The following is a 67,124-nucleotide window of genomic DNA, read 5'->3' on the forward strand; positions in this document are numbered from 1 at the left end:
TGGTTTTTGAAAAGTTGACCTGGGTTGCCCCTGCTGAATTCCCAAGAACATGTTAGCAGACCTAGCACAGTTTTTTTCTCAGTCCTGTCTTCTGATTCATTTTGCTCTGTTGCCATGCCAGATTTCTGTAGGGATTCTTGCTACTGCCTCCTTATTATTCAGGTGAACACACACATAATCCAGCTTCTCCCAAGTACTGCGGCTACCCAAATCACCATGTAAAAAATCTCAGAGTTACTGAAGGCCATTGTGCCTTGGGGAGAATTAAAAAAAGGGATATTATTTTTAACCTTGTTTATAAATATAATTTCAGTTTTATTCTTTTCAGTGACTAAGCAGAAAGTATCTAAAATAGAGTCTTTTTAATTGGTCACTTTCATTGAAGAGATTTGTCAGAAAGACAATAGACATTTGTCTCGATTCGGAAGGTTCAGGTTATTTCATGACCCAGGATTGGACAGTTTTGAAAAACTGCATACAGCATCTGTGATTGAGGAAGGCCTTTCAAGCAATCTGAGCTGTCACTGTAGCATTTTTGGGAATGGGAGAGATTTTCAGAAGTGCTGTCTGCAGAGTTTCAAGCAGGAGCTGCTTGATATCCCCTTGCTGTGAGGACATTGTTCTAAACCTGAAGCATGAGATTTAATAAATAGGCTGTCATTTTTGGACAGGGCACCACATGAACCTTTGCACTCGTACACACAAAGACTGATTGTAATTGTTCAAGAAAATAATTTTTATTACCTTTCCTCTTGTTTTATTAATATTGTCTCAACCTGCATGATCCCCAGCCATCAGAGACCCTTCAGGGAGCACTGTTCCTGTGTGCTCTCTGAGCCATCCTGTGCAGCAGTGCACTGTTTTATTTTTTACCAAGTGTATGAAATCAAAGATTTCTCCTGAGCATAATGTGTTTTGGGTTTGTGATAGACCCATGTGTCTCACTGAGAGCTGCCGGAAAGCTGCCAGGCTGCTCTGTCTGGGCCCTGTGTCCATGTCTGCATCTACATGCTGTCAAGTTCTCTGGGTTTAAACATCTCTGTGATGCAGCACTCTTCTTAGCTTCTCTGGCACATCTCCAGGAGATGTGCACAGGGCTTGAAGGTGGCAGGACACAGTTCTAAATAATCCTTCAAAAGAGTACTCAGGAACAGGAAGAATTAATCCATCCCACCCAGTGTCTTCAGAGAGGACTTTATAGGATGGAAAAAATACATCCAAATGAATTTTCTTCCACAAATCCACACAAACAAATCCCCTCCAAAATACAATGAAACAAAACAACATAAAAATTTAGGATTAATTACATCAAAATACACTGCAATGAAGCATCAACAGCATAATGTTTGTACTCATCAGTCAGGTGAGATAGTCAGCATTACCTCAGTGCTGGGGCCTAGCTGGGACTAAAGCACAACCCAAGCCATGATGGGACCTTCTGTGGCTTAGTTGGGACTAAAGCACAACCCAAGCCATGATGGGACCTTCTGTGGCTTCAGTGATGCTCTGGTCTGGCAGGGGCTGAGTGCAGGAGGTCCAAGGCAGGATGACCCCATTTTCTGGAGTAGTCGGGTTAGAATCAGCTCAACTATTGCTGTGATGCGTGAGAAGAACACTTGCTTTTCAAAAGTTGGGTCAAAGCCCAAGAATCTTTTCCTAAATTTTCTACTTCAGCCCATAAGTAGGAATTCTGTAATCTTCAGCAATGCAAATTAGAAAAAAGCCATTTCGTCCTGTGCACCCCCCCATGCATTAGCTCAGCCTGGCACACATTGGCAGACAGTGCACCCTGAGAGCCCAGCCCTTCCTTCCAAAGGCATTCCTGATCCCATGGCCCCACCCACTTTTATAATTGTGAAGTGTTTGGGGATAGATTTACAGCATGAGGTCTAGAGTCAAACAGTTTCCCTGATTTCTAGTGGGTGTGATCAGAAACGTTTTGAAGTGGATTTTCAGAAGTATTGGTGGATCTGATTGTCTGAATTCTGAGAAAGTTTTGGATTTGGGGCTATGTCTCAATCTGGTAAAAATTAATATTATTATTATTATTAATTACAGTCCTTCCATCACTACAGATTCCATTTTCCATATTTTCTGAAGTAAGCCAGTAATCCAGCACAGTTCTCGCATTTTCTGTTAGAGAACAAAAAACTGCTTCAAAAATTGAAGGTCTTTAGCAGAAAATATTTTTTGAACTCATATGCCTTTTGTAGCAATACCATTCTTTTTTTTGATGGGCCTTACAGAACCCTCCACCTTGTTAATATTTAATCTTGGGCTTAAAATAAATTATGATTACTTTCTTTTAATTTACTTCAACTATCCCTACAGCTAAATTGCAGAGACACAGAAAAGTTTACAGGATTCATTTTAGACCTAGAAAATGGAGAATTAAATGAAACCAAAGATAAAAACCTGATGCACTTCACATTTCCTTTTCTCCCCCTGCAGCTCAAAACCTGAGATTTCTGTTTTGTGTCATTTGTTCCCGAATTTATTTGACAGTATTTTAAAAATAAAATGTGGCAGGTGAGTCACAAGTAGATAGCATAATATTCTTCAGCAGCTTATTCACCCCTGATCATGTGAGCCAAGCTTACAATGGAATTATCTGTTAAATGGTGAGAACATTTTGTCTCATCCAGAGAACAGCATGTCTCCTATGAAGGCTCATTATCTGAAATCAGGGGGACAAGAGAAGTCACCAACAACAGCACTTGCAAGTGAGTGGGGTTACTGAGTCAAAAAATGTCATCAGCTGTTCATGAAAAATAATCTAAAATGTTGATGCAAGGATGGACAGGCAGTCTTTCATCACTGTGTGAGACTGCATCTTAAAAGGAATGTCTGTATTAAATAAACTTCCCAAACATTCTACATGGGAAAATGGCAAACTACGCTTCTTGTCCTGTAGCTCCACCCCATTTTTCACTCTCAAGGTTTAAAACACATTGGCAAGACAAAGGACATTATCTGGCTTTACAGTTCCCTAAGCTGCTCCAACATGTGACAGTTCAGCCAGGATAGCTGAGTGTGGCCACTGGTACCCTGCCTGTGGATTAATTGACAGCGTCCATCACCTTATATGGTTGTAGTTCTGTTAAACACAGATGGTCTTCCTAGACCAGCTATCAAGTCTGTAACAATAGGGGAAACATAATTTAAACATGCTTGGGATCCCTACCACATGGAATCACTATAAATAATGCTATATGCTTAATAAAAATATCTGTCCCACAACTAAAGACATGGAGGATTCAACTTTCTCTTTTAACAGTTGCACCTAGCCTGGATCAGGTATTCAATACATTTCTGTTTCCTTTCTTTTGATCTTCATTTACATAATCAAAGCCAACTGTTTTCTCCAAAGAAGAGCACAAGAAAGAAATATTGGTTTATTAATCTTTTCTGAAACTGAAGCATTCTTGAGCTGAGAACTGTCTGAACTCAGAATGATTTACATTCTTGTTTATTCCAAAAAGGCTTTATATTTTCTCACCACTTCCCTCCTAGCAGTCCAGAAGATTTTCAAAGTGATAAAAACTTCATCTATTGAGCAGGTGAAGTTAAACATATTCTATTTTCAAGATTAGGCTCACTCTTTTCACAGCTATTTTTTCCCCTAATGGATTTAGAAAAAAAAAAAAAAAAGAAAAGAAAGAAAACAGAAATATATAGCTGCATTACACTTTTTCATTAATTTAATATTTTTTTTTGTCTTTGACATTGAACACAAATCCATCCACTAGAAGGTGCAGGACCAAAGTTTGAGGTTTTTTATCCTCATGCAGAATGCTCATACAATTTAGCAGTTCAGTTCCATAAGGCATCTTGGCTTTAAATCCATCTCCAATATGCTTGCATGGCTTTTCTGCAGCCAGCAACTTTTGATGCTTGGTAAACAAAAAGCTTAATAGCACATGATATTGCCTTGTATACTGTAAAATAATTAGGATATAAAAGGTACTTTTGTGTGCTGATGCTTCTGCAGTAGTTAATCTCCAGTAAGTTTTCCAGGAACTTGGGACAATCAGTTGCTGGCCTGGCCCTCTACACTGACTGCTGTTTGATTGTGTTTGTTGCTGCTGTGCCCCCACATTGCCCTGGCTCAGCATGAGTTTTGAACTGAGGATAATGCAGGTGAAGTGCAGGGAGGGCTCCATCTCTGATGCCTCATTTCACCTGTGTCCTCCTTTGAGACCAGCATGAAGTTTTGGTGTCTGCAGGGCAGGACTAAATTCCCGCGTATGCGGCCACGGGATCAAAATCAGGGGGCTGATCAGGGCACATGTGCATATTGAAAGCTTACATGGAATTTTAAGTACTTGAAGAAAGTTAGTTAAATTTAATTAACTGAGAGTATAGCTGTCTCTCTAGGCTTCCTCCTCCTTCCCACAACTGTGCATTTGAAGGAACTTGACAAGCAGCTATATGGCCTTACCCAGCACAGTGAATAAAGAAAGCTGGCTGCCTACAACTTGCTGCCATGTCTCTTCCCTGTCCCCTCTGGCAGAGACAGGTGAGACATCCCTAAATCTGTTGGTGCAATGCTACATTTCTTATTTCTGTTTTCTTTCAGCCCACTGTCCAAGTCACAAGGAGCACATTTTTAAAGAAATAATCTATAGTTTCCCAATATAAAAAATGGCCTTTGCCCATCTAAATCCAGGTCAGGGCAATACCATCCAGTCATCCAGTCAAGTCTCCCACCTGCACACCCACTCTGGCCCAAATGAGGGCCAGCATGTCTCACATTGGTGCAGGAGAGCCACAGCGAATTGAAGGCAACCTTTGGTAAAACCCACTGTGCCAGGGAGAGATACTTCAGCAAACATCCAGTGACCTCCCTCCATGTCAGGACAATTACAAAATGTGAAAAAGACCCAGGAAATCAAGTCCCATCCTCAGCCCCACTTTGGGAGAAGGAGAGATCTGTTTTCTTCTTCCTTCCATTCTTTAGAAATATTTCTACCCAAAGCTTGAGGCAAAGTAAAGCAGAGAGAAAGGAAAACCGTCCAGCAAAGTGTGGTCTCTCCCTGTGAAGGAGACAATATTCCCCATAGCCAGTAAGACCAACTGAGGTCCCACACTGATTCAGGTGAGACTTGACTCCTAATGGCAAAACACACCAGTGATGACTTAGAAATTACCCAGCAGTTTAGATTACGGTTTTTACTATCAGGCACTCAAAAAAGGGACGTATCCAGCTAATAACAACATGAGTGGTGTTTCTATTCACCAGCAGATATTCAAGGTGCAGATTTTGTCCTCAGCTCCTGAGAGATTTACAGGTCACAGTGCAGACCTTCTCTGAAATACCTGATGGATTCATGTCCACTAGCAAATAGCTTGGGAAAAGTCTGGGCTAAGTGGTGACAACTTACAGGACATTAAAAGCTAGGCCTGGCATCGATGTACATTGCTGGCATGTTTTCTGATTAAATCAAACTTTGGGCAGCTAGACTTGTGAAACAGGCAATAAACCTTTTATAGCATATAATAAATAAGAACGCTCATGCTGACAGTTTGATTGAAATGAGCACTTCTTCATACCTCACATTTTGTGATCTATTGGTTCCTGCACTCCTTCCTTTAAAGCTACATCAACTGGATATTTCCCCACACTTAGGAGGGAGGGAAGCTTACAGAAGGAAGCATGTTTACCAGAAGTAATTAGTATGCATGCTGCTTAAAGTCTGGAGGTTATTGTTCTCCCAAGTTGCATACACTTCATTTATTATTCTATGCTTGTTACTTTCAGGTGGGTTTGTTACATGGTCTACTAGGAACACAGCAAATGTTATCAAAAACTAGCATGATTCAAAATCATAAATTTGGTTATTCCTTCCTCATTCTTTCAGTTTGCTTTCTTGAAATACTCAATGAATTTTTTCCTTCAGGGGCATGCTCTTAGATCTATGCAGTCACTTACAGGCACATCTGCAGAACTCATCACTGGGATTTCAGCAGCCCTGAGATGAAGGCGTGCATTCATCTCTGCACTGAGCAAAGAGGGAGATAAGGTATTTGCCCTTAGTCCTGGTACCTTGAGACGACACCTAGAACAGAGGCTAGACAGTGTTAAAGGAATAAAGTAAGTATTTATTAAAAGGCCTTCAAAAGATACACCTTGGGCAGTTTATCAAGACTCCAGCCAAGGCTACACCCAAGATGGACCTTATTTCTACCCAAGATGGATGACCAGTCCACATAGTTTTGAGTGGGCTGGTCATCCATGAGTTATCACATTTTTATAGGTTTTGGTCCATTTACATGTTGGTGTTAGTTGTCCAATTACAGCTTCAGGTTATGAAGTCCCTTCCTCCCAGTTTGCTCTCCTCAATCACTGTTGTTTATACTTTTTGGGCCTGAAGCTGCAATGGTGTTCTTGGTTCTCAGGCTGAAAAAGGACTGTTTTGTCTAACTAAACTGCGAGGAGAAATTGCTAATACTATATAAAGTTCAGAGTTATATACTGATGCAGCACAGAATCTGGAAAATATGAAAGCTAAAACTTAAGGCATCACCCCAACCAACCTCTCCATGGCAGAGGATACTCCAGCAGCCCCAGGCCCTGCACAGTTTGAGATGTGACCATGGAGAAGGACTGGGGGATAGGGTTGAGCATGGCTCTAACCCAGGAATGGGAGAAACATGGGGTGTGGGCCAGGAAGAGCCAGTTGAGACCAGGGCTATTGAGACCAGGTCAGCTGAGAGCAGGAACATCTCAGCCTGACCCTACAGCATGTCTCTACCAGATCTCAAAGTGAGCCTGAAGAAGGCTGGGTGGGCATCAGAAATGGAAGGGATTCCCCACTGTCTTGGGGTGACGTTATGATGCTTGTATCCCCATTCCTATGTTCTGTGCCTTTAAGACTGTCTCTGAAGAGTGGAAGTTTTCTTTGGGTTTCTCTTATCAGGGACACAGAGACGGGCAGTACATAGGGCTGCTTTCGCTTTTTGATTTTGGCTTTCTGCTTTGCTCTCTCTCTCTCTGCTCTCACTTCTGCTTGCTTTTGCTTCTGCTTATTAGCTAGTTCTAGCTAAACAGTCCAAATTCCTTCCTGGACTGTTTCTCCTCTCCTTTTTCTTCGACCATCTCGAACCTGCTCCGGACTGGGACCTGGGAACACGGAGAGTTTGCACCTTGTGGCTGCAGCAGCTGCCCCAGCACCAGAGGGACTGAGAACAGAGCAACCACCCCCGAGAGAGGCTTTCTGATTTTGTCACCTTTTTTAGAGTGGTGTCACCTGGTCTTGTTCATTTTGTGTGCTGGGGGGTGCTGTGCCTGTTAAATAAACAGGTTCTTTCCACTTCTCTCCAAGGAATTCTTCCCAAACCGGTTGGGGGGAGGAGCCGTGTGGGTTTGCTTTCTGGAGGGGCCCCCCCTTTGGAGATTCTCACCCAAATTTGCCCTAAACCAGGACATCCACTTCAGCTCTTGCAGAGTAAAGCTGGTGATCTTTTTCCTGGTAGTAGTGTGAAAGCTACAAAGCAAAGAGGAGTTTTGTTGTCATCTTCGAAGCGAGGCTCAGTCAGGAGAAGAGGACTGTCTTTATGAAACTTTTGGTTGAACAATGTGTATTAATTAGGTTACACATTTTCTGTTCCAAACTCGTTCTGATGGGCAGATGCTCATGTGTGTGCACATGAGTATGTACCCAAGTTACTTCAAATTACCAAACGTATTTTGTATTTCATTGTAAGATTTCCCTTGGCACTGACAACTCTTGTATGACAATTTGCAGCCTGGAGTGGCATTTAACAGCCACATTTTTAAACTGTTAAACATAAAGATTTCTACCAGAAACATGGAGTGTATTGGGTTTGCATGGCCCAGTTTTGGTAGTGGGGGGCTACAGGGATGGCTTCTGGGAGAAGCTGACAGAAGCCTCTTCCATGTCCAGCAGAGCCAATGCCAGGTGGCTCTGGGATTGATGCGCCATTGGCTAAGGCTGGGCCAGTCAGAAATGGTGGTAACACCTCTGTGCTTAAGAAGAAGAAAAAAAAGTTATTGTGGGTGAGAGGAACAACTCTGCAGGCACCAAGGTCAGTGAAGAAGGAGGGGGAGGAGATGGTCCAGGCACTGGAGCTGGGATCTCCCTGCAGCACCTGGTGCAGACCATGGTGAAGCTGTGCCCTGCAGCCCACAGAGGACTACAGGGATGCACACACCCACCTGCAACCCAAGAAGAAGACCCACTCCAGAGACGGTGGGTGCCTGAGAGGAGGCTGTGACCCTGTGGGAGGCCTGTGCTGGAGCACCTGCAGACCCACAGAGAGTGGAACCCATGCTGGAGCAGATTTCCTGGTAGGACTCGTAACCCCACAGGGAACCCACATTGGAGCAGGCTGTGCCTGAAGGACTGCACCCTGTAGAAGAGTGATGCACATTGCAGCCATTTGTGGAGATCCATTGCCTGGACTCATGTTAGGGGAGTTCATGGGGAACTGTCTCCCATGGGAGAGGCCCTACGGTAGAGCAGGGGAAGGGCTCATTTACCTGAGCGTTGGCAGAAACAACATGTGATCAACTGACCATCAGCTCCATTCCCTGTCTCCCTGCACTGCCAGAGGGGGAGAAAACAGAGCTGGGAAGAAGGAAGGGATGGGGGAAACATGTTTTTAAGGTCTTTTTTTACTTCTCATTATCCTGCTCTGGTTTTGTTAGTAAGAAATTCAATTAATATCTCTAATTCCAACCTGTTTTGCCTGTGCTGTGTATGATGAGTGATCTCTTCCAGTCCTTATTTCAGCTCATGAACCTTTTGTTATATTTTTTCTCCCCAGTCCAGCTGCTGAGGGGAGTGATGGAGAGGCTTTGGTGGGTGTCTGGAATCCAGCCAGTGTCAACCCACGATACAGACAAGGCCCAAACTCTGGCAGCACTGCCTTAATTAGCACAGCACTGTATAAATCACAGCTTTCTGCCTGTCACTACCACTCAGGGCCCCAGTGAGACTCTGGGACAGGTCAATGTGTAGAGATGATTGCAGGGAGAGTGACAGTGCACATCGCAGCTCCCACAGTTTCAATTGCAGTGGTTATTAATGTGAGAAAGCCAGAATGATGGAAAATGGCCCGAGTTCCAGGAGAATTTATAGCCTTTAGTGCTGATGTCCCTCAGCCTTGACCAGCTGTTACACACCTGGAAGTGTAATACTGAAATATTCTCCTCATTTTATCTTTCTTACTCCTTATGAGACTAATGATGGGCAGAGCAATATGTAGCATAATTATAGAGGCCCACTTGCAGACAGTGAATTTCATGCAGAAATAGTACACTCTGCTCAAAACACTTTCCAGTCAATACAATATCTTAAAGCTACATTATACCAATAGCAGTGTTTTGCTTCCATAGGAGCAGCATTTTGAGTTTTCTTTTTGTTTCTTTATGCATACATAAATAGATATATGTATATGTAAAAGATGACAAGCTAATGAAAATGGAAGCAATTCATACTGTAAAAATAATTCCTAGCTCAAAAGGGTTAAAGCATGTGTAAAAGGTTACTCAAAACATTTTCTTGGGTGCAGGCACTTCTATGGATCACTTAGCAGGCTCAATTTTCAGGCGCTTCTAGGGATCCTCCAAAACTACGATTCTCAAATTATTACAGATGTGTATATAATTTGATGTCACATAGTATCACAGAATCATAGAATAGTTCGGGTTGGAAGGGACCTTTTAATGTAGTACAACCCCCCTTGAAATAAGTAAGGACATCATCAACTAGATCAGATTGCTCAAAGCCCCATCCAACCTCAACCTTAACATTTCTAGGGATGTGACATCTACCATTTCTTCGGGCAACTTTTGCCAGTTCCTCTTATTATTATTTCCAGAGATCACTGAAGTTTGATCCTGTTGAGTCAGAAAGATGCCTCTCTTTAGGAACATTTTCTTGCTTTGCTACATGTGACAAAACTCTATGTCTTCTCATCACATTCATTATATCCATCACCCAGGCTGGATATCTGTATTTCACTGAATCCATGCAATATATTTTGTCCCTGTACTATCTAGAGAATGCAATCTAGGAAAAGGGGGGGTTTAGTAGGAAAGAATTTAGAAAGAGATTTAGAGATTTTTGTACCATTGAAGCCAAGGAAAATCTTGTGTATTTTTTCCCTAAGTTCTGGCTACAAGTTTAACTGAGCTGTTTTGAATTTATTTGGGCATAATAGTAATCTATTGTTCACTGATGCTGGGACTGGAAAAAAGGCAAAAGAGAGGATTTCTTTTTTATGTTTTAATCTGCTGTGATTATTGTAGGTAGAAATTTCATGAAGTTATGTTGCCTGATCAACATACTGGCCTTTGTTGATGCATTAACTACATCATCAGCAAGGGAAGAAATATGGATGTCCTCTACATGGACTTTTACAGGGCTTTTGACATGATCCTCCACGACATCCTTCCTTCTAAACTGGAGAGATATGTGTTTGATGCATGAACTGTTTGGCAGATAAGAACTGGTTGGACAGTCACATCCAGATGGAAGTGGTCAAGGACTCAGTGTCCACATGGAGCTCAGTGAGTGGTTTTCCTCATGGGTCTCTGCTGGGACTGGTGGTGTTTGACATTCTCATCACTGACATAGAGAGTGGGATTGAGTGCAGCCTCAGCAAATTTGCAGATGACACCAAGCTGGGAGCCAGGATGCCATCCAGAGGGACCTGCACAAGCTCAAGAAGTGGTCCTGTGGCAATCTCATGAGGTTGAACAAGGCCAGGTGCACCTGGGTCAGGAGAAGCCCCAGTATCCATCACAGGCTGGGGATGCAGAGACTGAGAGCAGCGCTGCCAAGAAGGACTTGGGGATGCTGGTGGATGCAGAGCTGGACATGGCCCTGCCTGTGGAGGGGGTTGGAACCACGTGCTGTTTAAGATCGTTTGCAACCCAAACTATTCTGTGAAGATATTATGATGAGGAAATCATGACAGACACAGAACTGTAATCACTCCCCAATACATTTTCACTTGATATATGATGTCCCCACGTAATAACAGTAGCAATCAAACTGCCCATCTTTTTTCTTGAAGAAGAATCATGCTTTCTCTTTCTTCCCTCCTCTCAGATACTGTTTAACATCTCCAAATGTGCTTACAATTACTTATCTATCTTTGATAAAACCAGAGGATTTTAAAATTAACTCAATACAAATGCAGAAAAAAGGAGTTTGTACGTATTTTAAGCCATTGCTAGCTGTTTGTTAAAGCCTCTTCATGCCTTGTTGAGATCTTGAAATAATATGTTTAATAAAATCATAGCAATGACTCACAGCTTCTCTAATAGGGTTGTTTTCATTTACGTTGTATACAGAAACAGCTCTGTTAATAAAAACCATATAATAAATAAAGTAGCTTCAGAAAGGAATGCTGATTTGTATAAGAAAACCCTGGACAATTAGGAACTAATGTCTGTAAAATATTCTATTGCCACAAGACACACACAAACTGATTGAAGACAGACACTTTATAAGGATTTTGTTAAGGACAGCTTTATAAATAGATGCTCAATAATAGTAGACCAGATGTTCAAAATGAATTGTCAAGCAAGCGTTCTTGTAACCAAGCTGAAGAAGACCATCAAAGCAATTGTCTCACAACTTCAGATCACATTCTGAGCATGTTAGCCTACTGTCAAAGGATGTTCTTGGACATGACAAAGCGTTCTCTCCTGTCAGAAAAGCCAATGCCACTTTTGGAAGAGTGACTGAAATAAAAGATTGGACTGATTTGTTATGCATCTGAATGTAAACAGGGCATTTTGTGCTTCTATGGTGCTTCTTTAGAAGTGTGGCTCTTGCAAGAATTATTGGAGAGCTGTCATATGGTATTGCATCCACCAGTTCACTCGTGTGGGCACAGGTTGGGTGGTTGTAGTAGCAAGAACTTCTAAAAAAAAAAAAAAGTCTTTTATTCTATTAATGTAGTCACCTGAAAGTCAAGTGTCTGGTTTAAACATCAGGTTCCTCATGTAGTCACTGGAGAAAAAGTTGCTTCCAAAGGGTCATTTGTCTCTTAAGCTAGGTATGAGTTATTTCCTGATTTTAGCTGTCACTCTCCTAAGTCTATAGAAACAAAAAGCTTTATTTGTAAGGGATGGGACAAAACTCAGATATCTGCTAATGTATTTTCCTTTAAGAAGTTCTACAGAAGGACCAAAAGGAATTTGTATCTAAAAAGCAAAGATCTCTTAAGAGTACACATTTTTAAAATAGCATAAACCAGGTGTGCTAGGTAAAACAGAATTGAAACAAATGGATTTGGAACCAATTGTCTCTGCCCTGTCCTTTGTTCCTTGCATGCCAATTTATTTCCTTCAGAGTTTCCCTTAATCCAGCAATTTTATGTGAGTTTCCATGTCACAACAAATTCTGGAAAATATTTTGTGAGTCCTTTGGTGAAGTCTTTTTCTTTCCATCACCTTTAAAACTGTTTGTGTTTTAGATCCCAGTCTGAACTCAATTTGCCTGTCCCACACTGTCTTTCAGTATTTTCCTGCTTGCGCAGTATTTGGTTGCTCTATAGTAAGGGAAAGTCTCTTCTTTGCTCAGGAGATTCCACTTAACCCAGAGTGGAGAAAAGAAAGGTAAAGCAGTAGCCTTCTTCCCTGTTTTTTTTCCCCAGAGTTAGGTGAGAAAACAAGTTTCATTTTATTTGCATAACCAGAATAATACTACTAAACTTTGGATTTGTATGTGGACCTAAATAGCAAGCTTTCCATAGGAGAAGTGTATTATGTATGGGTAGCCTGGTATTTTCCTTCCAATATGGTAACAAATTTCCCAGAAAAATTCTGCAGCATGCAGGGAGAAGTATTTAATTTACTTGCTTGAAATCTGCTGACTGGCAATTTTATTTGATGCTCTTTGAAAAGAATAAGAATATTTTGGGAAATATTGAATAAACATTCTTCATTCTGCATCACCATATTACTTGTAATTTTATATATGTCCGTCATATCCCCGTTATGTCATCTCTTTCCTAAAAAAAAAGTCATTGTAGTTTGCAAAATCAGACATGAGAAGAATCACAGAATCAATCAAGATTGGAAGGGATCACTTTGGGTCATCTGACCCAACCTCCTTGTTCATGCAGGGTCATCTTAAAGCACATAGCACAAGATTGTGTCCAGACAATTCTTGAAAACTTCCAGTGAGGGAGACTTCACACCCTCTCCAGGCAGCCTATTCTAGTCCATGGTTACCCACATAACAAGTTCTTTCTCATATTCATGTGGAAATTCCTGTGCATCAGTTTCTGCCCATTGCCTTTTGTCCCATCATTTTGCACCACTGAGCAGAGCCTGGCTCCATCCTTTTGACACCCTCCCTTCAGATCTTCTATAAAATGAGGCCTCACTAGAGCTGAGTAGAGGGGCAGGATCATCTCCCTCGACCTACTGGCAATGCTCTTCCTAATGTACCCCAGGATACCATCGGCCTTCTTGGCCACACATGCACACTGCTGGATCATGGACAGCTTGTACACCAGAACCCCCAAGTCCTTCTCCATGAAGCTGTTTTCCAGCAGGTAACCCCCAGCCCATACTGGTGTCTGGGGTTCAGGACTCTGCATTCACCTTTGTTGAATTTCAGATTTTTCTTCTCTGCCCATCTCCAGCCTGCTGAGGTCATTCTGAAGGGCTGCTCAGCCCTCTGGGCTATCAGCCACTCCTCCCAGCTTTGTGTTGTTGGGGAACTTGCTGAGGAGGCCTCTGCCCCTTCATCCAAGTTATTGGTGAAAATCTAAACAATACTGGGACCAGTACTGAACCTTGGGGGACACCACCAGTGACAGGCCTCTAATTGGACCCTGTGACGCTGATTACAGGGATCTGTTGTTCAGCCAGTTCTAAACCACCTCTCTGTCTACTCACACAGTCCACACTTCCTGAGTTTGCCTGTGAGGATGTTGTGAGAGTGTCAAAAGCCTTGCTGAAGTCAAGGTAGACAATGTCTACTGCTCTCCCCTCATCCCTCCAGGCAGTTGTTTCATCATAGGAGGCAGTCAGGCCGGTCAAGCATGATTTACCTTTAGTGAATCCATGCTGACTACTCCTGATCACCATCTTGTCATCCTTGTGGATAATGATGGGCTCCAGAATGAGGTGCTCCATCACCAGCATGAGGTGCTCCATCACCTTTCCAGGACTGAGGTGAGGCTGACTGACCTCTAGTTCCCTGTGCCTTCCTCCTTGTCCTTTTGAAGACTGGGGTGACATTTGCTTCCTCCCAGTCCTCAGGCACCTCTCCTGATCTCTACAACTTTTCAAAGATGAACGTGAGTGGCCTCACTACAGTGTTAGCACAAGTGCTGGAATTCCCCTTAATGCTAAAAGGCAATCATGCAGCAAAACAAAGACAAAATTATTACCAAATGTTACCCATAGCTATGGGAGTCTGAATATTGCTGAAGATTTTAAAAGAAGTGTAGATGTGCTTTAGTGGTGGATTGGCAGTGTTCACTTAATGGTTGGACTTGATGACCACAAAAAGCTTTTCCAATTGAAACAATTTAATGATTATCTGACTTCATGTCTTCTCCAAGTAGCTTGGATCTTAATTTTAAAATCTTTTCCAAGGGAAATCAAGAAAAGTTTTACATACCACTTTTAGCAATAAGTAAAAAAATAAGTGCTATATAGTGCAGTTGACAAAACGCCGTTGTTATTTTTCAGCATTATTTTGCCATATGTTTAGAGTCACTGGGACTGCAGTGCTGTGAATACCAGCCACACAAGCTATCAATTAACTGCTCCTGAATGCCTCCATATTGTTGCCATACATCACTGTGGCTCCTCTAATCTTTGCAAGAGGTTTTCTTCAGTCTTTTTTGAACAGCATTTGGATGCTATTGGTAATTTGAAGTCTAATCATTACAGTGGCACCATGGGAACAAATTCATGGCCTCAAATCCTATTGTAGAAGGCTTTGCACAGATCCAGGTAGGTATACAAAATTGTTCCCAACTGTATATAATTTTAAAACTAAGATAAAATACTTCAAGTCCACAAAAAAGTGGGATTCCTCTCAATAATTCCAGATAGTGCCACAGCAGATATTGACAGGTGAGCTAGAGATCATCAATTTCCTTTGCAACTATTGAAGGGAAACAGGCACTCTCCATATCAACTCATTGGGTCTGACCTGGCATTGCTTTGTTTCTTTCTATCTTCCATAGAGCAAAATGAGCTGTTTCACAGATACCTGCATCTAGAGATACCTGCCTCTGGTCAGATATAAACCAAATATACAGGCACAGTCATCAGCAAGATGGTGATGGCTTCAACATGGTGCTAGCTGAGAAGGTTTTAGAGAAAAAAAAAATATCCCTGCTTTAAAGTGGCTCAGTGGGTGCTTTGGGGAGCCATTCATTATCATGAACTCTGATAAAGGTTAGTGGTCTCATTAAGACATAAAGTTATGGGATCTTAATGAGAGCCTTAGATGATGGGGTAGGTAAGAAATGTATCTTAGAGAAGTTAGAAAAGACTTTGCAAGAATGAGTTATGACATGGAGTGGGGAACTATATATATCTCAGCAGAAAATTGCGTCCATTTAAGAGCAGCATAGCAATACTGCGCCAATGAAAAGCAGTTGTGGAGTTTGAGGAACAAGTCTACAAGGCAGAGAGGCTAAGAGGTGTGTTTTAGCTGTGTTTGTCTTGGCCTGATTGAATTTTTAAAAGGCATTAAAAGGTTTTCATTTGGACATAGGGAAATAGACATGGAGTAAAGACATACCTACCTTTTTGTCACAGGCACATTGGTTTTTTCACAAATGACACACAACATAAAATGAGAAGAATCAAATCAAAACTATTATAAAAAATAAGGCCTTAGTGAGAACCACTCTGCTCTCCCCCAATATGGAGGAGAACAAGAAAATCTTACAGAATTTAGGTAGACTGAAAGAAAATGAAAAGAAAAAAAAAAGAAAAAAAAAAGAGAAGCCATACTTAAACTAAAAAAAAGGATACATTTTTCAGAAGTATGGGCTCATTTTTGTTCAAGTCCAAGCCACCAGACTGTCATGAAGGAGAAGTGAAAAACACTGCAGCTGGAGCTTGTAGGGGAACAGATTTAAAATGGGCAAGGGCTGGTGAGGCAGGTTGGTGTGAGCTGGACAAGATTTAACTTGCTTGTATTGTTATGGAAAAAAGGCCAGAGTTCACTGAGAAGCTAAGGAGAAGGATATGGGATAAGGTGGGAATGCAGGAACAGCTGAGGGGTAAGAAGAAAAGGCAAAGAGGAGCTGCCTGCATTATGAAAGAAAAAGGAAGGTAAGGTCAGGGTATGTTGTGTTTTGTATTTATATATTAAATATATAATTTTTCCTGGGGAGAAATGGAGAACTGTAGTGTAGGCAGAAAGAGATAAAAGCAGGAATGAAGAGGGGGTAGAAAAGTGAGTGACAAGTGGTGAAAAGACAGCTGCTATTACAGGTGTAGGCACAGTGAAAAAGCAATTTATCTCTGAAAGAGACAAAGACAAGAGATTGTCTGAGATGAGATCTAGAACAAAGTAAGCAACAGTGCTTTACAAGCCATTTTTAAAGGTCATCTTGTAATTTTTTGCATTGATGCCTTGAGACAGATGAGATGCATTTATAATATAATAATTCAAAAAGACACTAAAAGTGTACCCCTAATTTACAGTTCATTGGAGCACTAAAGGAAACATCAGCAAAACTGTGTTATTATTTTTCTAAAGTGGCAAAAATATGGTCACAAAACTTCCATTAACTGAGTTTTAGGCTAGACTGGTACTTTGATCTTTCTGATTATAGTTTTTTAGAGAGTCAGACCTAACATCTAAACAGATGCACCACTGTGATTGAAGAAAGTGTATACAGTACTTTTAAAAACACATACTTTAATAGCATAAAATATTTTTTAAACATTTTTTGCTTGAAAAGTTCTTCCAAAAAAATCTTCAGATCTTGGTATTCCGTAAATACGGAAATTTCTGTCATTTCACTTCAGTAAGTGTTAAGGAGAGAGCTATCCAGGTCTGTTTCATGCATATCTGTAGGTATTTCACTCAATGCAATACTGGTTTAGAGTGGTTAAAGCATACTGTGAATTTTTGGATGCAGATGACTTTTGTCACTAAGAAAACCAAAGTCAAAACCAAAACTATTTTAAGAGTGCTGGTTTCAGCATAACCATCTTGGGTCCCAGCTGGCAAAAGGCTCTTTGAAAGCAGGTTGAGATACTCATTCTATGAGAAAAGCAGATTTGAGTCCCTCTTCTGTCAGATTTAGAGGGGTAATTCTGGGTGACTAATGGATGCTTTTGGCTGAGTACCCTCCAGCAGTTCCTGAAAGGCTTGGCTGTTTTTATTCAAGCTAGGAACATTTCTTTTCTGAATTTTCAAAATGTTCAAAACAGCTTGATAGTAACTAGCAACAAACTGTTAGATCACATATAGAAGGCTTATTTATTTTTTCATTTACAGGTGAGATTCTAGGGATTTGGGTTTTACCTTCTAAAGATGAAAATCCTGTTGCCTCTTCATACAAAGCTCAAGAGTCACGTAGATTCCCTAAATAGAAAGAAGTTAGAAGTGCACATGTAATTACTTCAGATCCATCTGTAAAAACATGAAAAAGAGAAGTACAAATCTCACAATCTAAACAAAATTTTCTTTTTTTAAAAAAAAGTATGATCACATCTTCAATCGTGGTCGGCAGCTTTAGGCAGCTGGGGCCCACAGCTAAGAAGAAATATATTTCTATAGTTGCACAAATTAGACCAAGAATGATTGCAATTGCCTACATTCACTGCCAAGATGTTTCAAAAGGGCTATATTAGAAGATTTTTTAAAGGTTTTGGAAGACAAATCGTTGCAGTTTAAGAAAACAATAATTGTAAAGTTTTGGGCGTTGTACAGGAAAAGAATTTTTTAAAATTATATATATTTTTTTAAGTAAAACATGATTTGGCACACAGAAGCTATCAATTATTTGTTGTGGGAAAAAAATTTAAGAATAATCTCTAAGCAACATCTGCATTGTACATATCTGTAAGTTACTTAAATGGCTAAGAATCTAAAGGTTGACATGATTTATGCTAGTTACTGACGAGTCTTTAGAAATGTTTCTTTCTCACTTAGCATGATTTATTCAAAGGTCTGAGGGTGCTACAAGGAGAATTAAGGGCATAATTATTTCTATTTTACAGCTGAGGAAGAAGAAAGCAGAAACACTGTGACATATCCACCTTCCTGGAAATGTCTGGGAGAAGGCAGGGTGGAAAAAATCCTGCTCTTGCCTTGTGCAGCTAAGTTCATCTCTAGAACAGTTGGATTTTACTGGAGTTGAATAACTGCTGAGTAGTCCATTCACAACTATGCACAAAAAATGCTAGTTCCTGATTTGATTCAGCTGCATTCCTGCCCTTTTTTGTTAGTCTTGTTTCAATCTATTTTCTCTGCATATGAATGTTGGTGAAGGCAACTGATATAGAGGGGTACACATATTCATGGAGGAATAGGAGTTGAAAAAGTCTACTCATCTTCTGTTTATTATTCATGATTCACTATTCATCACTCACTTTTTTCTCTATTCATAATGTTTCAGGCATCCAATCAGGAGTGGAGACTGGGATGAATAATGGAAATACACAGTTCACAGATAATACTCAGGCTGTAATTTGTACAGGCAAATGATCTGACGAACATTTATAAATAACTGTAACAGTACTTTGGTGGCACAAAAGAAAATCTGCCCTCAAGTAAGAAGGAAAGAGATGAATTTGATTATGTCGAGAAGCACTAAGTAACCAGAATAGATAGCAAACTCCTGTAATATAACCTGACTTTTTCCAGGAAGATAGAAGGTCATTAAGCTATGAGATACACTCTGTCTTATGATGATGCAGGATTATCATTTTAATAGTCATCACTGGGGAAAGATGGACCAGTACCCACAACTGGATTGAGAGTAATCAGGTCACAGATTTAACACACCCAGTGAAAACTTCTGGTGTGCTAAGGGATTCCTGCCAGATTGCCATTCTAGGGGCAGGAGCACTATATCTCTCCCTGCTGCTCTGAAGGAGGGAATTGCTTTCTGTGGTGTGTACTCCGCTCCCAGCTGTTCAAGAAAGGGCCACTCCTCAGCTTCCGAGCTGCTGTATTTTCTCTGAGATGTTGAACACTGCCCCAGTTATTCAAATGCTCATAACTTCTGGAGAATAGTGGTTACATAAATCTTTTCCTCACATTCCAGGTTACAGGGCATGGTAGAAAGATTGAGGTATCCCTCCCCAAAAGACAGAAAAGCACAATTCCTGAGCTGGTTAAGGCAGGAGCTTGACTCCTTCAATCAAGAGCAAACCACGGCGAGGATGAGGAGTCACTTCACTGCCAAAAGTCTCTTCTGTAGCGCTGTGGGTGGATGAGGTCCAGCTCTCCATCCCAGACTGACACTTTCGTATCATATCCTACTGTTACCATCCACAACTTTAACTGTTGTACAGCCACTAGCTCTTTCTTGCTCCTGCAGTGGCGTTCAGGTCAGATGCAAACACTTTAAGCAAACCTGCCAGCTTTCTGACCCACTTTAGGATGTAGGCATCCTGAAATGACTTACATAGGCATCGTGGGGCAGTGCAATTTACAGTCCAAGATACTGGTTTCAACCAGATCTAATTTGATAGTAATTATGCTGGGCTATGTTAAACAACAAAAATCTACTTTCCTAAACCAGCTGTTATACCTTTACCCTATCCTTTCCTACCAGAGAACAAATTAGAGCAACAGAGAGATGAAAAGATGCCGGTCAGTGGAAAAACCCTCTACTCATCACAAGCAAGCCATGCCATGAAATTGTCTTCATGAACTGATCAACTCAAACACACTCAAAGCTAAACTGTGAGCAGCATTCAGGTTCTTAAAGAAAAACCTCAAGTGTCCCTCAGTTTTTCAACACCTTTGCCAGTCTTATATCCCTGATAATCTCCCACTTCTATGCCTCGTTATACAGAAGCAGAAGAGCAGACAGCCTACTTATGGCTTTACTTATTTTTAGGTATTTTACTCCCTTTCCTTTGCATGAGAGAGAAATGATCCCAAAGTGGCAAGAAGCAAGGAGTGAGGAAGAGTAGAAAAAAAACAGGATAGGGAAAAAGGAGAATCAAACCTCAGCACGAGGTCAGCCAGCTGAGCTAGGGAGAAGGAGGCATCCTCCAAGTGTGTCCCACACAGCTGTGCCACAGCTGGTCAGGCTGTGACAGAGGCAGCACGCAGGGTTGCAGCAAGGTGAGAGCAGTGACAAACTCATGTGCTTTCAGCCCTTGAATCAGTGTTGAGACTTGCCCACAGGAGCAGCAAAGAGGAAGAAAGGCAAGCAGAGGAAGGGAAGCAGATGGAGATAGGGGTAGGAGAGAAGAAGACGAAGTTTGGTTTGTGGCTGGTGGAAGTGAGGAGGAATCAGGAGAAAACATGAGGGGAAAGAGAAGTAAACCCAAGTCCAGTGAGAAAAAAGTGGAGGTATTTGGAAGCTTTTAGGATGTGGGAGGAATCAGGGGGTAACACTATCAGATGGGACAGAATATACTGATTTACCACTTTATGCAAGAAACTCATGCAGCTTCAGGTATTGGTTTCAGCAGATCCGTGGGAAGTGTTCCAAGTCTGTCATGGTTTAATCTCAGCCTTAAGCACCAGGCAGCTAAGCACCATAGATCCACTGGTTCGCTGTCCCTCTTGAGGAGAGAATCAGAAGGGTAAAAGTCTAAAAGCAAGTGATGCAGAAGAAAACCAGTTTTTCACCACAAAATAACAGATGCCCAGTCAATCCCTGAGCAGTGGCAGCCCTGGCCAACCTTCCTTCCCCACCCCTTTTCAACACTGAGCAAAATACCATATTGGAATGGTGTGGAATGGTCACTTGGGGTCAGCTGTCCCAGCTGCGTCTCATGCCAACTCCTTGTGCACCCTCAGCTTCCTCACTAGTAGGGCAGCACGAGAAGCAGAAAGGTCCTTTGACTATGCAATAGCCAGAACATCCCTTTGATATCCACAGTTTCCATCAGGAATGCAACAGAGTAACTCAGGTTGTTGGTTTATATATATGTGTTTTTAGGAGCACGGTGAATTTAATTTTGGTCTATATTCACAGCTCCTTGTGCTTGGGAGATCTCCATTATTTCTACCCAAGGAAACCAATAATGACTTAATCACATCAGGAAACTTCCCAGTCAGAAAGCTGGGGGTGAGGAGGGAGCAGTGTCAGAAGCAGATGCAGGAATGAGGTTATTGCACAGCAGCCAGAGCTATTTTTTCACTCTATCTGGTGAAGCTAATTCAAGAATCATGCTCAAAATCACAACCTGACTTTTCTCTTTTTTTGTTTTGGTTGTTTGGAGTTGGTCAGCAAATTAGCTGGCAACCTTCTCTGAGAGGTTAATTAGAGGAGATGCCTCAGGAACACTACCCAGGCACATGCACACGCTGCCTGTTGGGAAGCTGGCAGATGTACAAGAAGCTCAGAAACCTCTATTTTTTCTAACTGGGGAATCTTTTTCTCCGCAGGACCCAAGTTCGGGCAGAGGTCAGATCCTTGTTTCCTCCCAGTAAGGATCAAAGTCTATTGGAAGTGAGTAATGCTTACAGTGGGAATGAGAGCTTCAGCTTCTGGCAATACAAACTGAAGAGACTTTGCAGCTCTCCTCAGTGCAATGGTATTGATTTTCAGAGTAAGAAATTGCTGCTCCTATGGTTTAAACTTTATTTTGTTCTCTGATACTTGAAATTGGTTTGTCTTTTAAAAGCTATGCTAACACTTGATGTGTAATAAAAGATGATTTTTTTTTTGTCTTTAGTCAGGAATCTCAGCCAGGAATGTGAATTTGAAGCACAAAAGAGATAGAATTACTTCTCAGTCATTGCATTTATTTAGACTGCGTCCAGTATGGAAATGGCTTCAAATTCAACTTAGTCATTTGCTGTAAATGGACCAGAAAAGAGCTTCTGCCTAAAAGTTTGGGTGGGCTTTGGAACCCAAAGGCTCACTTGGGGAACTCCAAACAATAGCGTGAAATATGATTTACCTGCTCAGTCACAAACTGGTAACAGTGAGTAGAGGCCTAAATACACTCAGTTCCTTCTGCTCTCCTTTCCTCTCTCCTTCCATAGTCAGATAATGCCATTAGTATAACAAAAATGGCACAGTCAGATAATGGCATTAGTATAACGTGTCTTGGGAATAGGAGCATTGTTCTGACACTCATTCCCCTGCCGTAGCAGACTTTGCTGACTCCCTAAAGCAAAGCTCATGGTGGTCCTGGTACTAACTTCCCTATGGTGTTTCTACCAACACAGGGGAGAGGAGGAGGGGAGCAGGCTTCAAGGAACGGGAGGTGTAATGAACTTGCAGTAACTGCAGTCAGTTCAGGAAACCACTGACACCAGGGCTAGCTCCAGGGAAGTCTGGCTCCTACTTTCTTCTGCCCACTGACAACTCCTCAGGCATGAGGAGGGAAACTTGGACCTCCATGCTGAACAGCCAAATCAATCTGCATAACTAAGAAACAAATCATGAGAAAAACTCCTGAGGTAATGAAGGAACCTTCTACACATTTAATTCTGAGAAGATCAAGATTGCATTGATTTTTTTACTTGCATTTTCTAGTGACTCAAGTTAATTAACGGAGATCTCCTGCAAATTCCCCATGAGATACATCATGGGCTCATGGTACTACATACTATTCCTACAGGAAATAATAAATTGTAGATGCTGTATTTCCCCACAATATACATCTTTACTGCAGTCTGTCAGGTTAGCTCCTGATACTCATGGCATTGAAGTCCATTATGATGCTTCTGATTTTTTGGGCTCTATGTAACTCTTTTATTATTTTTGTTTCTTATTAAAAAGAGAATCTAGGTAAAAACTTGACTGTATTTAAGGAAGTGCTTTTGCATTTACTTCATCACTTTTCCTTTCATCTCCTTGCAGGACCAACTTAAGGTAACACAGAATCACACCTGTGCTCAGTTTTGCTTCCACAGCTCCATCAGATTCCCTTGAAGAAACTGGCTGCAGACTGCTCTAAGTACCCCCACAAGAGGTGGCTGAGAAGTCTCCTCTTTCCTGTAGAGTCACAAAGTCTCTACTGAGTTTTTGTGGGAGGTAAGGTGACAGCCTCTCAAAGACTTTGGCTCAATGAAAGTCTTCATCAAAGCATCCAACTTTCATTCACTGAGATTGATGAATGAATGGTGCATGGAGGAGTTACTGTTTCTTTTGGGTACTGTTTCATGCATTTCTTGCAGCAAGCACAAGCCACCAGCTGCAGTGATGATACCATATAACTGAATATTGAGTGAAAATCTATGACACCAGGACCCACAAACTGATAGTTTGTAAAATCACACCCCATGAAAACTCTCAGATGAATGCAAAGGTGAAATAAGAGATGATTAATTTATTTACCCAGGAGCATACTGGTTATCATGCTCATCTGAGAAGAGACTTTGTGCTCTCTGGAGCAGATCCAAACTGAGAGCAAGTGGAAGCATAAGGACAGATTGGGGAGGCAGATAATGTGGGTTCAGGCTCCTTCCATCAGAGACATCATTTCAAAATGGTTTTCCATGGCACCAGGTGAAAGCACAAATCCCAGGGTGTGGAGTGGGATGAGTCCTCTGGCTGCTCTCTGAGCAGACATAGTGCTTACCCTGCTCATGGGCTCTTCTTTCTCTCCTGCAGCTGTTTATCTGGAAGAACTGTGCAGAGTAATTTTATTCTGCCTCAACCAGTGCTAGGCTCATCAGTTTAAGATATTTGGTAAAAAAACCACATATTTTGAAAAATTCTATTTGTAAATTTGAAGTATCTTCTAAGGAAGCTTCTAAAATCATATTGTAATTTTTCTATCCTTCTTGATTCCAAATTAATGTTACCTTGTGATTGTTCCCTTTTTCAGCTGGTGCACACTAGCAATGTGTTTCATGATAGCCACATTGGGCGGGCTAGTGAATCACTAAAAACATGAAGTCAGCATAAACATACTCCTCTCTTTTACCCTTTCTTTCTGACTTCACCCTAGCTTCCTAGATTAGTGTTTCTGGGTGCATGGTGTTGTCTCGGGCCACCAAAACGAATTATAAATGACAAATAAAGTCAGGAAGATATTTGTTTTCTCTGTCGCTCACAAGAGTTATGAAAAAAAAAGTCCTTTGTCTTTGCATAGAAAGATCCTGCTAAATCGCATGTAATATCTGAATTTTGTAAAGAAACCTGAAACCAGGCAAATGTTACTAATCTCTGCCAATATTTTATCACAGTTTATGCTATAAAATTGCTGCACACCATTTTTTCCCTCCCATACTCCCTTTATGTAGCTCTATTTTGCAAAGTACAAAGCCTCTAGTGTACTGAATCACAGCCACCTTCACTTGGGTGTGCTACTTTATAAAGGCAGTTTTGCTACTAGTGGACAACAAAAGCCTGTGCATTTAGAGCTGCTCTGAGACTGGTGGGATTACTCTATATTCATTCAAAAAACAGTCTTTTGTGTCATAATTTTAGCAGTCCCAAATGGTATTGCAAGTTATAAAAATGTGGGTGCTATCTAGTTCTTTGACCTGGGCTGTTATAATTTTTTCTTGCTGTGATAAAATATTCCACTGGTGAGAGTAAGGACTGATCCCTGCTGGGTTGCTGGATGAGCATTAACACATAACCAATATTGAGGGAAAAGAAACCATGAAAAGTGTAAACAAAGGATGGTGGAAAAGCCCAGTTCACTCATTTTTTCTGCTCTATATCTGTGGCTACAGTTATTTCCCCTGGGACCAAGACAGTGAAGGAATGCAAGGTTCATCATTTCTCTGCTATCCAGGGAGACCAAATGAGAATGAGAAGAGCAGATGACCATCCTTGTAAGTCAGAAATAAGACCTGTGGTATTCAAGGGGGAGTAGGAAAGAAAAGGAACAGGAAGAAAAACAACAAATGGATTCTTTGAAAAGGTCTTTTAGACAATAGGTACAAACTATTTCGAATGCTGAGTTTTACTTAAAAGTAGTTCCCCTTAGTTTACGTGGTAACCAGTAAATGTACAAGAAGAGGAGATACATAAGCTCTCTATTTTGCCTTACATTATTCCTCTGAGATCTGAAATGAGATTTATAAATTTCTTTTACTTTCTGGCTTCACAAATTCCGTTGTTTGGCACATAGAGATGGAGTTCTGCACTTTTGCACAAAACATGTTGAGAAATATCAGTCACCTGGACCTGTTCAAAGACATTCAGAGCCATGCAGGGAACATGGATATTGCAAGGCTGAGACATAGACTTCAACTTCCCAAATAGGTCTCAGGAAAGTGGGAGTTGACTCTCTTTATTCTGAGGAAGTAAGGAAATGTAGTCTTTCCTTTTAAGCCCATAAGGTGTACCTCATCACATTGGTTCTCCTCTAACCAATCTCTACCAGAAAGCTGCATATTAAACAGTGAGTTTGAACTTGGATTCTCTGAAGCAAAGAAAGAATGTGAGCCCGAAGAAAGAAAATGACATTTCACCTTCTACACTCACTGTGAGGGAACCACTTACTGGGCTTTGACATGACCATTGATCTGTCCTCATTCACCCACCTCCAAAGAAAACAGAAGCTATGACTTTGTCTTGTGAAAAATCCAGTAAGCCTTGTGCACACAGGTGCATTTGTGAGGGTGCATGTGCACATTTGTGACACTGAGAAATACTACTGGATCCAGTCCTTCCGAGAGATTTATCATAAAGAATTTGTTACTAACAGATACTTTTAGCCTCAAGCAGAGTGGTGGTATCAGCATATGGTAGAAACATGATTCACAGTACAGAACACTTCAAAATTATTAGATTCTGTTAATATCATAAAACTGTGATGCCAGTGCCCACTCTGTGCTGTGCTGTATGGGCTGCCTGCCCCAGCCTGCTCCTGTTGGCCCCAGTGTGCACCCTTGTCCCCATGATCCCCAGGGAGCTGCCCTGTCCCTTACACCAACCAGGGTCAAAACATGTTTCAGCTGCTCCTGCACCCACTTTCTCCTCCAGCACTTGTACTGAGACACAGGGAGACGTTCTGTAGAGTGGAGTCTGTGAGGGTCACCACAGAAGAGTCTTATTTTGGGACTTGTTTTGGGAATTCACATGCACTCCAGGAAATGGAGCCTCGTCATGTCAGGTCAGATCATCTGTATAACAAGAAATTAGCAAGGAGAGGCAAATCTTTCCTTCCAGCCAAAATGGATCCTGCTAAACCCTTCAGTGTAAAAATCAGATTTCTCAATGTCTTTGGTATTACAAAAGATTCAGCTGTTTGTGTCTGCTTCCACACAGACAGGAGCCAGGTCCTGAGCTGTGCTGCTTCCTGAGCCACTCTGGTTAAGCACAGAGCAGATCTTCAGCTTTGCTGGGGTTTATACAGCCCCAGTGTCATGTGCAATGAGTTGTCAGGATCTCAGCACCAGAGTTTGCTGTATGAATTGCACCAGTGTCCTAATCTAGATCAGAAATCTGGTTTGCTTTTGGTCTTAAGGGAAGTCACATGTCTTAGTCTCTTGCTTGACTTTTCATTTCTAGTAACTCATTTGGTGCAGACTTTCTATTTGGGATCCAAGTACTTTGAATACAACAATAAAATAAATTTTCTCCCCACTCCTTCATATTAAAGTCAGGTAAGGAGTCTATTCTTATCACAGGTAGTTCTTGTCTTCTATCACTTCTCTTATCTAAGCTGTGCAATGTATATTTTTACTTTGCATCTATGTCTCACCACACACAAGCTAAATTCTGGTCAAGGCATATCTTTAATTTCTTCTGCCTTCATCCTTTCCTCTCCAGAGTTGTGGGTTTGGGTTGCTTTGTTTTTGTTTGTTTGTTTGTTTGTTTGTTGGGGTTTTTTTGTGTGGGGTTTTTGGGTTTTTTTGTTCATTGGTTGGTTTTTTTGTTATGTGGGTTTTTGGTTTGGTTTCTGTTTTGAGCGAGGGGCACTTAAAGTATCAAAGAGCCCCTCAAATAACTCAACCTGTATCCCTCAGAATCAAAAAGAGATTTGATGTTCAAAGAGATTAACTGATGTGCTCAGGGCCCATAAGAAAAGTCTGTGGTAGAAACAGTTGTCAGATTCCCTGCAAATCTGAGCAAGCAGGGGCTTAAAAACAAAACCATCCTCTCTCACAGGGTACGAGATTTATCTTCCCTAAGAGCTCTTTATTCATTCACTCTCCCTTGTTCAGAATCCCAGATAATAATGTCTGGCAGAAGTTCAGTATGTGCTATCCTACTGTCACTTGTAATTTTCTGGTTACAGCATAATCTTCCCGAGTTCCACAGCTGCCCATTCTGCAGTTTCTTAAATCTTCCCCTGAAACCAGCTGATGTTAGGAACAGACTATTTGACTACCTTTTCTGGTAGAGAATGAAAATTCTACCCCTGCTTTTAACAGCATAGCCACTTCCTGATGCTCTCTCCAAAGAGATTTGGATTTATGCTGAATCCAAAATTCCTAACATTTGGCAACTGGACTGATCTAGTAAGCTGGATTTTGCAAAAGTCATCTGAGTCTGATACTAGTTAACCTGTATTTTTGATAAATAATTAAATGGTGACATGAGGAGTTCATATACAAAAGTATGCAAACTCCAAATGGCTTTTATAAAGGAAAAAAATTAGAATAAACAGGATGCAGCTTAACAGGGTGAGTGAAATACATGTAGGGATAATGAGATATGTGCTCACAAAAAATGTGAGCTGGACTGCAGGTCTAGAGAAAAAGAATGTAAATCCTAACCACAGTAAATGTAAACACACAAAAAGGTATTTTTGTGTGTAAAGTAACTGTAAAGTAAATTTTCATAATTCTTCCTAGTTTTAATGACTCACCTTCTGAAGGCCCCCTTTAGGTAGTCCATACCTTTCCTAAGATGCAGCATGAAGACTCATGACACCATGTGTCATGTTCTTCCTGCTGCATCTTAGCAAAGGTATGGACTACCTAAAGGGAGCCTTCAGGAAACCAACCTGAATGCTCAGTAACTGGGAGAACACAACCTGTGTGAGCATACCTGGGATGTGTTTAAGAGGAGTCAACATTCCCAAGCTCTACCAAACCAGTCCTTCCTCTAACTCTGCCTATTTAACTCTCCGTAATTAACAGCTGAGGACACACAGCCTTAAACATTGACTCCAAGATATTCCTCCCTGAATTTAATGCCTTAATCCAGGTTAAGGGGAAACCTGGGGTATCTTCTCTGGAAAGCATTTCAGAATCCTTGGAACATTAAATTAACAGGCAGAAAGACTTCAATTTTCTTTACAAAATTATGTTCATCACAATCCCCTTTCCTAGCAAATTTCAAGCCCCTTGTAGGAGTGAAGCTTCTCTTCTGGCATTTGTCCACCTCTAGTCATCAAAATGGCCTTCAACTAATTTAATTAACAGATAATGACACAGAATAGCTTTCACTTATTTGCCCTCAGTAAAATTTCTTTTTACTTCTGGAAATTTTATGGTATTAATTTTTGATTTCCAAATGTAATAAATCCAGGGATATGAGCATTAGCATAAGTTTATGAGGCCTAACATTTTATTACTCACACAAAGCTTTTCTGGATGAGACTTGTAAAACAAATCCTGTTTTCCCCTAAGTTAAAGGGCTGGTAGCACACCGAGTGAGGCTGGAGATACCTGAGATATTGCTTCAATTTCTACAGCCTTGGAAACACTTCCTCCCCCACCCCCTATGGAAAAGTGTGATTTAAAAGAGACTTTGGCTGAGCTCAAAACAATCTCTGAAAACCTATAAATCTTTATTAAATTCTGTGTTAAAGCTCAGCTGAGGAGGAGTGGAGCCACACTTTGTTCTGGGGATGCTTTTGCTAGGAAATACTCAGGGGCCTGTAATAAGCATGGAGCTCATCTGCAGCTAATGATTTGGACGAAGGACTCTCCCACACTGTGGGGTGGTATTAAGGGCACTGTGCTACAGCAGTAGCATTATACTTCATCTGTGACTTAGCCAAGGCTTGACATTTGATATGTGTGTAAAACACCACTTGCATATGGTGCTGTAGCTGAGGGCTCCTGGGCTGCGTGGAGCCCACGGGATGCATCCATCTGGCCTGCAGCCCCGGCGCTGAGGAATCACATCCATGTGGCAGCAGCAGCCACGGCTGAAGGAAAGCTACAAGGCGCTCTTGGAGGGTCAGACACTGAGGACCTTGGGAAACTGCTGCCACCTTTATCTGCCCCATGGCTAGCATCCCGCCTGAAGTCCCCCACCAGCTGTTAGACAGCAGGGCCCAGCCTGAGCTAGGTGTGGAGGAGATGGAGAAGGTGGCTGGGGAAGGGCACTGTGGACCTCTCCCTCCCTCTAGTGGCTTCCTTACGGATAGGAACTGCTCTACATCTGCTACCTCTGTGCTAAGGCACTTGACCAGCAGGTTCAAGTATTTTCAGGTTCAGTTTTGCACTTTTAAAATATAGATCTAGGCTTAAATGCTCTCAGAGAAGTCCTCACAGTGTGGAGCTGTGCAACTGCGGCCCTCGAGGGACATGGGATGTCCTGGGCAGCCTTAGTGTGAATCCAATACTAATACAGCGTGTCTTCTTAATCCTCCCTATTGACAAAAGAGCACTAGAGACTGCCAATGGTTAGAGCTTCTTGGGCTTTTGGTTGTTGTGCCTGGTTTCATAAGATCAACAGATCCGTGCCATAAATCCTTGCTGACATATAACAGGGTTGTTAAAAATACTACCAAAATCCATAAATCACACCATTTCTGTGATATATTTATTATAGAGACTAGAGTAGTTATGCTCTCAAGAGTTTCAGTCTCCACAAAAGAAGGATGCAATGAAGGAAAAATAATAGTGCGTAGAAACCCAGAGGGAGAGAGACAGAGGGCTTCTAATGTGAGATGTTACAGGTTTGATTGACTTCACAGCTTGGTTTGTACCCTGTATCTGTCAAAGTATTTGCACTTGGCAAGTGAATTGTTCTTTCCTAGGGCTTTTTGTTTGTTTGTTTGTTTGTTTTTGTTTTCAGTCAATGAATTCCTGATTTGGAAATATTAGAGAGAGAAGAAATAATGTGAAGAGTTTTAAAAAAAAGGAGATGGGAAAGATGGGGAAGGAGGGAAATAAGCTGAAATAGCAGTTTCAAAAATTATCATACACTGCATCTCCATTCCTTTTCACCTGAGTGAACCCGGTGAGTGTGGGCACGTACAGGAGACAGCCAGAGGCAGTACTCAGAGTTGTCATATGAACAACGGGGCGGTAGCACAGCAGAGCAGGCACCTGCAGGATCTCCTCTTCCCACTAACAGGTGAATGTTGTATTTTTGAGGATGAAACTCTCCTGCATCAGAAGTCAACAGGACCTTGCTGAGTATTCTAGTGTACCATATATTCACCCTGCTGTTTAAACTCATGTTGTGCTGCACTGATAAATAAGTGTTCCCTCTCCCAAATCACGTGGCTGTGGGAAAAGAGGCCTGCCCAAAGAGGCTTTGCTGATCTCATGCCCCCAGCCAGCTGCACCTGTGATGCTTTCTGAAAGCAAAACTGGAACCTGCCACCTCCTAATCTACCAGCTTCTTTTCAACAGGAACCATTTATTCATTACAAAGCAACATATATAAAAATATGGCGTGTGCTTTACAATGGTGACTGCAATGCTTCACCTGAATTGTTAGCACGCTGTGGGGGAAATGTGACAGATTCCATGAGTCAGGCCCTCTAGACAAACACTAAAAGTACCACTTTAAAAGTTATGTTCAATTCTAAATCTCTTTGAACACAAAAGGAACCAATGAAGAAATGCAGCACTACAAAGAAAACAAAGTGCTGCAGTGTTTCAAGTACAGGAAAGTAAAAGTAGACAAACAGCTTGATTAAATCTGATAGACACCATTACTTTTGTTCCAGCAGCAAAAAGTACATTTCAGATGGTGCTTTCATCTCTCTTTTACCTCCAAGCAAAGGTCCAAAAATAACCCCAAAGAGTGAGAAGCACAATGTGTTTTTTCTTCCTGTGAGGCTGGCGAGGCTGAATCACAGACCCACAGGACTGTCTTCCTTTCAGATGGAGAGTGATACTATTAGCCTTGCAGTACAGAAGGGAAATTGAGGCACACAGGAGGCCACATGACTGCTCCAACTTTGCCACAAAAGCCTGGGGTGAAGCTCAAAAACTGAATCTTCTTTGTTCTGGGCTCATACCTCAGCCACTTCGCTCTCCTTCCGGCTTGACTGAATTATACATGCTGCTGCCTGTGCATCACAGACATTTTCAGGAAGCAAATATTTGTTTGTTCTACCCAAAGCATGAAACATGCTCATTGTTATCATATATTAACTAACAGTCAGATGTGAATGGAAACTCAAGTTCCAACATAGACAACTTCTTTGTTAAATTTTAGGAACACATTTCCCACTTCAAGTTAGATGAAAGGATCTTAACCCTGATTTTTCACTGTAAGCAGCAGCTGCTGTCAGATAGTTGGAGAATATAAGGAAAACATAGAGACTGATCCCTTCTTGATTTATTCTCCCATTATTCAGCATAAACTTATTAATTTTAAAAATTCCTTGGTAAAAAAAAAACATAGCACTTTCATGATATCAAAATGGATATCAGGTCAATATTTTTGCACTTGCATTTATTTTAATGTACTAATTGGCTGACAATAGACATCTGATTGTTTTCTCCATCTGTAAAATGTCACATAACATTAAAGAGCAATATTTGGTAATCATTGGAATATTTCACAGTTAGTACTTGCATGCTGCTTTTATTTTGCTCGTCATTTCCCTTTATAATGTAGAATTTAAAGATGTTTTGTACTTCAATATAAATTCAAGAATGCAGTGTTCATTCTAAAGTCAGAATGCTCACAGAAATGTCATGGATCAAACAAGTTGATGTTTCCTGTCATATTCAGGTACTTAAATTCTTTACTGTTCTGTTTCTGGAAGCATTAAAGCCTTGTACTTATCCATAGGTCAGGCAGCTGCAAATCTGAACTGTGCTCATACTTAAATGTCTCTTTTTAAAGTAGAAGCTGATTCAGACTAATTTGTTCTTGGCCTCTTACGAGCTCAGACTACCACTTGAGTCCAATTATATGCTATGTCTTTGTGCTACTGACCTACAATCTACAGGGAGCTGAACTGAGGGCATCTTGTCCGCCTCCCAAAAGGATTTTGGGATAATGATTTTGAATGTTTAGTGCGACATGAAGCCAATGATTTAATCTTTTGTATATTTGATTTAAGAGCAATATTAGGCAGGAATGGAAAGAGAACTCTGTTGTAAAGGTATTTTTAAGCATGAGGGTTTTAAGCCTTTAGCAGTGATTAGGATGTGCATCACAAAGTAGATAGTGTGTGCATCTAGTGTTGTCCATGCAGTTCAGCATCTCTTTCAACTGGGAGGTTAATTATTCAACTTATGTATATACGATTTATTAATGGAGATTATTACGCTTCAATAACCAAGGATGCAATATAAACATTCATATAAGTTTGGAAGATTTCAAAGCAGGGTGCCTTTTAACACAGAAACCTTGGCAACAGACATGAAACTGTGCAAAAGGAAAAGAAAATATGGGCAAAGTGGAAAAGATGTGCTCTGCTCAATGAATCAGGCTTTTTATGGAGTCTTCTCCATGGATAGTCATGAACTCCTTGGCCACATGCAGGAGAAGAAACTTCCGTAGGTGGCATGAGCAGAGCCTTTCCTTTTACTTCCTTCTGTGGGGCTGTTGCAATTTGTGTAGTATTTCCCAGTGTAGGGAGATGAGAGCAGCAAGCAGCAACAGCCCAGGTCACACAATTTTTTGCCAGTTCCAGCAGACAGCATAGCCTGAGGGCAGTCAGGGAATGCACCTTGGCCTGTTGCAGACCTCCCTTAGCAGACTTGATTGTAATCAATCTTCTTGCTGTTAAGTCTCCCTCTTGGTGGTCTAGTCCCAGCTTCCTAAAATCTGTTTTGGCAATTTTACAAATCCTGCAGGCATGCAAAGTCACACTGTTACCAATGTCAACCTGAAGTGACTCAACATTTTGATGGTTTTTAAAAATGAAATAAAGTATTTCCTTTTGTCTTGCTCAGCTTTCATATGTGATATCGATGTCTGGAAAGGGAATGAAACATAAATGGTGTAAATATAGATTTCATTAATAAGCTCATGAAAATGTTGAGCATCTGCTAGTTCAATAGCTTATTTAAGTTTATTTGAAACAGTTCATCTTAGAATACTCTCTGAGTAGAAAAAAAGGGGGAAAATTGCTCCTCTTTACTCTTCTTCAAGATTAGTTGGTAAGGTGAAGTGCACACGATATGAAACAATCAATGCCGCAGCACCATCACAATTATTAATGGGAAATAAATATGGATTACAGATGTGCTGTCTCGTTGCAAAAGAAAGTGGGTGATTTATAAATTGCCAGTTATCACTTTGAAATACCAGTCCTCACAGAGCATCTGAACTGGATTTATTTTGAAGGAATGATCTGGAGCAGAAGGTTTTACAGCTTGCTATTGTTCTCCTTGAAAGCACCGAGACAAAACAGTGTATGCAATAAATCACATGCCGTATACCAAACATTGTTTACATGTTTTCAAATGTGTTGCTAAACTAGTACAAAAGAGACTAAATTCCCATTGGTTCTTGATAGAGATCCTTCAGGAATTATATTCCAGTTTCTCTCAGGGGAGTACATTCATAAAGCAATTTGTGGTTTAATCCCTACAGAGAATATATTTCTTCTAAAAACCTTGCCTACATCTTTGTGTTTGAAGACAAATGTAATTGATTTTACAAGACTCATCTTTTGATCAGATTAGTTTATTGGATTAGGCTTTTATCATCACCAGGATTTATTTGTTTTCCATGCTGTATTTATTTAGAAATTTTATCAAGGGTTTTTGCACACTGTGATTGTCTCTCAAAAGATTTGAACTGCCAATCAGGTTTTTGGAAGGAAAATTTGCCGACATCAAATGAGAAGTTGGTTAAGGTTCACTGAGAGTCAAATTCCATCATGCCTCTCATGAGAGGACTGGAAGGGAGCAATCTGTTTGAACTTCCAAGGAAAAACCTGTGAGGGGAGCCTGACATCAATGGCAATACTGAGCACCCTGGAAATGTGATTTAGAGCTGGTGGCTTCACCCAGGATGCTCCTCTCCAATAGCTGCAAGATGACATTGGAGCACAGTGGAGGCCAAAATCAAAGATGAGGTCTGCACTGAGGCACTTTTAGCACCTCAGCTGACTGTAGTAAGAAATAACCTTAATTTCAACTTCATGTATACAGATCGTGTGCTTTCTTCTTTTCTTCTGCCCATAACTTGCCTAAACCTTTGTACTTACAGTCAGCCTTGGATGTTGAGAATTTATACTTTCATTTGGCTTTTACCTTAACCTGACTTGTAGTAAGAGTGGTTTGAAGGTAACTGGCTTTCATAAAAGCATTTTTCTTTGAAAGATTGGCAATGCAGAAGAGTAGGGAACTAACATGAGCTGTATCCCCATCCTGTTCTGTTGTGCCTTGGCAGACATGTACAGACTGTTTAAGAGTTGGTGTTTTAGGGGTTGCAAAGGGAAGCAACTTTTGGCGACCACCAACAACCAGGAGGACTCATCAGCATGCAGCAAGTTCGTGGGAAGCTCCCAGAGGCCCTGTCCAGGCTTTGTAGCCATTCTGTAAGTCATTCCCACTGCTGCTCATGTGGCTATCTGTATGAAGAGAGCTGGCAGCAATTAGAAGAGCTACAGATCAGGGTACCCAGTGAGGTGCTTAGCACAACAGATATCCACTGACACATGCTCTGGAAAAATTCAGTAGGAGGTCTTGGCTGACTTTCTAGATGTATGTTGCCTTGCTGCACAGAGTTAAAAACAATAGCTTTTAACTATTGCTCAAGGAACTGGATGTTACAACACTCTGACCCATGGTAACAACACAGCATCCATTTCAGTATTTTCTTGACACACTGTCTACTTGCACATCAATGGGTTATGCTAGCCACTACTCCTTGAGTTATATTACTAAATCAAATAGTTGGCAATGAAACTCAATATTCCTCCAGTACATGAAATCCCCATTTAGAAACAAGAATGGCTAACTCCATGGTGATGCAAAAAATACTACATTTATCTTTGTTTCCTGATAAAATGCACATGAATCAGTAGTAATGATACAGAAAACACCATTACCTCTACCCTCTCCACTTCTTAGGCAATCGAAAGAGTCCCTAAGTACTTAGCTTTTGTGAAACCAGAATTGAAAATTATTTCCATTTTGGAAACAAAAATGCTTTTATTGGTATCATCTAAATTATCCCCCATCATTTGCAACCAACCCCATGAGATACAGACCACATCCTCTGCTCATAACATCACTTCTTGGTTTGACATGGCATTTGGTCAACTTCAGGGAGTCTAAACAAAAATATACCCTTTTCTTTACGAAGAAATACTGGAAGCTGACCTTGTATCGAGGTTGTTCTCTTTTTTTTCCATCAGCTGTGTTATAGGAAACTTCAGAAATGGAAGGAGTCCCAGAAATAGAACTTTTCCTGATGTTTAACCTAAACCTCCCCTCACTCACCTTCATGGTGTTTCTTCGAGTCCTGTCTTTGGTCATGAGAGTAAAGAGATCAGTACCTATCCCTATACTTGCCCCTATGAGGGTGTTGAGGACTGCACTGAAGTCTCCCCTTAGTCTCCTCCAGGCTGAACAAACCAAGTCACCTCAGCTTCTCCTTATACACCTTCCCCTCAAGACCCTTCACCATCCTCATGGACCTTCTTTAGATGCTCTCCAGTAGCTTAATATCTCTTTTATATTGTGGTGACCAAAACAGCCCCCAGCACTGGAGGTGAGGCCTCTCCAGTGCAGAGCAGAGCAGAGCAGGACAATCCCCTCCTGTGTGTGCCTGATGCCCCCAGACAGGGTTGGCCCTCCTGGCTTCCAGGGCACTGCTGACTCACATTCACCTTTCCACTGACCAGGACCCCCAGGTCCCTTTCTGTGGTGCTGCTCTCCAGCCTCTCGTTCCCCAGGCTGTCTGTACATCCAGGACTGCCCCATCCCAGTGCAGAATCTGGCACTTGCCCTTCTTAAGCTTCATACAGTTGGTAATTGACCATCTCTCTAATTTGTTAAGGTCTTGCTGCACAGCCTCTGCCCTCAAAGGCATAGACAGGGTTTAATAGATTTTGACACCAGAAAAGACCATTTTGGTCAAGAATTCTGATTTTGTTCACAGGAATTATATGATGTTACACTGCATTTCCCACATTAGGTCTCTGCTTCCTGGCTGGTCCAGAACATGCCTTCTAAAATTGTAATTTTAAGACCTGAAATGATGGACAAGTAGGTGTTGAAGTTATATTAGCATCTATACAAGATGAAATATGAAAATAAAGATCCTCACACTGAAAAAGTCCATAAAACCAGAACATGTTACCTATGGGTATAATGAACCGAGATCTGCCTCCAAGTCATTAAACAGAAATTGTCGTTATTCAAAGAGAAAAAAAGGATGGTTCAGAAGGAATAAAACCACCAGTGTCTAGCCCAGTGTGAATCATGAACCTGCTTGTGTTCATACTTAACTATAGTCTCATGGACCATATAGCATCTGAATATGTAGTCTCTGTAGTCTACAGTCTAATATAAAGTCTCTGTATATTATGTACAGATACAGACTATATATACAGATTATTCATGTAGACTATAGTAAAAATATATATAGTCTATAGACTATATAGTCTCTGAATAGTCTCAAGGAAAATGAAACAGCAGCAGCAAAGAAAGCAGAAAACTCTTCAGGCAGACTCCAAGCACCAACATGTTTATACAGTTACTTGTATCAGGAGAAACCACCTTGTGCTCAGAAATTTCTTCATGAAAACATTTCTTGACAAAACAGTTTTTTGGGAGGAATAAAACCTCAAAGGTTACAATATTGCTTTTGCTACTTTTAAAGAAAAACATGCATTTTTTGCTATATTTAAGTGTAAATGTATTGATAAACATGATAAATGAAATTATTTGAAGCTATTTTAACAACTTAGGTTATTTTTATTTTGTTTTTCCTCGCTATTGTTAGGTAAGTATGTTCATTTATACAACAGAGTTGCTAAGTTCACCTGTGATTTAGAGAATCAAAACTATCTTAGAATACAAGAGGCTGATTAGGTGGGATCAGTTGGGATTTAGCCAGATAAACCTTCATCTTTCAAAAGTGGAATTGTTTTTTAAGTCATCAGCACCCATCAGAGAATGTATAACCATTCTTTCTCCAACCTAATTGCTGCTTTGCTAGAAGACTTTTTCCTAATAGTCACCAGATAGATGTTTCTCTCAGTAATTTGGAAAATATAAAGCAGAAATCAAACAATTGAAAGCTCAAACAATTTTTACAAGTAGATAAAAGTGATGCATTGATTAATTCTTTCTTTAACATTCCCCTTATTTAACTTCCATTTGAAATTTAAAAAGGGAGAAAAATATAAATGAAAGAAAAAAGAAATCTATAACCTCTTTGTTTTTCCTGAAAGATACATCTCTTTCAAATGTTTCACATGCCACGTTTGAAGCAGGTTGCAAGCATCAAATCATGTTAAGCTCGACTTACTCTAATGCAACATGAAAGATACAGCCTGAAGTAATGCATTACAACGTGACTTGTCACATGTGGGAATTTTTAAAAGAAAGCAATTTGCTGATAAAGACAACACAATTAAACAATTAAACAATGGCTGGTTTGAATAAAAACACAGTATTTTCATGGTGTGTCTCAGTTTGGGATTATAAGAGACATTTTGGTCAGAGAAAAGGATCAGTTTCCTGTCTGCTGGGAAATGACTAAGGTAAGAAAAGAAGCATTTGGCAGAGCAGCTTGGCAAAGGCAGCAGCTCGAGGCAGGCATTGCTCTGGAAGGAATACTTCCACCACTGCAGCAGCCAATACTAGAACAGCAATGTTTGGGAAGGGTGCATGTAAATACACCATATACCTCTGCCACTTGTGGTCATCAGATATCTTGAGGCTCTTTATTCAAGAGTCGCAGTGCTGTGCTGTAAGGCATGCCAGCAGGGGTTGTTCTTGCAATGATTTTGGTTATCTGCAGTTATTTCCCTTGCTGGCTGTTCTTGCCTTGCCTGTTGCAGGCACTCCTCTGTGACCACAGCAGTGGACAGGTCTTGGGGATCCTCAGGAAAACACAGACATGTTCAGCTGCACATGGGGTGTGCTCCTTTAACATGGTTTTCATCCCTCACTCGTTCTGGTACTTTTCAAAAATCCCCTTCTTTGAAGAAAGAACCTTCTTGTTTCCCAGTTGCATACAGCAGTAGGTCTCACCAAACTAAGGCTGTTAACAGAAACCAGGTGTTGGTGACCACGGAAGTTTAGGCTTGGTGAAGCAAAACTTCATGTATTGCTCTTCCTGGCAGTGCCAGATAGTGACTCCAGCCTGCACTGCTGTCACTTGCACCTAGAGTAAATAAAGAAGGCATGGAGTAAAGCTGAGTGGGTTGTGCAAATGCCATGTCATTTAATATAGGAGTTTAATACAAACTGCTGGGATAACCAGGTACAAGGGAAACACAAGTGGTACAAGAGGAGAAAAAAGGGCAAAGGCAAAGAGGACTGCATGGGAATAGAAGAGGAGCAGACACAGTGTGTATAGTAGGAAAAGGGATAGGGAGGGCAAGAGTTCAAGCAGCAAGTACAAAGATCATTAAAATAAAGGGTAAAATCCTGTTTGCTTCCCAGATTATAACAGCAATGATAAAATTATTCACAGCCTGGTATTGCTGAAAGTCCCAGAAAGGCTCTCTTTGTGCAAGGAGCAAGGATCTAACATCAACTCTCTCAGGCGGCAGGCACTGTGCTCCCAGAACACCATTGCAAAATACTAGGAAGCTGTTTAAACTGGAAGGATTCCTCTTCTGCATTCTGAATTTAGGAGCTCACAATGGAAAATTAAAGCATATGTTTTTAGCAGAGCAAACCAACGTTCTTTTATACAAAACCCACTAAATCATCACACATCTAGAAAGTCCTAACATGATTGACAGTGTACTTAAGAGAAGACAAGCTGGGAATAGAAAAGGTTAGACTTCAAGGACAATTTAACAAGCAGCAAAAAGACATTTGCATATGTATTGTTTGAAACAGGAGTGCACAGAAGTGGAAAACAAGGATCAGCAAGTCCAGCCATGGCCACTGGCAAGAGTGTCACAACATTTGGTCTCTTCACTTTACAGCCCACAAAACACTTCTGTGCGCTCTATTACCAGATAATGGGCTGCAATGAGAGAGAAAATGTCACAGGCATATCAGAGGATGAGAGCAGAAGATGGATAAAAATCATGACTAGTCGTGCAACTTGCCATGGCAGTTCAAAACTGTTGTTCTTAAGGCACAAGCTTCACTCGCACTGGATATTGATATATTTGTCTCTGAGCTTCAGTCCTCTCTCTGCCTTTGCGCCTGCATAAAAGGAGAGAGAATCAGTGTGGTGGTTTGACCAGGAAGAGGTGGGAATTCTGGGATGTTGTGGTCAAGCCAATGGGTGCTTGGATTTTGATATTGGCACCTGGGGTAGCCAGTGGGTTTTAGGACACACCTCCGAGAACACACAGGGGTTAAAAGCAGAGCTTCGGCCCTGGGAGACTCTCATGGGACTTCGAGGGACGGAGTTCGGATCTCTCCCCCATCCAGCCGCTGCTGCTGGGCGGGGGAGGGGCAGCCATGCGGTAGGCCTGGGCCTGGACAGAGATGGGAGTGAGGAGGCCTTGGAGGATGTAAGGGTGGAGAGCAACAAGAGACGTCAGGCAGCCATTCCCCCCCCCCCCCCCCTTTGGAGACAGACAGACAGAGAGAGAGAGTGCAGCCTGTGTTACCTTGAAATTCAGTAAATATGTGCTGGCAGCAGGCAGCCCAGCTGAGGAGATGGGGGGGGGGGGGGGGGGTGCAGCCAGGAGTCCAGCCGCCTGGAGGAGTTTTTAACCCTTTTTGGACAATGAAAGCCTTACAGAACATTAACCCTTCCTAGACGAGTGATAAGAGTGGAGGAGGACAAAAGAAATGAACGAGTGATGGAGGTCTGGACCAGAGAGAGAGAGTGAGAGATGTTGAAAGAATGGAGAAGATGGAGTGGCATTTTATGCTGGACTCTTTTGTGTAGCCATGGACAGAGCCATGTTTCCGTGTGATACAGAGACTGAGTCCAGGGGGAGAAATGTCCCAGTGCCAGAGAAGATTCAGTGTGGGTACCCCTCGGCCCCAGGGGGTATATAAAATATGGGGGGGACGGATGTCCCAGAGGTGAGAAGGTGAGATACTGTGTTTTTCTGGAACTGGACAAAGCATCCTTAAAAAAAGACAACCCTGGAAGCAGCCCTGATCCCTGTTCGGTGGTGAGAGCACCGGAACAAGGACGGAAGAGGCCACCATGACACATGGAAGGACTCCCTCTCCTCTTGAGGAACTGAAAGTTTGAGCAATCTAAAGGGTGGTGTTGGACCTAGAATTGGTGATTTTGGAGGATGTATTGTATCGGGAATTTAGGGGGGAGGAGGGGGAGAGTGTTTTTTTGTGAGGTTTTCATTTTCCTTGTGGTTTTTTTTTCCCTCTTTTGTGTGTAGTTTTGTAGTTTAGTAATTGTTTGTGTGTAGCTTAGTTAATAAACTTTTCTGTATGTTGAAGTTGGAGCCTGCTTTGTTTATTCCTGGTCACATCTCGCAGCAGACACCGGGGAGAAGGTGTACTTATGGGGGCTCTGGCTTTGCCAGGCCCAAACCATAACAATCAGCTGTCATTTCAATGCTAAAATCCTTGGGATGGCAATGAAACTGAGAGTCACGTGTATATTTGTCTCCAAAGGTTATGTCCTCAAGTCTTCATTTCATGGTGATGGCCAGGGGTTAGAGAAAATGTGCATGTGCTTGTGTTCCACTAAGAGATTTTTTTCATTCTTAAAAACATATGATGTGTGGATAAAATTCATCTCTTACGTAAAACTGCGTCACTTTAATGATGTATTTTCAGAGATGGACTTCTGTGTACTCATTTAAATCAGACAAGCAATTTTAAATAAAAAATGAGAACTGGTAAATAAAAACATCTGATAGATTATTAAGTTCCACATATTGAGCTTTTATTAGGAATAGCTGATATAACAAAGATCTTAATGTAGGCAAGACAGATCTTGCATGTAGGCATTATTCATTTATATATGGTTCCTCATCAAGAGTGGTAAAGAAACAGGGAGGAACAGCAAAGACACTGAGACTTCTTTAACAGTGGGCTTGAAATGTGCTGCTTGTTAATTTATTCTTCTTCTTTTGACTGTGATGTGATTGCAAATATCAGGAAAAAAAATTACAGTAAATTCCCTCCATTTTTTTATACTTGGTGCATTTAAATTAGATGTCTATACTGTCTTTGAGTAAGTGCACTGGTAGGGAAAGGGGAGGAAAGATTTCAGACCATCCGGTTTTCATCAGAAGATCCCTTGGAATATTTGAACACTTCTGTCCTGCCATATGCAGAAGGCACTTCACCTGTGGGATGTGTCAACTTGAGAAGTAAAGTTGTTCCCAATTGGAAGGGACTGTAAGTATGACAGCTTGCACACAAGAGGTACTCTCCCAATAAAAACACTGCCAAGAAGTTTGGTTCCATCAAAAGCACAAAAGAAATGGAGATTTCCAGCTGACCAGCAAACTCAGCAAGAGACCCGAGAGAACCTTTGATATTCCTTTAATGTGAAGGAAAGCCCTGGACTACACCCAAAGGTGTCTTAAACTGCCAACACACTCAGTATGTCTGTGTTAATTTACACATCCTTACCTTAAATTACACTCTTGACATTCCTAATTATGGAAATCACATATCTGTACAAACATGACTTATGTTATTAACATTCTGCACACCATCAGAAAGTGGGAGGCATTAGCCCTGGTGAAATGCAAGAGAGCTGATGATCCAGGTCTCTGCTGGGTGAGCCAGCTGTGCACTAGCACTGACCTCTGCCCGTGAGAGCCAGCGAAGGGCTTTGTGTGCCTGTGCTGTGGGTGCATGATATTGAGACAAGTTCAAGGCAACAGCATCACAAGGATTTTTACAGTCCCAGACATCCTGAAATGCCTGTCAGCAAGGACTGATGTCCTTTGTGTCCTTCCCTTCTCCTTCTGCCCTAGAGAAGGCTGTGAGGGATAAGAATGTGCCGTGGCTTCTTCTCCTGAGCTGCAGTCACACTGCAGCCCAGCAAAGATCCACTGCTGCAGCCATGAAGATGCAGATGTCCACATGGACTGTACAAAGGCTGAAGCAAGCACCTCTGTTGCACTAAGAACTTCCTTGGGAAACATTGCTGGGAGTGAAATCTTATTTTCATCAAAAGTGGATACAACTTCATTTCAGTAGGGCAGTCTAAGCCAGAGAAAAAGAAATGTTTTATACAATTTTTCTCCATTGTCTTTGTCTGACAATGCTATCCCAAACAGCTTCCCTTGCATTGCACTTTCTCAAATGGGAGCCTGAATGACTTTTAGCTGTGCATGTTCTTGATTATTTTTATTTTTAGGCTTCTATCCTCCAAAGCCTTATTTATTACAATAATGTCATTAATTATAACAGGACCATGTCACTTGCATGATTGAGAACTACTCAAAGGTTTATCAGATTTTATCCAAGATCCATAGTAGAGAAACTCTGTATGCCAAGAGTTTGTGGACTTTAACACTTTCCTCTCCTTTAAACAACTAAATCACGCCATAAATTAAATAGACTACCAGGAAAATTAAACAGCCTGAATGTAGCAAGGGGGAATATTTCAATAACAAATATTGCTACCCATATACCTCAACAGAATGTGCTAAAGTAAACAAAATGATAGCATAATTATAGTCATTCCACTTATGTTAATTAGGCTATATACACGCTTCATTGATAAGCAACTGTGGTGCAAAAAGCGCTGTAAGCCTGATATTTCCTTGGTTAGCAGCTTTGTTGTGCATATGCTGCTGTTATGATCTTAGTTGCATTAATGCAGAGCAAAAAAACCCCACAACCCAGAGCTAAAAACAATAGAAATAATAATGGCGTGTGCCAGGGCAGGCTTAGTGCGAGGTTCAAGCTGAACAGCCCAGGGTGATCTTTCTCTCACTCTGAATTCAGGTTCCCAGAGAAGATTGCCAGCAAGACTTCCCCAGACAACATCCCAATAAATGCAAATACACACAAACATCGCAGTTAGCTGAGCTCCACAGAGGGAGCCTTTACACCTGTGTTTTGCTGACTCTGAAGCTATAATTTCTCAACACTCTGCAAGGTGTTTTGGATTGCAGCTGCTCAGAATTTAACATCACATCTTTTTTTATGGAAGTATCACTTCTTTTTTTGTGTGTAAGGATTGTTGTTCCTTTTTTCCCTGAAGTGTAATTATTTCACAAAAACTGCTGTCAATTTCTTGCATAAAAATATTTTAATGGGAAGAAATATGGCTTTGCTCATTTTTGATGATTTTTTATGGAGAACCTAAAATGAAAATAAAATTGAAAATATTCAGAGACTCCACAGAGAAGAAAACACTGCATAAAACAATTAAAAAATAGCACCTACAATTTTGACAAAATGTTTTATAGCAGATAAAGGGCTCATTTTTTAAAACAAACAAAAACATTTAAGCATTTGCCTCCTGAAATTCTCTGTTTCAATCTTAAACATGACCTATGACACTTTAAATAATTCTATTTATTCAATATTTCTAATTTTGATAATTCTAATTTCTGATTGTTAAAAAGCAAACACCAACCTTGGTATTTTTACTGGTTTCTCTGTGTCATTAAGCTTTTGCTACTGCTTGTTTGGTGTGTTACTACTGTAGTTAAGTACGTCTCTACCACTTGGGGGAAAGATCCTGAAATAGCCCCATCCGCACTGTGCCAATATTATGGCATTCCCAATGCTGTCAACAATTTTGACAACACATTGCAGCGCTGTGCACTGGAGATACTCCTGCTTGCCCTGAGCTGCTCTCAGTCTTTCTCCTGCAGTGCCACTTTGCACTGTCCAGGCACAACTTTACTGGAGAATTAGGCTCAAAATTAGAAATAGAAATATCAGTGAAATAGATCAGTGTAGGATCACATTGGAACACAAGCATTTCAGTGAGGTTGGAGAAATCAGAAGACTCATTTTGAGTTGCAGGTTATATTTTTAGCTACATCAGGCAGTTTCTGTATTCAGCTGGTCGGAGTCATGACCTCTGTGTCTTGGCCTCTAGAGTACTTTGGAGAGGATACTGCTGCTTGCCTAATTTCTAGTCTCACTACCAACATTCATAAACTTTTAAAAAAATTATGAGACTAGTTAAAAAATCAAAAATACACATACAAAGTAATTATTCATGGTCCATTTTTATTTTCTTCAGCTGCTGATGTGGCTATTACATTTCAGAGTAATTGGTATTTAATCAAGGAACAGTGCACCCCAAGTGAATCTCCTGGCTTACTCAGTTCTGACTGCCAGCTGCAGACTCAGTGTTGCACAGATAAGTTTGTGGCACAGGAAACAAACATGACAAACAATCCCCAAAGGAAGATAGTTAAAGCAACTTTCACAAACATTTGCCTTGGTGTTGCAAGCATTAAATAAAAATAGCTACAAGCCCGAAATAAAGCATACTTTTGAAATCTCATTTATTCCCACCCCTGCAGATTTACATTCCTCTTAATGGCTTGAAATATTCAAGAATTAAAGTTTCCTGTCTGAGCATTTGATCTGAAATACCATATACAGATCACACCAAACTCCTATGCCAGTTTCTTTCACTTTGAGAAATATTAAAAAAAATCTTGATCTAAGCAATACCTCCAGATATAATGAAAGGCCTTCTCCAAATTCTACAAATAGTGGCATTCAATTCTGCAAGATCTTCAGCTTCACTTTAAATTTACTGAATACAAAGAAGAACTTTCAAGAGAAACTCTGTAAGAGAAAGGTAATGCCTTTCCCTGAATGCAAGACTGGAACTTAAATGTGCATGTGGAATTTTTCACAATATGTTGTGTTTGTGGTTTTAATAATCATCATAAGTGCCACAGTTAATCTGTAGTTCAACATGTGAAAATGTTTATACAGTTTTACATGCTGGCTTGGTAACCCGTACAAACATTTAGGTTTAAAGGAACATTGCAGGTTGAGTTCTCATCACTTTATGAACCCTTACGTCAGCCATGTGCAGCACCTCCCCAGCTCTCTTGCCACCTGTGACTCGGCCACCCAAGCTCTTTCTCCTTCTGACCTCACCTCCTCCAGCCAGCAAGAGAAAGAAACCCTTCTCTGCCAAAGGCAGAGGAGAAGCAAAGGTGAGAGACTCAGAATGGAGGATTTCTATGGTGCTGAATTCAGCAGAAATTTATGAATAAGGAGTAATTCTGAAATGACCACGCTCTTCACCAGTGGTTAATGCCGGAGGTGGATTTTCCCCAGCACACAAACAGACCCTGCTGGAAAGGGATCTTTCTCTTCCCACCTGCTTATTCCAGCATATGCATGTTGCCTGGCAGAGGGGCAGAAAAAGCATGGCAGAGAAGGAAGCAGAAGAGTGAGAAAGGTCACCAAGCATAGGCACTTCTTCACCAACCCAAAAGCCACCCATTGCACTGTGGTGCCAAGCACAGGACAAGCTGGTCACCATCCCATGGAAATGCCCAAATGTCATATTCTTTACCCCCAAAAGGTCCTGGCTCTGACAGAGCATTCAGCTGATTATGACTGAACCTTTGAAAGCACAGATTCCTACTTTACTAACTGATCACACTGAAGAAATACAAATTGAAATACTCTGAGTGATGGTGCTGGAATTGAGAGGATACTGAGGCACATCCTCAGCCTGTGCGCTCAGAAGAGAGTGGGCTCCTATAGATCCAAGAGCATTGCTGTAAGATTGTGACACCCCTGTGCATTTTGCCTCTGGGACTGCTCCACAGATTAACCTGCAGGACCAGATCTGGCTTTCTCTCCTCTTCACTCGTCTTTTCCAGGAGGAAAACCCAACTGCTCATCCTGAGCCCAAGAGATCCCTTCGCTGTCTGATGGAGGGGAGATCACTGACCTCTTCACAACTGCCCACAGACCAGAAACATTAACAAAGGACAAATCTTTATAAAAAGTCTGTCAGGCAGTTCACAGCAAAACTACTGTGCTCTGAGCTTCTCATGTTCACATCTTATGTACTTATGTACGCATCAGTACCACTGGTACTGACTTTGACCATTTTTCTCAAAAGCTTCTTCCTGAAGCTGATGACAGACGTGGTAGAACTAGAAAGGAACTTAAATTATTTGTGCTGCCCATTGCCAATGGTCTTCTAAATACACTGAAAATAAAATTGTAAAGAAAAATTGTTACAGAAAAGAGCACAAAGAAGTAATACATCTAAAGAATTCAACAAATGGAGTGGCAGCTTTTTTTTTCAGCAAGGAGCTGTAAAAAGCTTTGGAAAAATCAGCTACTTGTGCATGGTCAACTCACCTTTAGTATAGAGTTTAAAGGTAATGAAGTACATTTTTTTACACAACAGGCTTGATGAAATCCTCATTCTTTCTCAAAATTCTTCTGTGCAAACCATGTGAGACGTATGCTGTGTATCGTGTAGCCAGTAGTAAACTATGACACATCAATAGAACTTAAAAAGCAATCTCAGAATCTAGGAGGCCAAAATGCTGCCCTCTGTTTTATCACAAAGGCATTACCAAACTGCTTAATATGTCAGCATCTCTCTAAGGCTCAGATCACACATGACACTTTAAAATGAGATTGTTCCCACTCAAAGGAGTTCTCCTAAAACACAATTCATTCAGACCCAGCAAAACCAAACCACTTCCCTGAGTTTCACAAGCCCTCCTAATAGCACTGATGTGATGAGAAAGGCAACATAAATCTAAATATTCATGGAAGTTTGTAGAGGGCACAGTTTAAACAGCTGTGAAGAAGCTTATTCTGCATATACATCAAATCAATACCAGTCTTCGGTGTGTGGAAACAGGAACATCTTCATTCAAACTCAGACTACTTAACATATCAAATTCATTCTGCTTGCAGATAAATCATCTATTTCTAGATCTGTCTCTCATAACATTTTAGAAGTACTCCTTGGTGAGAATGCAATAAATAAAGATTGTGCACTACTGTGCATGTGTGTGTCTGTGCTCAAAGCAACTGTATATTAGCTCCAGGAAAAGATTTGACTTTCCTTATGCATTGCTCCTGATTCCTTCATGGTTGATATGGACATACCAATGCTATTTCTTAGAACAGTTTATTCTAAGCTCCTCTTTCATTGCAGCCAACAGGCTATTTCTTGAGCAACTCACTGTAACAACAACAATAATTATTTTGGGTCTCAGGTGATCCTGCACGCGCCTTTTTCATGTTGTTTTCTTTCTTGCTAATAGATAGATACATGAAATAATAATCCAACAGAAATCTATGTTATTTTTACCACAGAAGAGATTCCTTTCATTCAGCAGTTTCACTTGGACAAGTAATACATGGAAACTAATGAGGGCTGTACAATGTAAAGACTGACAAAAATCCCAGGGGGAACTTTCTGGGACATTTTAAAGCTTCTGGATGCTCACAGTCATGTGCCAGCAGTTACCACCCCACAGCAGAGCTGGCAGAAGTGTGTGCCCGTGAAGACCCCAAGCAGCACCCTCAGCAACGTTTGCTGAGCAGTTCAGAGTGCCAGCTGCAGGAACCACTGCCCTGAGGCTCAGCCTCCTGCTCCCTCCCACTGCACCACAGCAGCCCTGGCAGAAAAGAACTGGCATGGGGGAACAGGGGGGATTTTTAAATCAGCACAGCAGCCTTCTGCTCCTGTGGACCAGCACATATTCATCATTGCATCCAGGGGACAGGGGCAGCTGGAGGAACAGAAACTCAGCATGTAAAGGTAGTGACCTTCCAGGCTTCCCAGCAAGATTCATCAGATCTGTATGATAATCCTTGGAGACATCTGATACAATGTCTGTGACTGTTTTCTTAGGGATCAGCTCTGGACCCCAAATACTATGTGGCTCTGACGAAGACTACAATGACTATGTATAGAGCTGAGAGAATTATTCACATCTGAATGTGGCTGGCAAATACCCAGCCAATCTGGCCTTTACTTTCAAATTATTACAAGTGTGGGATGATTAACATATTAAAGTCAAGCCTCAGCTTCTGTGACATGCACTGGCCTGGCTGCACTGTTGTGTCTGGATATGCCAGATCAGGGATCTCACATTATTTCTTCCTCAACACTTTCTATGTCAGACAATACTTGCAATATAACCGCATCTCATGAAGAATCTCCCAGTAGGTGAAGTTGCCCAACCACTGTAGGTACTGAAAGAGAGACAATGAGAGGGTGTAGCTCATCCTGACAAAGTGTCATCCTGACACTTTGAAAACAAATAGCACATCGTTGCAAATGTGTTGGGGAACAGCAGAGTGAATGATTCATGGAGAGTCATTTCTTGTTGCTGCTTTAGGAGAGGAAGGCCAAGTCTTTTCTTGTTTGCTGAGCCAAGCTAGACTGAACAGGTCAGTTATGGCAGCACCATCTTGTGGTTCCCAGTTAATATGGCCTGACCCAGGCAGCCTTATGTGACAATTCATATTTACACATTAGAAATTATAATACCATCTAACTGCTGTTCTTTCCAATTTGCTGGATTTCTGGTCTTGTTCAAAATAAATCAATCTGGAGCATGCAAACTCTGTAAACTCGGGAGTTTGGTTCAAGACAGAGCAAAAGATGGAGAATCTCATTTTTGGTCAGAAATCCAAATGTCTTCTAAGAAGGTTTGATTTATTGCCTGCTGTGCAACTGTTACAGAGAATTTTACTCTGAGGAAAGAGAAATTAAAGGACATTAGTGCTATCAGAAGGCACAGGGTGAGAATAGGTGATAAGCTTTTAAAAGGGCTGACAAAAACCTGGATTCCCTCTACTTTCAAGCAGAGATGGGGACAAAACATGACCAGTACCATTCCAGTTTAAAAGTCCTGTGTGAAGGGCTGTTTAATATAATTTTGCCCCTGCAAGCATTTGCAATATTTCTGATGCTCAATTAACACATTTTCACCAGCCACTTACAAACAGATTTCAGTTTCAGAGCAAAAAAACCAACTTATTATAAAAGTAAACTTCTAACTGTATGCTGCAGAAAAAGCAGAAAAATGTTTCTGCTATCAAAGCTCATGTAATAATTCTTCATGGGCAAGCTTACAAGGAGTATACCATCTCTTGAAACAACCTGAAACAGATGCTGAACTACTTGAGGCTTAGTTCCTTGAGGCAATTTTTGTACTGTAAAGTAGCACAACCAGATGTTGCTACCTGGAAGGCCTTCAACATTCATTGCACTTAACATAATGTGAAGATGACCAAACATCATTCAGAGCTGAAGACTAAATGCAGCAGAAAACATAATTCACTGTTAGTTTGGTATGGTCTTCTCTGCAGAATCAGTAATGAAGCTGACCTTTAAGACACATGTCTTAATACATACATTATAATATTCATACAGATTAATAGATACAGCTGAAAAGTAAAGGGTGGCTCCACAAGGCTCCATAATCAGAAAGGAAAATACTGGAACAGAAGATTTCACGGGAAAAAATGTTCAGCCTAAGTGCTGGAGAATTCTGAGCTTCAAAGTTACTCCTCCTGCACTGATGCTGTAGTGTCATTACCCAATAACATTTTCACTCCCTCCTACAAAGAGGGTGCAAGATCCTCTTGCATGTTCCATGTTCCAAATAGGCCACATCTATACATGCTTTTGCAGTACCTTTTGGGTTTTTCTCAGATGCATTTTCCAATAATTGAGGCAAAAGAGAGTCTTTTCACCCCAATCCCACTTAGAGTCTGATGAAACTTCACAATAGCATTCTTCTTTCACAGATAAAACTTTAGTATTTAAAGGAACTGCAGAAAAGTGAGATTTCCTGTAAAAAATTCTCCTTTTGGAATTTCATCTCCAATCTAATTATTATTTCAAGTAATAGTAAATCATGGAAAAAAAATAGTTTCATTGTACAAATTACCGACTTGAAATTAATCCAAAAGCAGTCCTAGATGCTCTTCTATCATCTTGATACAAATCAGAAAAAAAAATGGAAGAGGCACAAAAGAAAGTTTCAACATTCTAAAATTTTGTTAAAGAAAATAGAAGGCCCATTTATTTCCCTCCTTGCTGATTGACATTCAGGGGTTAGCTATATTCATATACTATCTATTCAAACTGATTTTATTTTAATTTAGATAAAAAATGAAAATATTCATTTTTTTGACAAACAGGAGAGTTTGTCAGGCTTTCCAAGAAGTATCTGGTATGCAAAACCCGAGCACAACTCAAGATTGCAGGACCTCAGAAGAAACCCACTGATACCGAGTTGCCTATTGTAAGGACACCAAGGTTATTTTGTTTGTCAGAACAGTGGCTAGAAGTATGACCTTATTCCCACACAAAACAGTAGAGTGCATGGCATTGTACCTCCTGCATATCAGAGCAATTCTCTGTGTTTGTCATTTCCTCATAACTTATTTTTCTAAGCTACAAAAAAGGCTCCCAAATGAAACCCTTGCCAAAGGCTCAGAACTGAGATGCAGTAACACACACAGCAGAAATCAGGGTCAGTAGCAGAGAAGCATATACCACCTTAACTGCAGCAGTGTTTAATAAATGACACTTCTAAAATACAGCAACTGAATTCTACTGGTGTAATTAGTAAGCTGTCTCCTATACTGAAGGAATGAACAAGGACAATATTGTTGCTTATAATTCAGAGCTAGCTTGTATGAAAAAGACATGTGGCATCAGGAAAATGTAATTAATTTGGTGGTGTAAGCCTTCATAAATTATCAAGTATTCCCAATAGCAGTCCTGCAAAACTTACAGAGAACATGAGCTGCCTTTAAATTACTTAGTTTGCTTGCTACCAGAATTCTTTTAAGGTGGTTAGATACTGACACAGTATTAAAAATGCTCAAACTATTGCAATGGCTGACATATTGAGCCACCTTTAATTAAGACCATAATGTTCCTTTGGGCCATACCTAAGACAGTAATCTGTGTCCAGAGGCTGTCACTCTCTTCTCTAATGGACTACAGCACACAAAAATTAATTATAGGGGAAAGGTTGCTGCTCCAACTGGGACTAGAGATTCGAAGGCAAACGTTCTGCTGTTGATCAAAATGAGTAGCTCCTTTTGCAACAGCTAATACAGTTTCTGTCACATAGCACTTAACCCTCTCTTCCAGCATTAATATGAGCAAATTTGTTGCCCAAGGGGAAATTTTTACATTTTTTTGTATTCATTCATTTGTTCATTATGATGCCATCACAATTTCACCTCTCTAAAAATCAGGAACAAAACTTAATTTGAAAAATTCAAAAGGTAACATCAGAGATCCAAGCCATAAGATTCTTGTAAGCCTATGTCAATAGAAACAGACAACAGCTAAACAAAGATTTCAAAATATTTTTAACTCTTAGTTGTTTAAATTTTTAAACATAATTGTTTAGAACCTGATGATGCTCTTTGTTTGCTTTCAGCAGATATTCGATGGTAAATAATTTTATAGGAGGGGTTGCTTGCAGACACAGTAGATTTTAACCAAACAATATAAAATATTTGCTAAAAAAGAATTTCAAATCATAGATAGTACTGCCCATTGCCCAAGGCTGTTAACTTTTTGACTCTCTGAACCAGAGAAAGCAAATCTGCAGGAAACAGAAAGAAAAACATTCCCTGACAAAGATACCTTCATGGTAAACTCCAGTTACTTGTGTTTATCAAAGAATCCTCTTGTGTTGTGAGCTAACCACAAAGATTTCATAACTCACCATCAAACTCACCAAAATATTCTGCTGAGTTAAAACACATCTGCACAGTGTTGACACAGTTCCTGCCTGCAGGAGGAATGAGGGAGAGGGAAATGTGAGTTATTGCAAATATTTAAGCTGAAGCAAGGGGTTAGGGATGGAGGAGAAAAAGGCATAACCTAAGTGGTAAGCTTGAAGACAAATTGCTGACTAAAAGGAGGAGACATCAATGATTGTCTTGACACAGGATGGCCCATGCAATTTTTCAACAGACAATCATCAAAATTCAGAGCAGCAACTGCCAGAATATATCTGCAGACCCCCTCCTCCAGCCTCAGGATACAGGCAGCTCCCATGAATCTCAGGGGAAATCTTTCAAGCACCAGTGTTCCCTATTTCAGTAACACCTGAGATGATTAAATGAACAATGAAACTCAGCTGTAAATTTGCAGCAAGATTGTAGTCTGCAATCTGAATAGTATTAAGAGGAATGAAATAAAAATGAAATCAATGCTCACAGGATAATGTAAATCAGATGCAAATAACCTTCCATTTTATTTGTCTTTTCTTTGTTTCTTTCTAATAGTGGCAAATTTAGCTCATGAAATGTTCCACATTTCTTTTAAAACCCAGAGACTCTATTATTTCAGAAGATTTCTTGGGGCATAAGGACATAGAAAGTTCCCATTCCCATGAATAAATGAACCCATATCTTTGCCAGTAAATAAGTTCAAAATGCTAGTCAGAATCAAATATATGAATATGAAATGACCAAAAATATAATTCTTATTGCTAGAAAAAATCACAGAAGCAGTCATTTGTCTCTCAGGGCCTTCTTCAAATGCCAGTGTGGGCAGCATGGCAGTGTGCTGTAACACTCTTTTTTACAAACTCTTTGCCCTGTGTTTCCAGCTTACACAAACACAAATGTGTTTTTTATATATAAGTGATACATGTACCATGTATCCTCATTTTGTCTGATCAAAGTGTCTGGAAAGGCATCTGAATCATTATCCTTTAAAGGGAAAGCTAAACATGCAGCATGTGTCCCTAGGATCTTAAGGATGCAGGTTTTAGGTTTGGTTCTGCCATCAGACTATGGTACTGATTTGGTCCAATTCCTCAATGTCAATAAACCAGCTTCCTAGTCTGCTGTATGGAAATATTACACAGTTCATTTTTTTTTCTGAGTTGCAATATAATTTGCCTCTCTAACACAAGCCCAGCCCTTATGAAAGCTACCTATTCATGAACCCAAATATCTGACCTGTAACCCTGAAGATAATGACCAACAAAACAATCAAAGTCAAAGACCAAAATACCTACGGAATCTCCTAATATCTCTGTGGCATCATGAAAGTACTTCAGTCCTAGTAAAACTGTTTTGAAGGTAGCACTCATTCTTCAACCTGCTCCAGGCCAGCCTGACACAAACCCCTGCCAGTTGCCAGGAGCAGGCTGGAAAGTGTCGATTGGCATTTTGGTAAATCTACTGCAGGGGCAATCTTTCTCATATATCCTTCATTTCCAAAATTAACCCCTCCTTCAACTGACATTAAAGCATTAATCAATAGCTGAAGAAACCAACATGCAAGAAGATTGCTCTACATTTCTGTTCTTGTCAATTTCTGAGTAACAGACAAGACCACACAGCCAGTCCTTCAAGTCCATCACAGCTCCTGCCTCATGGCACAGGCACACATGACTGTGGAGCAAACATTGCCCCTCTGTCTCAAAAATTCACTTTTTAGCCCCAGTATAAAAACTTTCTTGGTAAGATGTAATCTGTTCTAGGACAAACATAAAAGCAGGCCCTTGGTCCACATGGTGTTTTTTTACATTCAAATAGCCTCAACAGTTTTAGACCAACACAAGTGCTTTAAGAATGCCCTGAAAACCTCTCCCAGAGCTTATCAGATCAATATCAATAACCAGCAGGAAATATGTTTGAACTGAGAAAATTGGAAGCAAATCTGGTATGATACTACTTTAGTCTTTGAAGCAAAGTGTACAGCCAAGCTGGAAGCCAGGAGAGAGAGCAGGAACTTCAAAGAAGTTCAAAGAAACTTCTCTTTCCTTTCACTACCACTCTTTGCTCAGCTGCATGTTTCTGCCCAAACAGATTGTTCTGATACCTTGAAATGTACAATGGCACCATCCTATGCAGAACTGGTCTCTGTTAACTGTACACACCAATAAGTACCAAAATAAACCAAAAATCTCAGAAAAGCAACAACTTCATCAGTCTCGAGTCCTCCTATCTTCTGAGCAGACTGTCAGAAAAAATAATCGTAGACACAAAAAATACTTCCAGGCTTCTCCAGATCAAATCTTTTGGGATTTGTATCTTCATCTATTATCCCCAATTGAGGAAATAAGGTAATAAATGGAAAGGACCACCAATCTACTTCATTAATGTCCCAAGTGTATGAATACACATGAAAATTGCTTTGTTCCTAGAGCCAAATAGCTGAAAATCCTGCTTTGGGTAATCTTTGCCTAAAGGGTCGCTCAAAGTCAGCCTTTTTGATTACCCCCACTATGGGAGAATAGCAAGGTGAGCAGAGACACTGAGAAAGAGTGTGTGCAACAGCAGCCCAGGTAGCTATTATCAACAGGGAAGCATTCCTGCTTCCCAGCCCTAAGGGAAACTGCATGGCTGAAGAGCTTTGGTCAGGAGCAGAAATAGAGCAACTCGGGCCAGCCCCTCCTGGACTGCCAGGAACGCTGGAACAGCAAACAGGCAGCTCCTTCTGCTGGTTATTCCCCATGCAGAACTGCTTTTCTTTGTGCTACAGGTACACCCAACTTTTCTGAAACCTTTACATCACCTGATTCTCTGGTTTTCCTAGTCTTGAATTCTTCCTTCACGCTTTATCACTTTTATATTTAACTCTTTATGACTTATTTAAACAGCAAGGATAAAAGGGCACTTTCAAAACTCAGAAGGTGAGATTTAATACGGACAGAGACTTTGGGTTGCTCTAGATAGTGAAGTTAGGGTGGAAGAGGGATCTACCACCCATTATCACTAACATCCTGTTTCTTTGTCATTATCGCTTAATTATCTTGTCTTGTTTATTTAAACAACAAGGCAATTAAGAGGCATTGTCAATGGAACAGAGCCCTGGCACAGGCGAATGGTCTCTGCTGTGAGATAAATGCCAAGATATTTAACAGGCAGCAGCATAACAGGAGAGAGATTGTTTCCAAAGCACTGGGCAGTGACTGCTGGAAAATGTGTGCCATTGCTGCTGCAGGATGCCTTACAGTCCTCCTAGTAGTCATTAATTGTCTGCTGCTGGGAGGTCCCTTGGTACTTTGTCTGGATATGGCTGTACCTTACGAATATACCTAAAATACTCTGCTGGAGTTTGGCATTACCAAAAGAATGCTGTAAATACCAAATGCCACAAACCAGAAAGAACTCAGAAAATAACAACTGGAAGTACCAGTGACTTACAAGAAGTAGCTAAATATATTTTCACTAGGAGATTACTTATAGGGCCCATGAGAGGGATTGTCCTATCTCATCAGACCAACAATTCATCTAATCCAGTGGCTGTTCTCTGACAGCACCAAACAGCAAATTGCTCAAGGTGCATAATATCTTTGCACTGGGTAATGGAAGAACAGTATGCCTGTAGCAGAAATTTCTACCCAAAATGTAGAACTAGTGGTGCTCTCCATCCTGAAGTAGCAAGAATTTTTTGTCATTTCATTGCTTATTTTAGTGTAATCATGCTATCCACTTGCACAGCTTAATGTTTTTTGAATAATTTTCATTTTTTCTGGATTTGCATCAAGTAAGAGTGGAAATTTGCACCTAGTAGATGTGAAAGGAGAACCAACTGCCTTTGGTAAGCACAGAATGCTTAAGGGAGAGGAGCTGTAGGAGTGAAGACACTTTGAATGAGCTGAAGGGAAGGAAAGGATTAGGTCTGAGGTTTGAGGAGCTTTGAGAAGCAGCTGGGACCAGGCAAGATGAGCAACCCATGGGGAGCTGTCGTGGTTTGACACTGGCCCAGCACCAGACACCCATGAGAGTGGCTTGCTCACCCTCCCCTGCCACAGCTGCGAGAGAAAAGAAAGATTTTTTCCCTCATCTCCTCCTGGTAGAGGAGAGAAAAAAATTAACAAACGCACCATGGGTGAGATAAGGACCAGGAGACACACTTCAAGGGAAAATCAGGCTCAACCTAAGGTTGCAAAGTGAATCTATTACTACCAGAATCAGAGGAGGATAATGAGAAGTAAGTTAATAAATAAATCCTTGAAACAACTTCTTCCCCCCTAGCTCTTCCTTCCTTCCCACTGACAGTGCAGGGAGACAGGGTGTGGGGGTTTTGGTCAGTTCATCACCCAAGGTTTTCTTCCACTGCTCTGGGAGAGGAGTCCATCCCCTGTGAGGCCATGGGGTCCCTCCCACAGGAGACAGCTCTCCATGGACTTCTCCAGTGTGGGTGCACTCCCAGGAGCAGCAGCCAAACCCCACCTGCTGCACCGTGAGTCCCTCCCACAGGCACACAGCCCTCCCAGAACTGCTGTGGTGTGTGGGTCTCTTTCCACGGGGTGCTGTCCTCCATGAACAGGCTGCTCCAGCCTGGAGCAGGGGCCTGCTCTCTCCACCAGATCACCCACTGGATCACAGCCTCCTCCAGGGATCCACCAGCTCCAGCATGGGCACCTCCCCAGGGGCTGTGGGTGGATCTCTGCATCCCTCATGGATCCCCAGGGGCTGTGGGTGGATCTCTGCATCCCTCATGGATCCCCAGGGGCTGTGGGTGGATCTCTGCATCCCTCATGGATCCCCACGGGCTGTGGGTGGATCTCTGCATCCCTCATGGATCCCCAGGGGCTGTGGGTGGATCTCTGCATCCCTCATGGATCCCCAGGGGCTGTGGGTGGATCTCTGCATCCCCCATGGATCCCCATGGGCTGTGGGTGGATCTGTGCATCCCTCATGGATCCCCACGGGCTGCAGGGGCACAGCTGCTTCACCTTGGTCCTCACCACGGCCTGCCGAGGAATCTCAGCTCCAGCGCCTGGAGCAGCTCCACCCCTCCTCCTCCACTGACCTTGGTGTCTCCATTTCTTCCCCTCACATGTTCTCACCTCCTCCTCTTCTCTGAGTAGATGAAATACTGTGTGACTTTGTTTTGATTTTCTTCTTAAATGTGCCATCCCAGAGTCACTACCAGCCTCTCTCATTGGCCCAGTTCTGGCCAGCAGCATGTCCATCTTCTGAGCCATCAGGGACTGGCTCTGCTGGACATGGTGGAACCCTCCAGCAGCTTCTCAAAAAAGCCACCTCTGTGTCCCCCCACTACCAAAAACAAGACCATGCAAACCAATACAGGAGCATTTCAGATATTCACACTGAAGCCTCCCTTTCACCCTTGCACCAGCTTCATTCTCTTTGCAGGAAAGGGTTTTCACTAGTCTAGTGGAATAATGCATATTTGTGGCAATGATTATAAAAAATGGTCTGAAGATTCTTTTTCCAGTTTTTCTTAAGGGCACAAAGTTCATGTTTTGGGTTTATGTTCATTTCTGCATGACCACTTTAATACAACAGAAATAATAGCAGACTACTCTGTGGGTTAGTGCTTTAAAAACATATTTATTTATTGATATTTTTAAGTGCTTGCTTTTTCCTTGGTGCTCTGTGGAGCCAAAGGTCCATCTGTGGCAGAAACACAGCACTTAGGAGTCCGGTTTTGAGCTTAGAAAATACAATTGCAGAAATGGTGTTCACTTTGGGATAGAAAGAGAATAAGAAATGGAGTGGAGGGCTGGAAGGAACTGGGAGCTACCAATAAAGAAGCATAGTTTGTTCTTTCATGATGTTTTGATATTCTACCTGTAGTTGTGTATTTTCCTCTTTTTTCATCACCTTTTCTCGGTGATTCCAAACACCGGGGAAATGTTGGTGCTGATGTTGCATAGATTTTTATGATAAATGCCACCACCACTTCCTGTTCTCTCACATAAGTGAGCTCCATTGCTTGATTATCTAAAGATCATGTCTGACTCCAGTTATCATTACTTATTAAATCAAGTTTGACTCAGAAAAATAATTAAATGTTTAAATTAAGGTATTCTACTTTGTCACACAATTGGGTCTTTGCTGGCAAGTATATGGAACAGTTGTTAATATTGAAAAAGAGATGAAAGATGTTCTAAATTTATCTCTCCAACATTTCCATTCAGCATAATAATGGGCATTTGACAGTAATGCATTGTTGTTGAGCCAGTGAGAATCATTTCTGAAATGATCACACACCTTTGAAAGTAGTCTCACACAAACCTGGAATCATTCAGGGTGGAATAGATAAATTTTCATTCACCTGGGAGCTGTATTTTGGCTGCCTTATGGCTCAAATAAAAATGAACAATTTTCAAATGAATATAAAAATCATACTTAAAAGACTTCAAATGCAAAGTATATAAGTATTTTCCAGCATCCATATATAAATTAATATGTACCATCTGGGTTACATCTGGTGATATTAAAGTGTTGTCTCATGAGCAGAATAGGTGTGAGAACCATGAAGAAAATCTGAGCAGTTCTGGCACTTACTGCAAAGGAGACAGCGTTCATATGTAACTCCAAAAGTAAATTGGCATGTCCCTTCACTGCTGCTGCTTTTCTGTCTCACTGCTTTTCTCCCATATTTTTCCCTTTATTTTAATTTTATTTTCCCTAAGGATGTCCAACAGCCTTTCCATGATGCAGGCTGTCAATTCTTCTAGGTCCACCTTTTGCAGCAGACCTTCAGTCATGTTGTAAGTGAAATCCATGGGTCTTACATTTTCCATGGTGCTTCCACAAGGAATCTCATCCTATTCTCACCATTCTCTGAAAATTCTTCCCAGAAAAGTATACACCTTTGGTTCCTCTGGTCATCTTCAGTTTCTCAGTAAAACTTTCCAGTGGCCTGCCTTCCTCTATTCCATTCTTTTGTTTAATGACTGTTATCCATCTGGACCTCACCTTCACCTCCCTCTCTTTTGCCTCAAATTACCCATCTTCCCCAAACCATATGTGTAGCTGCTTCATTTCTTTTCTTGGTCTACCTGGACCCTCAATCATGAGCGCTCTGAGGGCTCCCAATGAGCAGCTGTCTGGAAATTTTTGCTGTCTCCCAAAGCCCAACGCACCCCCAAAATTCTCTGGTCCCTCATAACACCATGAAAACTCCTTTACAAAAGACTGTATTATGTGTGCTGAATTCAGCACACATTCTATAATCCCAAAGTAAAAACTGAAGACAAAATTAAAGTCTTCATTACCGATTGTAAGAGTAATCTACATATGACCTAGGATAAGACTGTCCACAGTGTGGAAAGTGTGAGACGGAAACAAGGAGAGGTGAAAGGATTACCTGATGTCTTGCTATGGACTTCAGATCCTGAGGTATGGTGGACTGTTCTACCTCTCAGAAGTCAATTCCACAGTTGAAAGAGAAAAAAATTATTATACTTACACACAGCTATTTTATTTTTATTTTCAGAGAGAGTCAGATGAGGTGTTAATTTGATAACATTGATCTTCCCACAAAGGGAGTGAATAACATGGCCTTTCCTACTCCATTTCAGAGCTATTCTTTGCTTCTGTGGGCTACACAATCACACTGTGAGAATGGCCTTTGGCCATGTGCTACAGACAAACACACCCACATCAAGAACCTACACATTTCAGAAGAAATGTATGTAAAAGCTCTATGCACAAATAAAATCTCCACCAACCTGTAACTGGGCAAAGTGCAGGAGAAGATGCCCAACTTCTGATTTATCATGCATGAAATTAAAGTACTTCAGCACAAGTCCTCATATGAGCAAGGGAGAACAGCACAAAATTATTCACCCAAAGACATTAGTCTCTTTCTGCACATAAACAAAAATCGTGTCTGCTCCTCTGGCTTTTCATATTGGCTATGTTCATCTGTAGGATCTGCTCTCGCCAATGGATCATCAGGTTCCATGTGCAAGAATTTCAACATGTAAAAAATGCGCCTGGAAATGTAGAGAGAAAGCTTCTTCTAGCTCTGACTCACGAGACACTAAGCTATAGACAAGTCTGGCACGTGTCTTTCCCTTTGCAATGCATGTGGGAGGCCCTGGGCTTTCCTAACATGCTGAAGCTCTGGAGATCCTGTTTGCTTTCCTTAGGTCCTCTTCCAGGAGTAACATTTAGAGTGGGAAACTGTTTGTTTTTAACAGCTCATGATATTATGCCTTTTAACTTACTTGATTAGGCAAATTAACACATTTTAATCTTCAGAAGTAGATTTTCAGACTGGCATCAACTGCCTTGAATTATGTCAAAAGGCAGGTATCTCTGAAGGTTTCTCTGCAAAAAGCATTACATAAAGATGTGGTGACAGCTCAAATTACTTCCCAACACACCTAAATGAATCAGATAAAAGGAACATTTTTCACTGCATTTTATGCCCAAGAAACTGAGGCTTGCAGTTGAACAGAGACTCATCATTGTTATGGCCCCAGTCCCTTTGCTCTCAGCCCAGAGCCAGCATCTTCTTTCCACACAAGACAAGTTATCTTGAATTTGGGCTCATCGCAGGAGAGAGGGAGGGAGTGAAAGGTGTCTCCTTCACTTGGATGAACTATGGTACAGGTGGAAAAGTTACAATATTTTTATTTTACTTTTAAATGAAGCATTAAAAAATCTGCCAGGCAGAATATTTTTTCAGCTTTCTTTCCTAACCCTAGAGTGGCTGTAAAACCTCAGCAGATAAAAATGTTTTCTCTGGCTCCAAGTCTCATGCATCCATAAAAATTACATTTTAAATAAAGAAAATATGTCTTGTTCCAGCTCCAGAGTGGCTCAAAGACATTACATATTTTCTAAAAATGCATTTAATTCTCATTTTAAAAATCCTTCAATGCACCATGACTGAATAATTTGTTGAAAACTCTATATATGTTCTAATCTTCAATTTATCAACCTAAAACCAGCATTTTGGGATCTGGTAGAAGAAAAGCCTTAGATTGAAAACCTTTCATAGTTTCCCCTGACCACATTTAGTTCATGGCCTCTCTGGGGATGTCTGGGCTGGATTTTGTGTTGTGTGAGAAGTAGAGCTCCCCTTGTTTTTAAGTCAAGTCCAGATATTTGTCAGAGAACCTGAAAAGGTTTGAGACTTCATGCCTTAGAGAAATGTCACCAAACATTTCTGCCTCTTTGACTAAAGCTGTGATTGTCCTTCTCTGAGCAGAAGGGAGGGTCTCATGACATGTGTAGCTCTTTCAGAAAGGATCCATCCTTAGAAATGAACTGCATTATTCCCATTGTTCCTTCCAAGCTCCAGTAAAGGCTCCCTCTTCAATCTTGAGCAAGTGACTGAACCATTTTCATTTCATTTCCTTCTTTGCGGAATGGGAAAACTAATTTTTACTGGCCTTAAGGCATATCGTGCAGAGATCAATTCTCATGCTTTCAGCAGGCAGCATTTTGCAAATGCCTGTTTTAATGGAGCTGCTCTGAGTGAGGAGAGGGGAGGAGAATGGATGCTCAGATTGCCCACAAGGAGAGGTTGTAGGAGAGGGTTTGTAGGGCACAGAGCCTGTGCCCTCTCTCCCTGCTGGTCCCTGAGCTTCACTGTGTCTCACTGGAGGCAAGGGACAAAGATGAAATTAGGGGTTAGAGGGTAAGAGCTCCCTCCAAGGATGGCTATGACTATATAAAGCTGTCTTCTGCTTTGTTCTCCATTTCTAACTCTTCTAAGGGCCTCCAAAACTTATTCTCTGAGAGATAACATACATTGTGGATTATTTTTCCCTTGATCTCCCTCCATGTTCTTGCCAAAATGTTTTTTTTGTAAAATTCTTTTACAACACCTCACAGGCAGTTTGGGTGTTGCCTGTCACTCACAGTCATGTATGACGAGGTAACCACCATCCCACTCTTCATTCCTCAGATAAAACACATCCCAACCAGCACAGCCTCTGGTACATATCAGGTTCATCTGGGGCTTTGAAACAAAAATTTGGGAAGGGACTGATGAGAAGAGTTACTCAAAAGAGTAGAAGAAATCATCTGAGTATCTTTAGGTTCAACCAGCCCCTTCCCACTGAAGCTGACTGGGAGTATTTTGCCTCCGTGTAGAGGAGTTTGCAGCTCCAACTTTTCTTCCTGACTCACGTCATAAGTCAATGAGAGCTGTGGGATAAAAAATGATGCCTCACAAGAGGTAGCTCCATCACCAGCTCCTGTGAGCTCAGAGCACAGCAAAGCTGCCCAGGCAGCCTTTGTCTCTCTACAACCAAGACACAGGGCACACACAGCCAGCAGTGCCCTGCTGTCAAAGGTGAACCTGCTGCCCACCACTCACAGAGCTCAGCCAATTCCCTGCTGTTGGAGCTCTTCTGGGCACTCCTGGAAATGGTCTGCATTTGCTTGCAAAACTTCTTAATATCTTTTTATATATTGAAAATTAAAAGCTGCCAGCAAGAGCAAATGGACTACAGCCATCTACAGTTGGAATATAGTGAAAGGCATACATCTTTATTTTTTTATATAAAGTAATTTTAATTTAATGCCTGGAAGAGCCTGCTGTTATCTTCTAAGATTCTCAGTTCTGCTTAATATGAAGTGTTATAAACATGGTTAAGCAGTATCTGTTTATGTCGGAAGTCTAAGGGAATAAAAATATTTTCACAGGTCTGCTAAAAAAAATGCCGTGATCAGCTCTTCCTCATGCTAAAGAGCACTGATCTTATGGATGGCCACAAAAGTCACAGTCTCTCTTTAGCAGAGAGGAGCTGGAATACTTATTTCTTCCCTGAACAAAGGACTGTCACATTCCCTCTAAAATAATGAGCATTATTTATTCATGTACAAATAATTTAAGTGCTGAATGAAGCCATCCCAAACATTGTCTATTAATCAAAGACTAGAGAGAAAGCTCTCAGTTACCACAGCACTGTTTTGCTAGATTCCTGATTCCTGCATCCCAACCAGAAGCAGCACATTGTCACCTTTTTGCTAGAGGTGGCTACCAGAGCTGAAGGAGTAAAAGGCCAGGGTGGTTTGTGAGCTGTGTACAGGGGACTCTGCATTTGCTGCTTCACCTGACTGGTTGTTTATGAGATCTCAGCAATCCCCCCACTGCCATGGGGCAGGGTGTCTGTGACGTGAACACAACCCACGGCAGTACCAAATGTTGCCACTGAGAATTAATTGTCTTTTGTTACATCAATTTAATGAACTGTTTTTCAGGGACATCTGGCTTCCCTGCCTGAGGGTGAGGGAAAAGGTGGACTACTGAGAAAGCAGGAAAATGCTGCTCTTCAGCACATTTTGTCTCAAATATTCCTATTGCTATTGTTTGCTGATATGGCCCCACTGTCCTACAGGGGATGATTGATCCACACTGCTACATGTTCTCTATCCAACATCTCCATGCACTATCTTCTCCCACATTCCTCATGTTTACACTACATTACACTGCAGAGTCCACTTAAGGCTTTTCCCTGTTTTTCACGATCTCTGCTAAGCTCTTTTCTCCTCTAAGAAGACCTCACTACAACACACACGAACACTGACCAGGGCAGAGTGATTCTTGCCACCATTTCCTGCATTAGCACAGAGGATCAGTGTCTCTCTAGAAGTGGGACCTTATTTTTACTAAATGGCCTGTGAAAGCATTTCCATTAGAGATGGTTTGGTGTATTATAACTAAGTGGACGGAACAGAGTGAACATTTATTTACCCAGGAAAATTTGGATCAGACAGCACATCTGGTTTTCATTGAAATCCTCAACTTTACTAAAACAAAGAGTCCAGCTGAGTCAATAGAGACTCAAGGAAGGCAGATGGTTGACGTGATTGCAAGAGAAACAGGATCAAAACATGAGCATCATCTGAAGCCTCAGTTCAGATCATTCCTGGAAAGCATTTATGCATCCAGTTAGTAGAACCGAATGAGTAAAAGGATTGCTTGTAAGTGCTGAGTGCACAAAGAATTGTTTCTCTGAAAGGTTTTTTTCTTTCCTTTCTTCATAAATCTTAGTATCAGGTGAGTCAGCCTAACCACTACACAAGTCTCAAAAAATACATGAGCCATTTGCAGTGTGTGACACGACCACACTCAGCTTCCTAGGAGCCACACCAGACAGACCGACTGCTACTTGTGCAGAGGCACAGGACATCCAGCTTAGCTGTCAGTGCTTGCGAAGAGTTTTGAGAGGGATGAATAATGCCAGGACTGAAGCCTGGCCGAAAGCTTTGTTCTGAAAGCAGTCACAATATGCAGCATCTGCTGCTGCAGCTTCAGGGAACAACAGCCATGAAAAAAGAAATTTTCCCTCATCTGTTAGTGCTCACCACTGTCCCTGGTGATATGGGATTCCAGGACAACAAAGTCCTTCCATTTCTAACAAGGTTAAACCTTCATAATGTGGGAGATGTGTCCTGCATAGTGGGCACATTAGGCCCTGTAGCAGTTTGTCCTGGATATCCTGGATATCCCACTAGATCTGGAAAATATTTATTGAGGAAAGAGATGCTGCCATAAGAAAAAAATATTGGGACTGCCATGGAGCACTGAACATTTTTCTCAGACACCAGGTGCTTTGAAATGGTGTTTTAACCTTTCTATAGGTAGCCTTATGTCTTGGCAATGTGCTTATGTGAAAAATTATGTACAGAGGTGCCCTGTTTGTGTATGGGTGTACATGCCCGTTTTGCTGGCTGTGCTGGGCTGTTAGCCTGGCCCTGACACTGTGGGACAGGACCAAGCAGTGCCATTTTGCAAACGGTACCATCAAACTGATATTTCAGTTACTATTTTTCACATCAGCTAAGACTTCAATGAAAGACTCAAAGAAAGAACTAAGGCTCCTTGATCCTCAGTCTCTGCTCTAATAAAGGAGTGATTAACATTACAGTTCATTATTATTTTCAATTTCAACTCCCATATGAAGCTAGAGGAGCTGCAGTACTAGCCAGAATCCTATTTTCTGCCTGTCAGTTAAGCAAATGAAGTCCCAAGACAGTTTGACTCACCTTCATATATAAAAGAAAATTCTTTATTCCAACACACCTCTGTCTTTCTTAAAATGCATCTTTATTCTGAAAATGACTGTCAAAAAGTTGCATCCTTTCACTCAATTGTCTATTCCTTGCCTGTATATTTATCCAATGTATTTTGTACTAAAATGAATTTTTACATTTTTTTCTTTCACTTAGTGTTGACAAAGGTATGAGAAAAAAGCTGGTTTCCATTCCGGCTCATTTGTCACCCAAAGAATTGTTAAATGTTTTTCATTTCCAGGACCAAAATGCTGCCTCCTCAACTATTACTTTGCAAACTCAGAGGAAAATTTATCTGCAAAGATTTAATTGTGAGTAGAATTTGATGTAATGAAGCTTTAATGGCAAAGCTGTATGAGCCAGAAAATGCACAGCTTGACTTTCAGATCCCAAGCTGAGTCTGCAAGTGGAGATGCTTCTAAACTGAGAAAATGTCATTCAAGTCACTCAGGCACAATAAATGTGAATCCCTCACCACCTTTTTTATGGTAAAGAACAGGCTCATATGTACACTAATGGAGGACTAAGACACTGATGGCTACTTCTGCATAACCAGGGTAGTACTCAATGCCAAGACTCAAAGAAGCATTGTGTAAAAATTGTCAAGCTCAATATACACAAATGGCCAAATGTGTTTTCTTCAGAGCAGAAACAACTGTGGTGCACCAAAAATGCCCTATTTTTCCAGCTCTACCAGTTTGTCTAAAGAAAAATTACTCCCTTGAAATCTTCCCCTGAGCTGTCATGGCTGCAGTGACATTTCCACTTTTGCTGAAGAACTCATCTAGAGAGGCAAGTCCTAAGAAAGCCTCAGGGAGTGATGGCCATAAAAATCTCTGATTTTGTGTGAAGAATATTGAAATGTGCCACCAAACCAGGAGTTGAAGTCTGGGAGGCTGTTCTAGGTGAAAAAAGCAAGTACAGTAATGCTCATTGGAGAAAATGACAAAAAAATTTCAGCTAAAAGTGTTCAACAAACTTCCCATTCCTCATTCACTTTACCAGCATGGTCTGAAGATTATTTTTGAAGCAAATCTGTATTTAGAATCTATTCATTCAGTTTTCTTGCCTTAGGTTCTTCCTCCAGGCAAAACCAGCCCAAATAAAGCAGCTGACACTGTCCTTGTTTACACAGGCAAGTACTGAGTATCTTGAGTCTCTTGGCCTCTGGGAATGCTTCCAGGCAGAGCCAAGCTGGTTAAACAGCCGTCTGAAGCACTGGAGACGGAAGGTAAGAAGGTAAGGGTAGTCTTTGATAACCGGGAAGCTCCAATTTTTGTGAGAATATTTTGTTCTGCTATTGTTTGTTGCTCACCACTGTTATGTTGTTGCCAAGGACTGAGTTCTCCCCTGCTGCAGCTCTGTAATTACTTGTGTGCTGTGAGTGGAATCATAGAAGAGTTTGGGTTGGCTGGGACCTGGACATTTTCAGCTAGGTTGGGTTGCTCAGAGCTGCCTCCAGCCTGACCCTGAATGTGCCCAGGGATGAAGTATCTGTCACCTCTTTGGGCAACCTGTTACAGTGTTTCATTGCTCATCACAAAAGATGAATCACTCTCATCTTCCTCATTTCTACTCTGAGTTTACCCTCTTTTAGTTTTAAACTACCACCCCTTGTCCGCCTCAACAGGCCCTACTAAAAGTCTTTTCCCCACCTTTATTATAAGACCCATGTTTGTACTGAAAGGCTGCAGTAAGGTCTCCCTGGAACCTTCTCTCCCTCAGGCTGAACAACCCCTACCTGTCCTCATAGGAGAGGTATTCCATCCCTTTGATCATTGCTCCCCTCTGGATTGCTTCCATAGGTCCATGTCCCCTACCCAGGACTCCAGAGCTGGGTGCAACATTCCAGGTGGAGGGCCATGGAAGAGGAGCAGAGGGGCAGAATCTGATGGCCATGCAGCTTTGGGTGAAGCCCAGGATAAAGTTGGCTTTTCTGGGCTGTGAGCACACACTGCTGGCTCATGTCCAGAATGAATATCAAAGGGTACTTCACATAGGTTCTTGCTAAGGCCATATTTTTAAACAAGCACATTAAATAGAAAGAATCAAAGGCCCACTCTGAATCTTGTTAAATTTACTGTCGTCGTGTAAATTGACAAAGATATCTTCAAAATTGTCCCATAGTAGCTCAAT

At 41.2% G+C, this 67,124-nt stretch overlaps 1 long non-coding RNA gene across 1 annotated transcript; it reads left to right on the top strand.

Moving 5' to 3' along the window:
* Window positions 1–39,693: 39,693 nt before the first annotated feature.
* Window positions 39,694–40,744, top strand: LOC134430578 (uncharacterized). The gene is made up of 2 exons (XR_010030850.1): window positions 39,694–39,841; window positions 40,093–40,744. It is a non-coding gene; the product is annotated as an uncharacterized LOC134430578 (long non-coding RNA).
* The last annotated feature ends 26,380 nt before the right edge of the window (window positions 40,745–67,124 follow it).

This window comes from Melospiza melodia, chromosome 1 (assembly GCF_035770615.1).
Source record: "Melospiza melodia melodia isolate bMelMel2 chromosome 1, bMelMel2.pri, whole genome shotgun sequence".
NCBI lineage: Eukaryota > Metazoa > Chordata > Aves > Passeriformes > Passerellidae > Melospiza > Melospiza melodia.